Source organism: Musa acuminata, chromosome BXJ3-1 (genome assembly GCF_036884655.1).
Source record: "Musa acuminata AAA Group cultivar baxijiao chromosome BXJ3-1, Cavendish_Baxijiao_AAA, whole genome shotgun sequence".
Taxonomy (NCBI): domain Eukaryota; kingdom Viridiplantae; phylum Streptophyta; class Magnoliopsida; order Zingiberales; family Musaceae; genus Musa; species Musa acuminata.
The window spans coordinates 22980559-23052647 of record NC_088349.1 but is presented as its reverse complement, the minus strand read 5'-3'; the positions used below and the strand labels follow the sequence as shown (position 1 = coordinate 23052647).

Here is a 72089-nt window from a genome sequence, read left to right as displayed (position 1 = left end):
CGCCAAAATATAATAAGCAAAAAGATTATGTATCAAGTCACACATGCCATCACTCACGTGATTGGCTTGCTGGGCATCTAAGACTAGCAGTTAACTCCTCTCCAATGGCCATTATGGCATAATGAGCAACTTGCTTGGTGTTGGACTCCTCTTCTTCGGACGCGCTCGAGTCATCCCACGTTGCTTTGAGCGCCTTCTTCTTTGATGTTCTCTTCTTGGCTTGGGGACAATTACTTTTGTAGTGTCCCTGTTTTTTGCACTCATAGCAAATAACTTGGTCCTTTTTAGGTTCAAGTTTATTTTTTGTGTCATTTTTAAACTTGTTTCTCTTAATGAATTTTTTGAATTTCCTTATTAGAAGTGCCAAGTCATCGTCATAGTCCTCATCACTTGAGTTTTCTCTCAAGTGGTCATCTAAAGTTCTAAGTGTCATATCCTTCTTGTTCTTTGGAAGGATGTCTTCTTGCTCTTCATGAGCCTTGCATGTCATTTCATAGGTCATTAATGACCCGATTAGTTCTTCAAGAGGAAAGTTGTTTAAATCTTTAGCCTCTTGAATAACAGTGACTTTAGGGTCCCAACTCTTAGGAAGGGATCTTAGAATCTTATTTACGAGCTCAAAATCCGAAAAACTTTTGCCGAGTCCTTTTAGACCATTGACGACATCCGTGAAACGGGTGTACATGTCGCCAATAGTCTCGCTCGGTTTCATTCGGAAAAGTTCAAAAGAGTGTATCAAAAGATTGATTTTTGACTCTTTCACTCTACTTGTGCCTTCGTGAGTCACTTTGAGTGTATGCCAAATATCGAACGCGGTTTCACAAACCGAAACACGATTAAACTCATTTTTATCAAGCGCATAAAATAAGGCATTCATAGCCTTTGCATTAAGAGCGAAAGTCTTCTTCTCCAATTCATTCCAATCGATCATTGGAATAGAAGACTTCGAAAATCCATTTTCGACAAGATTCCAAAGTTTAAAATCCATTGAAATAAAGAAGATCCTCATTCGGGTCTTCCAATAGGTGTAGTCTGTCCCATTGAACATAGGTGGATGTGTAATAGAATGGCCCTCTTGGTTTCTGGCGTATGCCATCTCTCTTAGGTTTTAATCCATTTGAGAGTTAACCCCGCTCTGATACCAATTGTTAGGATCAAGAGCACTAAGAGGGGGGGGGTGAAATAGTGCAACGGTAAACTTTCGATGATTAAAACTGCGTTCGTACGATAAGAGCGATTTCGGTAGAAAAGCCGATTCGTAAATCACTTTAACTTGTGATCAAGCAAGATGCAGTTAAAGCAAGTCTATGAAGGCAGTTTGCAGTTATGATGGAAATTAGAATGTAAGCGTAAACTGAAATATGATGTTCGTACGATAAAACAGATTTACGTCTAAACGCCGATTCGGAAAATACTGAACTTTGAAACACGATCGTAAATGCGCAGAAGGCAGTAAGCTATTGAGGAGGTTTATAGTAAAGATAACATGCTCAAAGTAAATGCAAACTGAGATTTAGAGTGGTTCGGTCAATCTTGACCTACATCCACTTTTGGCTTCCTCCACCGACGAGGTCAGCGACGTCCACTAGAGGCCTTCCATCAATAGGCGAAGGCCAACCACCTTTCTACAGTTTCACTCCTTTTGACGGGCTTAGGAGATAACCCTTACAGAATTTTCTTTCCTCTCTTGACAGATCAAAACTTGGAAGAAAAGAGGAAGGAGAACTTTTAACTCATACAACACTTTTGAGCTCTAAAAATCACAGAGTAAGATCAGGATTTTGGTGGTTTTTGGTTGCTCTTTCATTGCTGAAAGAGTGGGGTATTTATAGGCCCCAAACCAGTTTGAATTCCGAGCTCAAAACTGTCATCTCCCGGAATTCCGGGGTCTAGCGGTTGCACCGCCTGACTGGGGCGGTTGCACCGCCTGGCAGAGCTCGGAGACTGAGCCTCTAGGCGGTGCCACCGCTTGTCAGGGGCGGTTGCACCTCCTACCAGAGCTCGGAGACCGAGCTCAGGTGGTGCCACCGCCTGACTAGGGCAGTTGTACCGCCCAGCCAGAGCTCGGAGACCGAGCTCAAGCGGTTGCACCTCTGTCAGAGGCGGTTGCACCGCCCAGCCAGAGCTCGGAGACTGAGCCCTGGGCGGTGCCACCGCTGACCCAGGCGATGCCACCTCTGGCCAAGTAATTTGGGTTCGAATAGGCTGATCCATTCGGCCCAATTTGGGTCTATCAAGGGCCCAATTGCCCCAAGATTAAGTTAATGGGATCACCTCCCATTTCTAACTTAATCATCGTGCTAACTATGAATTTCTTAAGACATTTACTGCAACTTGCTCCGGTGCATCAATCGCTTCTTCCAGCGAGCTTCCGGCGAGCTTCCATCGATCATCCGATGAACCCTCGGTGATGCTCCTGCAGACTTCCGGCAAACTCCTGGACTTGCGACGATCGACTTGGCAAGTTTCGATGAGCTTCTTTGGCAAGCTCCTGGACTTCTCGGATTTGTTCCCGCAGAACCTCCGACGACCGTTCGGACTTCCGTCGAGCTCTCGAACTCCCAACGTGATCATAGTCTTAACTCCGGCGTAACTCTTGCTACATGTCTTACTTTCATCATAGTTAATCCTGCACACTTATCTCAACATATGGATTAGATAACAAATGACAATTGACATCATCATCAAAATCCGAGATTCAACAGATGCGTCGAAGAATCGGACAAAGCATCGATGGACCAATGACATGCCAGATAACATGATTCATGCTTAGTAATAATTGTCTAGATCGAAGTGTGTTTTTACATGTGTAGGATATACTACGACAGCAAGGTATAAAGCAAAATGAAGTCCTGGAGTCAAGAACGTGATTTCATTGGGAGTTTGAGAGTTCGTCGGAAGTTCGAACATTCTATCACAGACTTAGTTGGCTTTGCCTATGTCATGCGGCACCCTTACGTGTCCGTCCGCAAAGGTCAGCCTCCCCGAAACCTCCCATGGTCCCTTAGGACCTACAAAAGAGAAAATGGGTTAGAGAAAATGCCTCACTCGGGATCCACAAGCAAACATTTCCGAAAACACTTCATAGATAATGCAAATTACAAACATATTTTACAAGCTCTGAACAGTTGCACAACAAAGGGCCAAAATGGTCTACTACAGACTGAATATCTCTCACTAGTAGCTCCTAAAGTCCATCGACTTCGCTGAAAGTGGTGCACCATTGTTTGGATCCTGGGCCTCTGCCCCTACTAGCACAATCTCTGCTACGCACCGCTTCCTTCATGGTAACTTGAATGGCAACACTGTGACATATTCATCAAGAGTACCCGCCTCTACGTCCTCTTGCCCCGTACCAAGGCCGTTTGAACCCAACTTCGCTTTCGCAAGTTGAGTTACCTTAGTTCCTCCGTCAAATGCTTCTCCGAGATAAGGTACATGTGCCCAAAAGCTCCCTTCATCTTTGGCACCATGCAAAATGAGTCTGCTCCATCAAAATGAAGGACCCATGGAACAATATGATCCTGCTCTTGTCTCTGCAAGAGTTTATATCCTTGACCTTTGTCCAAGGAAAGCTCTATGCCTCCGCTCCATGTGCCATCTTCTATGCTGGATCCCTTTATGCGGTTTGGGTACTTCACCAAATTACACCCTATTGGGTTGGGATCAAAAGCACTAGGGGGGGGGGGGGGGGATTAGTGCAGCAAAAAATTTTCATTGATTAAAATGGCGTTCATACGATGAAATCATTTTCGATGAAAATCATTTCGGAAAGTTCTTTAACTTAAGAGTAAACGGAAGTATAGTTGACGTAAAGCAATGGAGGCAGTTTGCAAAGGCCACCGGCATCCACTAATGATCTTCCTTTAATAAGCGAAGATCAACCTTATTCTTACAACTCTATTCTCCTTTTGCAGGCTCAGGAAAGAACCTTTATACCCCCTTTTTATAAAGCTTCCCTTACACTCTCCCTTAGAATGATCTCTAAATTTTAGGAGGATGGACTCTATACTTTACAAGGGTTTTCAACCTAGAAACATAGAGTTTTTGTTCTTTTTTTTTGCTACTCCATGCAAGAATAGCTAGGGTATTTATAGACCCTAAATGGCTTCAAAAATGGAGCCAAAATTTAAATCCCCTGAAATTTTAGGGTATGGGCGGTACCACCGCCTGCACTAGGCGGTACCACTGTCTGCAGCAAGATACTGGCCAGTACCACTGCCCAGATTGGCGGTACCACTACCCAGACTAGCGGTACCACTGCCTGATAGTCTTGGAGACTGAGTCTTGGTGGTACCACCACCTAGACCGGCGGTACCACCGCTTGACATATTCTCGAAGACTGTGCCATGATGGTTTCACCTATTTGGTCACTCTTTGGGCCTTTCTCTTGGCCCGACACAGCCCAAACTTGGGCCCAACTATCCCCTAATTGGGTTGGCCCAATTTTAATTCCAATTATATGCTAACTACTAATTTTAAGGCATTTACTAAGCTAAACAAAATCCGTAAGTCTATGTTTCTTCCGACGAGCTTTCGACGATCTTCTGGCGAACTTCCGACGATCTTCTGGCGAACTTCCGACGATCTCTCGGTAATGTTCCAACGGACTCTCAATAAGCTCCTGGATGTCACGATGATCTTCTTAGAGAGTTTTTATGAGCTTCTTTGGCAAGCTCCTGGACTTCTCGGTCAATTCTAATAGAACTTCCGATGAACGTCCGGACTTCCGAGAACTCTCGAACTCCCAACGAAATCGTGTTCTTGACTCTAGGACTTCATTTTGCTTTATGCCTTGCTATCATAATTAATCCTACACATATAAAACACACTTTGATATAGACAATTATTACTAAGCATGAATCATGTTGTCCGACATGTCATTGGTCCATCGACGCTTCATTTGATTCTTCGACGCATCGTCCTCTCTTGCGGCCTATTGCCCAATCGGCCAGTTGACCTCCGCAACTCTGATATCCTTAGCGTAATATCCTCTCTTCTTGGCCTGATGCCCGAAACCATGGCCCGAAGCCTTCTGTCGATACGTCGACCGATCCTCCGGAGCGACGTCCAATCTTCTTACGTGTTTTTCTCCAGCCCAACATGATTCTTTCTGCTTTAATTTTCTTTTCCTGATCGAAGCTTCCTGCTTCACTCAAAATATAGATTAAATCATAAATATTATCAATTGGTTTCATCATCAAAATCTGAGATTCAATAGGTACCACCACCCAGACTAGTGGTACCATCGCCTGACACATTCTCGAAGATTGTGCCACGACGATTTCACCTGTTTGATCATTGTTTGAGCTTTTCTCTTAGCCCAACACAGCCCAAACTTGGGCCCAACTATCCCCTAATTGGGTTGGCCCAATTATAATCCTAATTATGTGCTAACTATGAATTTTAATACATTTACTAAGCTAAACAAAGTTCGTAAGTCTAGGTTTCTTCTAGCGATCTTCCGGTGAACTTTCGACGATCTCTCGGCAATATTCCAGCAGACTCCTAGCAAGCTCCTAGACTTCATGACGATCTTCTTAGAGAGTTCCAATGAGCTTCTTTGGCAAGCTCTTGGACTTCTCGGTCAATTCCGGCAGAACTTCTAACGAACATCCGGACTTCTAACGAACTCTCGAACTCCCAACAAAATTGCATTCTTGACTCTAGGATTTTATTTTGCTTTATGCCTTGCTATCGTAATTAATTCTGCACACATAAAATACACTTCAATCTAGACAATTATTACTAAGCATGAATCATATTGTTCGGTATATCATTGGTTCATCGACGCTTCGTCCGATTCTTCGACGCATCGTCCTCTCTTACGGCCTATTGCCCAATCGACCAGTTGATCTCTGTAACTCTGATATCCTTGGTGCAATATCTGCTCTTCTTGGCTCGATACCCGAAACCACAGCCCGAAGCCTTTTGTCGATACGTCGACCGATCCTCCAACGTGACGTCCAATCTTCTGACATGTTTTTCTCCGGCCAAACATGATTCTTTCTGCTTTAATTATCTCTCCCTGATTGAAGCTTCCTGCGTCACTCAAAACGTAGATTAAATCATAAATACTATCAATTAGTTTCATCATTTAAATCTGAGATTCAACGGTCAATAGTTTAAAAGTACCTGGTAAATCTTTTTCTAATCTTGAACTTGTAAACAAGATTCTAAAATCTCTTTCTAAAAATTGGGATATGAAAGTAACCGCAATATAATAAGAAGTGAAGGATTTGAACTATTTTCACTTGATGAACTTATTGGGTCTTTAATGACCTATGAAATGACTTATGTGGCACATGACGAACTTGAGAACAACCTTTCAAAGAACATGAAGGATTTGACACTTAGAACTTAAGAAGACCACTCGAGCGAAAGCTCAAGTGATGATAACTTTGAATTCTTAACAATAAAGCTTAAAAAATACATGAAACAAGAATCAAAGAATAAAAATAAACTTAAAAATAACACAACTACTTGCTATGAACGCAAGAAGCCGGGGCACTCCAAAGATGAGTATATAAAACTGAAAATGAAGTTGTCAAAGATGTTGTCAAAGAAGGAAGCATCAAGGATGAATCGAGTACATCCGAAGATGAGGTAACCAAAACCCTTTTAGTTTATTTTGAAATAACTTGATGCTTTTCATGAGTTGTTTTTAAATTAGTTAGTAAAAATATATATACAAAAAGATCATGCTTTTCTTTCAAGTGCTTTTGAAAAATAAAAAAATGATCATGACAATTGCATCTCTTTATGATAAAGGAACAAAATATTAGATTTAAATCTAATGCTTATGCACCTAATAAGATTAATCCTATGTATATTTTTAAAAAGCAATAATGTGTATCTTAATGATTTCCATATTGCTTTTAGATTGAAGATGTTTTATGTTCAATGAAACCATGCTTGATGATTTAATGATGTAATAACGTAATGATGCATAATGATGATGATTTGAAATCATGCTTAATGAGCTTATATTTCGAAATTATGCATCATGATTTTTGTGATTTATGGCTTATTGATCTTTGTCATAATAAATCTTGCACTTTCGTTTTAAAAGATGATATATATATTTTGATTTGGTAAAAAAAGGATAAGGACATGCTTGTATGAAATTAATCACATGAATTGAAACAACTAAAAAAGGAATGCATTTTGAAAGTATCTCTATCTTATCGATTTTTCAAATAAGAAATTGATAAATCTATTTATTTCATTTTGAATATCTTAAAAGTGATTTTGATGATTTGTTAATTTGAATTTGGATGAGTTTCATCTAACCATGATTTTCATCTTGATTTCTTGATGTTTATAACTTGAGATTTATTCTATATGAATCGAGATCTTTTATCTTCAATGTTTCTTTTTGCTATCTACTATTCAAATGAATCATGATTGGTATCATTGCTATGTTTCTTCTTATCGTTTACTAAAGAGAAAAATTTTTCTAAATGAATCATGATTTTTTGAAATTATAATTTTTTTATGATTCATAATGAATTGAGAGATATTATACATGAATCCAGATCCTTTATGTATTCTCTACTCCTTTTGCTATAGGAATGTCTTTATCTATATCATGATCTAGAATTCTCATAATTATAACTTGAGATTTTCTTTATATGAATCAAGATCCTCCACTCTTTACTCAAATGAATTCTTGCATTTTATTAAAAAGATTATTTATCAAAATTAATCATGTCTTTTGGTATTCACATGATCTTATCTTTCATGATATGATTTTTTTTGTATAATTTCTTGTATTCATAAAGTATATCTCATCATCAAATTTTTCTTAATATCTTCCATGTAATGACTTGAATATTTATACATTTGTGCTAATCCCCTCCTTTTGCCTATGACAAAAGGGGAGAAAGAATTGCTAGTGTGCACCTCTCAAGAAAAGCATATTGCTAGCTTGCAAAGAAAGGCAAAACTTGCAAGCTTGCATATCTAAGGGAGATAGTCTTGCTAGCTTGTGCATCACAAAAATTGGCAAAAATATGCTAGCTTGAATAGCAAAATTGCTAGAAAGGCAAAACTTGGTAGCTTTCACTTCTCAAAAGAGAAGAAAGAACTTGCAATCTCAAGAGAAGCAAAGTACTATCTTGCCTATCTTAAGAAGGAAATATGTAAACTTATAAAATTTGTCATCTTGCACATCTTTAAAATTAATGATGATTTGATGATCATCATGTTGTAAAGTGATAAAAAATTTGTTAGCTTGTATGTTGTAAAACTTGTATATATCAAAAAACTGACTAGATATACTTCTCCTTTTAGTTGATGACAAAGGAAGAGAAGTATGATGACAATATTAAAATTTTATGCATAATTTTATAATGACATGTTGCTTGGATTTTTGAATTCAAGAGTTCTATCAATATGATATATTGATAGGGGGAGTTTATTTTAAACTCTGTTATCAATTAGTTGTCACCATCAAAAAGGGAGAGATTGTTGAATCTCGGATTTTGATGATGAATCAATTGATGTGTTTGTGATCTGATCTATGTTTTGAGTGGCGCAGGAAGCTTCGATCAGGGAGATACAATTAAAGCAAGAAGAATCATGTTGGGTCGAAGTGGAATATGTTAGAAAATTGGACGTCAAGCCGGACGATCAATCGATGTATCTGTAGAAGGCTTCGGGCCATAGGTTTAGGCATCAGGCCAAAAAGAGAGAAAATTACACTAAGGAAATCAGAGTTACGGAGGTCAACTAGCCGATTGGGCAATAGGCCGCAAGAGAGGACGATGCGCCGAAGAATTAGATGAGACGTCGATGAACCAATGACATGCTAAACAATATTTGATTTAGCTTTGTAATAATTATCTAGATCGAAGTAGGTTTTAGGTGTAATTGGGTTGGAATTGGGGCAACTAAATTATGGGCCAATTTGGCCCAAGTTTGGGCTATGCTGGGCCAAGTGAAAGGCCCAAATAGTGACCCAACAGGTAGAACCGTCGATGGCATAGTCTCCGGGATTATGTCAGGTGGTGGTACTGCTAGTCTGGGCGGTGGTACCACCCAGACACAGCCTCTGAGATTGTGTCAAGTGGTGGTACCACCTAGTGTCAGTGCTACAGGCGATGGTATCGCCAGTACCCCGAAAACTAGGGATGAGATATTTTTAGGCTCCAAGTTTGAATCCATTTAGGGCCTATAAATACCTCTCTCATCCTTGCTCAGAAGACACAAGAACTGAGAGCAAAAAGAAATAAAAAAAGTTGTTGTAATCTTGAGAGAACTCTTCTCAAAGCTCTAAGTGTTGGTGAAGTTTAAGAGAGGAGGTAGTGGGGGTGTAAAGGTTCTCTCCCGAACTTGTCAAAAGGAGAATCGAGTGTAAAAGGGTAGTTGATCTTCGCCCATTAAAGGAAGATTAGTAGGAAAAGCCGATGGCCTTGAGTGAAGAGGAATCGGGAGTAGATGTAGGTCACAATAACCGAACCACTATAAAAATCTGGTTTATATTTCTATTTTGCTCTTTACTTTCATTGCAAACTACTTTACTTTCACTATGCTTCCGTACACTTTTTAGTTAAATATTTTTCCAATACGATTTTATCGATCGAGTTTTCAAAATCGACGTTTTTATTGCTGCACTAATTCACCCACCCATCCCCCCCCCTTCTTAGTGTTGACTCGATCATAAAAATTAGATATCCAATAAGATAGGGGCCCAATATCTCATATTCGAACTTAAGGGAATCCAATCCTTTGGACATATCTATCCTCAGTTATCATGTACCTATAGTCCCTCATCTATCTAATATTCTAGAGACCGTATACCAGGCATAGTGCTGTCAAGCCCATACAATTTCTACATGAGTCTCACTCTAATCGGATTCTCCTATAGAACTCTTTATCTCTCAATCCAAATGACCATGGCTAGGGATTTGTCTGAGCAAAATACATGGGATATTCCTCTCATGACACTAAGAGCAGATGATCCTCTATCGATACTCAATAGCTCTCATAAGGTTGGCTACCACTCCCAATGACCGGTTATGCTAGATCTAGAACCTCTAGACCTATAAGTCTGGTATCAAAGAGTAGAGTATTCATACAGGACATCCTTGGTATCTCAAGTCTAAAGACTAGATACACCACTGGGACGATAGAATCGCTGTCTAATAATAAGGAACCATCAATCATCCAACATTCTGAGCAGATCAATCAGTGAACTTATTCTCCAATGAGCACCGACACTGTATCCCTAGTGTCCCCACATGAGCAGCTATGAGATCGGCTGCATCCATCATATGGACAGGTATATAACACATCAGTCTGTCCAGTTATCTCAATGTCCCTATCAAGTAACCTATGACTAGGATTATTTAGGATATGTGTTTAAAGGCTAATTGGTCTCATTTTCGTGATTTCATCATGATCCGATTCCTATTGCATAGATCCATAAACATCGTAATATATTCATGCAATAGGCAATATAAAGTGATAAAATATCAAATAATAATAATAAGTAAAAAAGATTTCATGTCAAGTCACACGTGTCATCACTCATATGATTGGCTTGTATGACACCTGTGACTAGCAACTACATATAGTTATATGGTGAATGTGCGACATTGAGATATTATAGTTCCTCTCTCATCCTTTCTATTCCTAATCTATCAATGTAAGTGGTTATGTGAAAGAATAGGAAGAGAGGAGAAGAGTCTAGTTCTCCTTGCAGATCGACGATAGTTCTTCGGACATGAAAACGATGCCCCCATAGATGTTATAAAGTTCTTTCCAAATAAACACATCGTAAATCCGATCTATCATTATTTAATTTTAATCTTGATATAAAAATAATTTCATATTACATACGACATAGTACATATTTTATGTTTAAAAAAAGTTTTTTCTTTATACTTGCAATGGCAATTTATAGGTGTATCTCCAAATCGACATCAAGTGAACTATTCTAAGTTAAAACAACTGATCTGACAGGCCATCAGTTCTCTATCCATTCTCTTGTGCAGCGACCACAAAATGCAACCTAAGTCTCTGATGCCACCTATAGTTAGATGAAGCATTGAAGCTTACCGTGGTCTTGTCTGGCACTGACAACTCAACGTCCTCGGTCATCAACGTCGCAAGACAAAGCCATTGCTCCTTAGAATCCTTGTCTGCTATCTTGGTTTGCTTTCCCTCTTGAAACAAGCCACCAAACACTGATGGATCATTCCAGCTGCCAACAATCTAATTTAGTAAAAACACTCGACTACCCTTCCGGGAGTCACAGCTTTTTGTTTCATGATCCCGCTTGTTGAACACATGATTCCACTCAAGGGAGCATTGTGTGTCCTTTCATCATCTTAAGGCCTGTTCTCTTCTTTGTTAGAAATTAATAATGCCATCAAATCATATAATTTCACCATCAACTTGATAAGAATAAAATATTAACCCAAAATAGTAGTAATAAATTCATCTTATTCTAAGAGTCAATCGAAGATAAAACATTTTGTCGATAGATGCTTGTGTAATCTTAAGTTGTGTAATCTTAAAGGTGCTACATAGTTTAGGCAAAGTAGCTGACCTATTCACGTGATATACAAAAATTATATATCCAAAATTTTCAATTCAAGTTATGAATTAATACTAGAACAATAATTTATCCCTATAAACCAATTCAATATTACATATTATATATTAAAATAAAAGTGTCATAAAAATACCCTCCACAAGTCAATGACTGATAGAGAGGATGCACATTATTTTATTCGCTCTTGTGAATGGACATTTCAGTCTTCATTCACTGAATGTACTATAACATTTTTATGATGGAAAATATTAAAAGTTCAGAATACATGACTACAACCTTAAAAGTCAACACTAGCTGTTATTTGTATCCCTTGTCATGGATAAGTTCATGTTGAGATTATTTTCACATCATAACATGATGGCAAACCTCTCTCAATATTGAAATGGAGGTCATGACAAACTATGGCATCAATCCATCTTTATCTTTATTCTCCACTTTGGTAATGCTCTCCATGATTCTCCAAGTTGGGGTGCATGGGATCCACTCAACCACTGCATTCCTACAAACTGATCAATGAATGGTACCGATCGCAGATGGAGAGAAGAAAATGTGATGCATCTCTTGCTTTTTAGATGTAATATTTTACTCTTTTAGTATCAGACAATTGACTACGAAGTAATTCTATATTGCTAAAGATATAATATTGGGTTCGACCTATAATTTGATAAACTTAATTAATTGGACTCATTAGGCCACTTAAAATCCAATTTTTCTCATTTAAATGGTCATTTAAAATCGATTTATTCTGTCCATTATTTTCAAGCCAAAGCAAACCTAACAATTTGGAACATTTAATCCTTGCATTATATTTTTGAATAAGAATATGAGTAAGAGTATGCTCGACTCTTGCAGTGACGCACTCGACCCACTTCATGTGTGTTGGCCACATGGTGGGTCCCCGCCAGAAATGATAGAACGGGTGTCTCCGTTGGTCCCACTTTTGACTTGGTCCAGACGCACCCTCACCAACCGAGGCTTGCGCGACACGACCACCGGGCAATCGAGTCCCGACTTAACCCACGAACAAATTAAAGCATCAATATCTCATTCTTTCTCCACAGATGACAACTTTTGTCGCGATATGAACGACGTGGCGTATATCTCGTGACTCAAGTCGGAGTATCACGTATCTGTCGTCGTCTCTTCCCTTTCCATTTTCTCTTTCTTTTTTGAGCTATAAATTTCCAGTACTCTCGCTCTCCCTCTCCCTCTCCTTCCCCTTCACAGTTCACCGTTCTCGCTCTCTCTCTCTTCTCTCTCTCTCTCTCTCTCTGAGCCTCCGATCCTATCCCCCGAAGTCCGAGAGGTATGAATCCCTAACCCCCATGGTTGCTCCGCGATCGCTTAGATCTCCCTCGCCCTGTGCCTTTCTATTGCATTCGAATGATTCTTTGAATACCCTATGGATCGATCGACGCTTTTGTGGCTTCGGGTTGTTTTGTTATTAATCGTCTCTCTCTTCGTGATCTGGTTTTAATCGGCCTTTCTTCGGTGGTATATCTCGGGTTTCGTCTGTCGTGATGTGATCTGATATCATATTTGGCCGGATAATTCCTCTTTCTCTTCAAAATCATTTTTTTACCGCATTGATGTGATGAAAGAACTTAGTGGGTGATGGATCTGAGGTAGAAGCCAAACAGGGTGCAGTAATTGGATGGAACTTCGTTCCAGGTTTCATTTGTGACTTATGGTGCCGGAGGCATCACTGCTAGTTTATATCTGGTTGTATAATGCTTAGTCTCGTTAATTTAGTCCATCTTTAGCATTCTGAACTTGATATACTGAGGGCGAGATGGCATTTTACACAAAAGCCCTCAAGATCACATAATATTTTACACTATGATGCCAATGGAGTAGTCATATTCTGAATCATGGAGAGTTTTGTGATCTCTTACATGAATTCTTAGTGGTTTTCTGAGGAGGAGAGCTGTTGGCATTGGAGAATACTCGAGAGGAGTTGGTGTCAATGATCATATGGTTCTTTGTTTGTGAATACTTTTAGAAGTTGTAGGTTCTCTAACAATCATGTGTTGCTTCAACTCGATTAACCTTTTACTGTTGTTACCAGTCATGGGTTCCACAGGTCCATAATAGTTTTCATTTCCAGTTAGACGCAAACCCTTGTTTATGTGCACAGGTTCCCTTGTGCACAAAATTAGGGCCCATGCCAGCTTAGGAGGAAAAACTGATCTGCACCATCATTGTAGACGTGTCACCAACAACAAAACACAAACAGTAGGCAGAATGTCTTTTGTGATTACTGGAATGGATGAATAGCAGAAGACGAAAACCTGGTGAAAGTCGATCTTGATAAGAAAGATATGCCTTTGAACGGGTTCTAGGTAATATCCTAAATTTAGAATTCAACAGTAGTACAGTGATGAAATGTAGGCTGATTAATTTTATAGAAGAACATTCTCTGAAGAATATTATTAATTTATATTGACATTTGTACTTCTCTTGTATGACTACATGATAATCTAGTATTGTGCGCTTAAACATTTAGTGTCAGTATCTCTTCAGTTCTGCATCTAAAAGCTTATGTTACGCATGCTATATTGTGAGCTATGTGAATATTTGACTAAGGAATATGCTTTTATTATTTGGCAAATCCAAACAAGACTCTTAGGAAAGATACTCATCATTTTGCCATTGGTGTAAAATGGAGACGTTGCAATGAATAAGGCTCAGCCCTTAACATGACAGAGAAATTTTGATTGTCCAGAAGATAAACCCCTTTCTTTGATTGAAAGACAGCTTTAATTGACATGCATAAATGTTGAGAACCGATGTGAAGGTGGAAAACAGTATGGATGTAGATTGAATTGTATTATTAGTGTCTTATCTGCGATTTCAATTTGCTTATTTGTGTCGCAATGACATGTAGATGCCTCTGATATTCAAGAGTTTGGTATACTATCTAAATTAAAAAGTCAAAAGTTTGGAGCATAGTTAAGGTTATCGCAGTTTGAATATGTTCACTATGTCAGCCCTTGCAATGTTATCCAGAAAAGATATGCCATTTACTGCTTTGATCATTAAATGAGTTTAAAAGTTGGGTCATCGGCTAGGAATCTGAACAAGTACTTCACCTCCAAAGATCTGGTTTCCAGGAAGTTTCTGTTATGAATATCCCAGTTAATATAGGCACTTGTGGCTTTTATTTTGCAGATTGTTGAATCTTATATACTGTAAAAGCAAAAGATGGGACGTGGAGTGAGCAGTGGAGGGGGTCAGAGTTCTTTGGGCTACTTATTTGGTGGCGGTGAGGCTCCCAAATCTGCTTCTGATGATGCTGCACCAGTTCAAAAGCCAGCTCCTCCTCCACCTCCTATTAACAAAGAGATTCCAGCAGGTATCCAAAGCAGTCAAGCTAAAAACTGCTACCGAGCGGATGGACAGAACTGTGGCAATTTCATCACAGTATGATATCACTGGCTCAACTCCTTATAAAAAGCATATATATTAATGGTTCATTGTTTTACCAAAATATTTTTTGCATCTGCATCTGAAATTGTTGTGCACATCCTTATCTGTTAGCTGTTTAGATATAAGTATGACTATCAAATTATTTAAAATAAAAAGGACCCACTTCTTTCTCTCAATTCAGCATTGCTTCCTTCACAGAATTGAACTCTTCATTTCTGCTTCAGAAGAATGTACTTATTATTGACTCTAAGTGGACTTGCATGATCATTAAAATAACTCTTGCAATTTTCTCATCCTGAATTCTTCTCCATCTATGTAGGCATTTGTTGACCTTAGGTAGAATTAATAAAAAAATGTTTGATTGTTAAGTTGAATATGTAAATCATTAGGCTGTGCTGATTCTCATGCCTTCAGGACTTGTTGCACTAGATTTACTTCTATCTGATACATTCTTATGATAGAATTGCTTCGAAGGTAGCGATGACACTCTTTATGATTGTCTTTTGGAATAAAAGACTAGTTTTGTTCTGTTACAGCAGGAGAACATGCAGTGCCAGCATGAATGGCATGTAGTTGATCATGTCTGGTGAAGCATATGCACTGACTGGTATGCAGATGTTATATGCTTCTGGATGTAATATATTGTTAGCAAGAGAGAGGTCTTGTTATGCATTCACAAGATTGAAGTCTTTAATAATTGTTAGCATATGAGATTCTTAATAAGTGTATCCTGCATTCGAGTTTAGGCATGTAAATAGTGTTTATCTTAATCCATCAATTTTTTCCTACTCTGCTTCTATAGTTTGTGCTTTTGTTATGATGTCTTGTTGAAGTATCAAAGGCCAGCAAGTCACGAACAAGGTGATGGCAATAGGAACATGTCCAATCCGTGATTACCACTGGGCAAAAAGCTGGTGAAAAGCTTTCCTTGTCCATATAAGTTCCTTGTAACAAGTGACTACTCGTCCTAAAGCTGTAAGACAGCTCATACCATAATATATATATATATATATATATATATATATATATATATATATATATATATATATATATATATGGTTTAGAAAAGCACATGATTATATAGTCATTTGTTGTTTTATAAGCATTTTCTATTTATATTATCTGAATTTATATGAAAATATCTAATGATTGTTGTGGATTTTAAATGATATATGATTTCATCATATTCCAAAAGGTATACAAAAAATTTATTGAGACTCTTAGTTTTGTAAAATGTAATACATAAATTATTTTTGGTGATATGATAGTTGGTATGATCTGAACCCACTAATGGGATTATATATATATATATATACCAACTTGTTTCTCTCTTGTGACCAGTTAAAAGTGGTATTGTTTTGTGCTACTTGTTCTTTGTCCTTGCAGAACTAATCGTGAAATTTTAATTATACAGGATCGACCTTCGACCAAGGTGCATGCTGCTCCCGGTGGTGGTTCTTCCCTGGGTTACCTGTTTGGCAATGGGGGTAATTGATGCTCTTCCTGGATCCTGTAACTCCTATGCATGTGGCTGTTCTAGTGGAACCTTGTTTGCAAATATGTATGTGGTAAAGACTCTTTAAGCATGTACAACTTTGCATCCAAATGTATAAGAAAGTGTCAGGGTGATGAGACAAGAAACATCTAGTTGTGATTGCTTTTTCTTTTCCCTTTAAAAGTGAATTTTTACTTGAGATTCAATTCTCATGTTATTATGGCTGGTGTTTTTCTTTTTGAACTTTATTGCTGCCTGGCTTCTTTGATTGCTTGCTTTTTGAATGGTAGCCGAGGGGGTGGTTTAGAGGCACAGAAAGCTACACGAACAAAAGGTAAATCTAACTAGTTAGCAAATTCCGGAACCAATGTATCAATTTATGGGCCAGTAATGCCATTGTGATGTGACACTGGCTTTGTTCTCAAACCTCTACTTCTTTTCGTGGTATGGAAATGAATTGAGTTCTCAGCAACTGTGTCCCTGTCCTGGCAGGATTAAACATGAATCATCCCATCATTTTGGGTTCACTGCCATAGCATGCTTGGCGGCTGAATCCTTCTCGGCAGTAGCCTGCAGTTCCAGCAGCCGCTGCTGCTCCTCGTCATCGGTGACCGCGGCCTTGCCCTCGGTTTCTGCTTTCTTCGGCTTGGTGGTGGACTGCTGGTAGAGGACGCCTCCGAGCATGCAGATGAGGAGGCCAACGGTTCCGACGAAGGTGGAATGCTTGTCCCAGATCATCAGGTTGATCACCACCGTCAGCAGCTTGTTCACTATGCCAAGCACCGTGAATCCCGTTGCGGAGATCGCCCTCCGGCAGGAGAACCCGAAGAAGGATATGGACAGGCCGAACAAGCACGACAACGCCACCGGCAGCACCACGCCGATGGAGAACCGGTTCGTCCCGTCGGAGACGGCGCTCTTCATCTGGTTCAGCTCGCCCATCACCAGCAGCTCCAGCGGGAACAGCAGCAGCGCCTCCAGGTTGTTGTACAGCACCAGCCCCCAGGTGTTGAGGCCGATGGTCATGACGACGTGCTTGATGTAGACGAAGTCGATGGACATGCTGACGAGGTAGGCGGCGGCCCAGGCGTAGGCGGTCACGGTGAACTGGTAGTCCGTGAGCACGTAGAGGACGCTGCCCCCGAAGATGGTGGCCAGGGAAGCCCACGTCTTGAGCGACGGCCATGGCTGCTCGAGGAAGAGGGTCTCCCCGACGGCCACGAATATGGGGACGACGGAGCGGAAGACGATGAAGGTGTCGACGTTGGCATGGAGGAGGAGCTCGCTGTTGGTGAATATGGAGACGTAGAACATGAAGGCAGCGGGGAGGAACTTCCACATGGTCTTGAGGTTGAGGGAGTCGTGCTCCACAAGCTTCAGCCAGCCGCAGAGCAGGACGCCGAGGACGCTGGTGAGGTACTGCAGGGCTGTTAAGGCGCCCGGGTATGGGAACTCCATGACCGCCCACTTGTTGATGATGGAGAGCAGGGATGCAGAGATGCAGTAACCAGCAGCTACTCCGTACACTGATGCTTGATGTGCTAAGATTTTGACGGTGTCATTCCAGGTAAAAACAGATCTCGAAGTTGAATCCAAATTGTTGTCACTGCCGGAGGCATTGTTCTTCGGAGCCTCACTATCATTACTCATCTGCAGAAAACGATCGAGAGATCATGATAGTAAATTTCCTGTCATAATATATATATTATGCACTGGCAATCACATTCATGGCCTCAGCATCATAGAATCTGGACTGTCCATTTGAAACACGTCAATGCTAATCTTATTATTATCTGATATGTTCTTTATTCAGTGACAAATATGAATCTGCATCCATACGAAGGTGCAGGTTAGAATGGCTTGGAAGGCAACTACATACCGTGGAACTATTGGCGAAGATTTTGTACTATCTACAAAAAAAATGCATGAGTTTATAAGATTTTTTTTTTCATTATCTCTTCCTATAGGAAAAATAGAACGCCATAATGTATATAATAATAAACCTCGAAGCAACTTGTGTAGTAGGCTAACTCAACAAAGTGAATTTCCAGTACACACAGGACTTTCACATCCATCATTATTATGTATGTTACGGACGAAATAAATTTTCAGTATGAGTTTTGAGTTGATCAAATATCAAGTTAAATAGAGACATATTCATATAGTTTATTAGTTATATCTCCTCGTGTAAAAGAAATAAGGAAATAAAGTCATGCATCTCTGGACACCTATTGAAAATTACCCAGATAATCTGCGTTCCGATGCTTTTCTTCTCTCGTACTCTGTGCCTTCACGCTATTGTGCAAGAAAGGATAAATGATATGTGGATTTTAGAATCGCTTGATCTATATGGGTTTTTATGGGTTCTTTTTGTCACGATTGAAACATTATAAGCTAACTAACCCATCAATTTTATTTGACTCAAATCACTAAATAAAATATTTAAGTTAAAATCAATCTTAGTTTTACATACTTCCGATATGAGACTAATTTGATATTAAACCTTCTCCCCATCACACTTCTTTTTCGTCTTCAACCATCATAAAAGGACCATAACCATCATGTTAACAACACCACTATCAAAAGCAGCTACACTATAAACTATCGATCGTTAACGTAGTCCTCATCGATAACCACTACCATATCTGTCACCTCTTCTACCACATCATCCACTCAACCATCGCTTCACCATCTAGGACTAAGGGCATTAGATCATTTTCAATTATGTTAAGGATTGTTTGCAAGATGAATGTTCCTTACCCTCAAGGCTTACGTGATATATTAATACGAGAATAAGATTAACCCAACCCCTTGATTGTATCTTGTCTAGGACTAACTCTTAGGCATACTTCATTTTCGGTCCTTCCATCTAAAGTGAACTTTCTAACCTCTCTTACTTTCTTTACTTAGTTATTTTATACTTACTTGTCTAATTCATTAAATCATTGGTCAAGTTAATCAAAAAATTAATCAAGTCATAGTTGAAAAGATGAGTTAGCATCCTTACGCTACCACTTATCTTTTTCAATCTATTTGACATCATCATCTCTCACTACACCTTTTAGTTTTGCTCATAGCACACCACACCACTCACCCCTATATCATATCATATTGGTATCAAAACAAATTGGCCCAATTATTTTTTTGCTTCTTATACTATTTATTTTACTTCCTTGCATCATCATTTACTTTCAATATTTTTTAATCTTTATTTAATATTATTTTATTTATTTTTCATACCTAGACATTTCCAAATATGCCAAAATTCAACTCAGTAAGTTAAGAACCATCCTCAAATATTTTAGCCAAAAATACCACCTACATCCTACCTAAACACCTTAAAATCTCAACATTATCCTTACATCCCATATTGCACACATTCTACCTATACGACTACATATAATAGAATCTCTTACCTGCCAAATAAGTTTAGAAAGGAGTATGTGACATTCATGTAACAATGAACATCTATCTCCATTATATGGATCCCGACACACTTCTCTTCCAGAAGACAGACATATGATACTCATTCAAGAAATATCTATCCTTATAAAAGCATTGTAAACCCTATATTTTGGAGTTAATGAATGAAGAATTGAAGAATTGAAGAATTGAAGAACTGAGAGCTTGTAGCCACCAAAAACCTTAGGTGAGATGTGTAAGTGAGGAGAGATTCCATATGGATAAGAGGCCCTACTCTATCTTCTTCCTCTTTCCCTCGTTCTCTCTATCACCCTTCTCCTTTGTCTTTAACCATCATAACAACACCATCACTATCATAGATGCAACACCACTACCAAAAGGAGTCACAACATCAGCCATCAATCACCGTCAACATCAGCCATCAATCACCGTCAATGTAGCCTCCATCAATAACCATCACCCTACGCACAACATCTTCTACTACATCATCCACTCAACCATCATTTTATCATCTAGGACTAAGAATATTAGATCCTTTTCAGCTATGTTATGGGTTATTTATAGAAGAAATATTCATTGCCTTAAAGCTTAAGTAATGTATTAACTTGGAGAATAGGATTAATCTAGTTCTTTGATTGTATCTTGTTTAGGACTAGCTCTTGGTATACTTCATTTCCAACTCTTCCACCTGAAGTGAGCCTTCTAACCCTCTTATGTCATTTACTTAGTTATTTTACACTTGCTTGTCTAGATTTATTAAATCATTACTCAAGCTATTCAAATAGTTAATCAAGTTATGGTTGGGAAGATGAGTTAACATCCTGATTGCTATCACTTATCTTTCCCAATCTCTTTCACATCATCATCTCTCACTACACCCTTTATTTTTGCTTACCACATGCCACACTACTCACCCCTATATCACTATACCTCGATCTTTCTTCATTGGGGTATTTCTTTAGTATCTCTAGTTCTATAATTCGATAATCATAATGAAATTTGGGAGATAATCAATTTTTTTGGGTTTGAGGAAAAATCCTAAACTTGATAGTTTTACTATGGAGTTTTATAGATTCGGATATTATCTTTGATTCCATGATGTAGGCCTTCTAGGATTTCTTTGACCATGTTGTGCTTTCCTTTGATTGGACTAAAAACTTTATTATTTTTATTTCGAATATCAACAATCATAAGGAGATGACTTTCAACCTATATCTCTTTACAATATGAACTATTGCATTCTTTCTAAAGTCGTTGCTAACAAACTCAAAATCTTGTGCGGACTCTTTTACTTCTAAAGAATGATACACTTTTATTTTAGATAGATCTATCTATAATAATATCTTGGTGGTCAAGGAGGTGACCCACTCTATGTATAACTCTAAGGATAGGTCATGACTTGTTATGACTAAATTAGATCTTGAGAAGGCATCTTTCATGGGATGTTATCATTATGATGTTGAATATAGCTAATTTTTAAATCAGTTTATGAATCGGATATCCACATATATCCCTTCTCTTTCTTTTGCATATATTATTAATAACCAGTTATTAACCTTCTTTAGGGGTAAGCATGAGATTAGACATAATTCGATGTCATCTTATCATTGTATTTTGGTTGTCGAGATCCTTACTTTCATGTTTAATGATACTTATGATAATAAACTTATCATCACTCTCTTTAATTTTAAAAGAAAATTTAAAATTTATCACCTCATGTATGTGGATGATAACCTTCTTTGCTTTAGGGCTAACAAACATTGTGTGGTACTATAAAAATTATTTTTCACCTTTATGAGAAACTTACTAATTAAAGGAATGATATTTTTAAATATGATGTTTTCTTCCTGAATAGTACCCATGGAGGTGTTAGGAGGGATGTTTGTAAGCAAGGTCTTTTCCTTCTAAGTATTTGGTACTCCTTCTATTTCTCTTAGAAGAATTAATAAATTTGAACTTTCTAGTTTGGTGCAACCTATTATTGATAGGATTGAGAGTTAGCAATGGACTTTATTTATCGTAAGCTAGTTGCATGGTTCTAATTAATTATGTGTTGAACTCAGTTCCTCTTTATTTCTTACGTGTCTATTGGATGTCGAATGTTATGCTTAATAGGGTTATAAAATTTGTTAGAAAATTTTTTAAGGGAAATGGTGAGAACTCTCGTGGCTTACATCTCCTTCTTCGGGAGATCGTCACTTTTCCTAAGAATGAGGGGGTCTTAGGCATTGAGGACCTTCACCTTATGAAATTTGCTTAACAAGGGATGAGTATTTTATAATATTTGAACAATTTTGAGAGCTTGTTAAGGTTGAGGTTGTTAAGGTTGTTAAGGCTTAATAAGGGGTGAGGATTCATGGGTTGAGGTTGTTAAGGTTGAGTATAGTTGTGTTGATCATTGGAACTTGCATTTCTCTTGTAGATAGTTAGAGTTGGAGATTATTTTCACTGCTTTTGAAATATTATATGATGATTTTTCTATGTTTGTGTATAATGTTTCATAATTGGAGCTTTTTCGGATCCTTGGGTTTTAGATTGGTTGATTTCTTTGAAGCCCACATTTTGTAATGTTATTAAGTTAGAACACCTATGTATAGTTTCATATTTGTTTCAGAATGACTCGTTGAATTTGTATAAGTTGGAGTTCCTATTTAGGTATACCCTATCCAAGGAAATATGTCAATTGTATCATGCTCTTGTGCCACATGATGTTTTTTTGCTCTAGAAACTTGACAAAAAAAAGTTTTATTTCATATAAGTTTGCTTATTGATATATGCATTGCTAGAGGGGTGATTTTGTGCTGCATGAGGACCGATGGTGTAGATTATGGAAGTTACCACTCTACTTAGGGTATGGATATTTTATTGAAAAATTCTATATCGCCTTCTTCTTATGACCGACAGACTAGGTAGGCTAGCTGGGTGCATGCTATACTGAGTTGTCTTTGTTATCATTTGGAGCTTGAGTCGATTTCTCATTATTATTTTTATTACTTCTTTGCACTAATGTGTTTTTCGATTCTTTTCTTGCATGACATGAGGGTGAGTGGATTAATAAGGTGTGCATATGCGGGGAGGTCTTGGGTTGCTTTTTGGAGCTCTCATTGATATTGGGTTGTGGAGGAGGGTTAGGAATGAGTTTGTTTTTAAGTATAAGTTTACATTGTGCATGATATGATCTATAAGGTCATTGCAATGGTGCTAACTCATGATATGACAAAACACTATGATGGGAATAAGTAAGGGCAAGTTCAAAGGCAAATATCTTGAAGTATGTCTCAAACAAGATGGGTGAAACTTAATTACGATCATTCTATTATGGATACGGATAATGGAGGAGTAGGGTTTATTTAAAAAAATAATATGAGCAAATCTCTTTTTGCTCAATGCAGGTATGTTAAAAAGGGGAGTATCCTCTAATTATGAGGTGACTGCTATCAAGGATAATTTGCAAATCATTACTTGGGATCAAGTCAACATGATTCATGTGGAGTCGAACACAGATATTTATGCAAGACTGTTCTCACCCCTTGGGTGATAAAAAATTTGGTTAAAGATATCTGACATATCCTTAGGTGTTTTGATTCTTTTTTTATGTCTCCCTAGAAAAGACTAAGACTACTAATTGGCTAGAAACATATGATAAATGAGAGTGGACCTCTCAGTTGGTCATTTTTTTATGATTTGATCTACAGAGCTCTCCTTGTAATTCTATGGTTTAGCTAATATAATTTTACTTCAAAAAAAAACTGGAACATAAGGTCCCATGTTACCCTGCGGTTGTCCTTATATAGTTAACTTACTTTCTGCACCAAACACCGAACCTTGAAGCTATTTTTCTTCCTAGTGTATGAATGTCAAAGAAATGGTTCTGACAAGCGAAAAAAAAAAAAATCTTCCAGCCGGCCACTTAAAGGTTTTCACTAATCTGTCCAAAACTAGAGACTAGAAGCCAATAAAGAGCAATGAAATGGAAAGCAAATCAAAAGCAAGTTAAGAGATGGTTGCTTCACGGCCACCACAATTAGAAATGCATTCCAATTGTGCAGGTTATTTATCAGCTAATAAATAGTTGCCAAGATGCCCTTATATATATATATATATATATATATATATATATATATATATATATATATATATATAATATCACAGGCTATCTATCACTAGTAAACATCCATAATAATAGTAGTAAAACAACTGCAAAAAATGGTAGCAGGAGATGAAAGGTAAAACTTCAAGATGAAGCTAAGGTTTCAGAAAACAAAACTAATTCAGAGCGATCCAGTCATACCTTGAAAGTTCCTTTCTTCACGATTCTAGTTTCCTGAGAAGCTTAGCAGAAGCACATCCTACACAGGGCAGAGGAACATTAAGTCAACCAGCATGGCCTTCCTCAAAAATGGTATCAGCAGATCTGATCAAATATGAACACCTGTATATTCTTCCTTCCTCTCGGGGCATCCACTTTCCACTTCGCACAGGTAAATCGTCCGAAGAACAGATCTTTTAAGTGCCGGCTTCAAAATTACAAGACCCAGCGAAGTACTCATAAATTGGGAATCATCCACATGACGACCTGCAAAATGTGCACCGAGTGTATGTCAATGTTTTCTTGCAGTCAGTAGTACATCATTTTGCTTCTGGAAAAGACAGCTCAGAGAAAGCGAGCTGAATGTTTTCGAAATGGTATGGTGTTATTGGCTAAGAAAGTGGCCTTGTTCTGTCGTCCCCATCCTCTGATCTCCCTTGGAAACCAAGAAACCGCAGGAGAAAGTTCAAATCTTTCCTGGCATATTACATCAAAAATATATTGGGCATAACAAGTAAAACCAAAACCACTACACTGCATTCAAATCGACAGATCTAATTTGCCCACAACGGCAAGGGAAGCGAAAAACAACAAAATAAAAATCGAAACTTGCACTGATTCTTGAAGATATTAACAGACGAAAAAGCGAAGAAAGGAGTGGAATTTGACCGTGATGAATCAAAGGAAAACCAGGGTCTTTGAATCAGAAGCTGCGGGAGGAATCTGCGTCTGGCAGCAGGGGATCCACCGGCTTCGCGGACCGGGAGCTTGGGAGACTCGGCTGCGCTGCAGAGTTTAGAGGAATGGGCTCTTAAAAGTCAACCGTCCGCAGACGCAGTGGAAGGTTAACTCTAAGCAGCCCGCCAATTAACGCCGAGGGCCGGCGTGCTCGACTCTCTCACCTCCAAGACATGCGTCTTTTCCTCGTGTTTGTTCTTTTCCTTCTCCAACTCAGCCTACGACTTTTCGACTCCCATGCAAATGATTCATCGAGTCTTTCTCTACTGTGAACACCCCCAAAAAGTAGCTAATTAGATACTATTCTATTTATTTATTTATTTTATTAATTAAAATAACACTTATATTAGCTAACTTAGCCGACATTCTTATTATTGGTAGAAATATATTGAGACTAAATCCCTTTTTGGTCACTTACTTTGAAAGAAAAAGCGAAAAAAAAAAAAACAGAGGGGGGATTCTTCTTGTAATTTTGATGGGAACATTATATATATATAATGTTCTTCAACTTGATGCATCTTATTAATGCATCTTATTAATTGTCCAAAAAGACCTTGCAACTGACTTGACCAAATCTGCATAGAGAAACGAAACACGACTCATTCTGAGCGCACTCTTGAAATTGATGTCCTCAAGTGATCAAATATAAATATATTTACTTTCCAGTTAATCTAACCTAAGCGCGTATGCTTTGCCAATGATATCATATCGAATCCCTCGATATATGTACGATACACGTGCATGCACGTGGGTTGTTTGGCCTTATTAGATTTCAATACTAAAAATAATAATAATAATAATAATAATAATTTGCATCAAGATTGAGAAGATAGAATAATCATGATTTGTTGTCCTTTCTTTTCTCCAACTATAATGGTTACTGCTATCAACAGCACAGACTTATTACGAGACATGTATTTTCTTTGTTATTTTTCTGTACATATTCCACCTAGAAAAATTGCATGTCATTTTTTTTAATTTTAATGGCTTATCACAATACAAAAAGGAATCAATATTTTTTTTCTTTCTTTAATATTTTTTTAATGGCTTTGTGCCAATTAGAAATCCTGTGCATCAACAAATTTCATTTTCATGCTCTAGACTAATCCAAACTTTGGATGGGATGAATGGAGAAAGGAAATCTATTAAGAAATAGAATTTTAATGGCTAACCCATTAGATCTTAATAATATTGATTCCCGAAATAAAATTATTCATAAATCATTAAATAATGAGGAAGAGAACCTAAGGTTGTGCAGGTCGACGGCCTCTCCATCTCAGACAGCGAACTGAGCTGAATGGTCCCCTGACAATGTCTAAAAAATAAGTTTTAACCACTGAACTTAATAATCGTATATTATATATGTATATGTTTAACAATTGATTCGATCAATTGACTCACTGCTTTGACCAAAAGTTTATTCGAACAAGTTCTGTTAAATGTTGATAATTATAAATTTAATGGACATTAAATACGTAGTTTAGTTTATTGCCCAAAACTTTGGAAGTGCTGCTTGGATAAAGAAACAATTTAAATTTAGATAAAGAAAGCAGAAAAAACGTGGAGAGAGATCAAGAATCGCTGATCTCCAAGGTCCGAGGCCTTTTGACCAGCAAAGCCAAAAATAAAGCCTGCTCTCATCCCGTTGTGCCCTTCTCTCTCTCTCTCTCTCTCTCTCCGAATTTATAAACTTAATCTCATACTTATAAATGATCTTAATTAAGGCACATGGGTCGGTCGATTTGATTCGGATTTAGGAGAAGTTTCAGCTTAAATCGTAAGAAATTTCAGACTAAATTGGACCACGCCGTTCGATTCGTTTTTCTTGTTAAACTTTATGTTGATCTAAATGGTATTATATTCATATCAGAATAGTTTACATAGATTATAATAAAATATTTTGATTAATTTCATACTAAAAAAAATTTAAAATTAATTTATAAATATATGTTGAGTGTATTACTATCAACTTCAACTTAAGTATCTTGATTAATAGTTTGGATCATGGCATTAAACTCAATCTAATATTTACTTATTATGAAGAGGTTTAGTAGGAAATTGCTACTCATAGTTGGAGTGAAAGGACTCCTCAAAACATAGAATCAACATTGGACTATACCTAATATATACTATGCTAAGATTTTATCTCGGTTATATCAAGTTTTGACGAGGACATCGAGTCTTTGAAGAGTTTGATTAGTATATTATTATATGTTAGGATCAGAGCGGCACTAAGAGGGGAGGGGTGAATTAGTACAGCGGATTAAAACTCATAAGTTTGAAATCGATTTCGTAAATGTATAGAGATTTCAATTCGACGAACGATGACTTAGTTAAAATAGCTCAAGTAAAGATAGTCAAGAGTAAGGAGATAAAAACCGAATTATTTACAACTAAGTAGAGAAATGGTTTAGAACATTAAACACTCACACATTCAAGGAACACTACCATATATAATGGTTCGGTTAAGTGACCTACATTCACTTTCGAAGCCTTCTTCGATGAGGCTCCCAACTTCCACTAGTAAATCACTTTGAAGGGGAAGGACCAAATATCCCTCTTACAACCTTCTTATAAGTGGTTCACACTCTTACAGATTTTTCAAAGAGAAGGAGGGAGGTGAACACTTAAGCTATTGAAAACAAGATTTTGCTAGAGCTTTTTCTCACTTTCTAACTTGTCAAAAATGTGTTTTCTCTGCTGAGAATTGAGGGGTATTTATAGGCCCCAAGAGGATTTAAATTTGGGCTCCAAATTTGAATTGCTTTTGGGTTTCCCGGTGTTGGTGGTGCCACCGTCTGTTAGTGTCTGACACTGACAGTGTACTGGCGGTGCCACCGCCAGACCTCTCGGGTTCTGGGCGGTGCCACTATCCAGTCTGGCAGTGTACTAGCGGTGCCATCGTCGGATCTCTCGGGTTCTGGGCGGTGCCACCGTCAGACCTCTCGGGTTCTGGGCGGTGCCATTATCCAGTCTGGCAGTGTACTAGCAGTGCCATCGTCGGATCTCTCAGGTTCTGGGCAGTGCCACCGCTCAGTCCGGCGATAGTGCCATCGTCGGATCTCTCGAGTTTTGGGCGGTGCCACCGCCCAATCCGGTGGTGCCATTGCTTGGACTATTCTAGCTCACTGGTTGGGCTCCAAACTTGGCCCAAACTAGTCCAAACTCGGGTCTAATTGGCCCCTAACCAGCTTATAGGATTAACCCTTAATCCTAACCCAAATTACATGCAAACTATGAAATTAAGACATAGTCCTAAGTAAATTTTTAAGTGGCAACGTCGAGTTTCCTTCTGGCGAGCTTTCCAGTGAACTTCCGGTGGACTTCCAATACACCCTCGGATTTCTTCCAGCAGACTCCCAACAGGCTCCCGGTCTTGTGGCGAGTTTAACGAGTATTTGGCAAGTATCCAAACCTTCTCGGTGATCTCCGTGAACCTCCGACAATCTTTCCGGCGGACTTCCAAAAACTTTGATAAGTCTCCGATTCTTTCTCGGTTGGTTCCGGTAGCACTTCCGACGATTCTTCGGACTTTCGGCGGACTCTCGAACACCCATTGAACTTGACTCCGGTAAACTTGCTTTATGTCTTCAAGCTATCGTAGTTAATCATGCACATGTAAAACACACTTCAATCTAGACAATTAATCCTAAGCATCTAATCAAGTTGTCCGGTATGTCATTGGTCCCTCGATGCTTCGTCCAATTCTTCGGCACATCGTCCTCTCTTGCGGCCTATTGCCTAATCGGCCAGTTGACTCTACAACTCTGATATCCTTGGCACAATCTTTGCTCTTCTTGGCTCGATGCTCGAATCCATGTCCCGAAGCCTTCTGTCGATATGTCGACCGATCCATTGGCCCGACGTCCAATCTTCTAACATGTTCTTTTGGCACAACATGATTTTCCTGCTTTAATTGTCTCATCCTAATCGAAGCATCATGCGTCACTCAAAACGCAGATTAAAATAAAACCACATATTGATTAGTTTCATCATCAAAATATGAGATTCAACAATCTCCCTCTTTTTTATTATGACAACTAATCGACGATGGAGTTAACCTTAACTCTTGGAGTTTAAACAAACTCCTCCTATCAATATACCATATTGATAGAAACTCTTGGATTCAAAAATAGAAGCAACATGTCATAATAAAATCATGATATATAATCAACATACTTCTCCCCCTTTGTCATCAATAAAAAGGAGAAGTACCACAATCAAGTGTTTGTGATATACAAGTTCAACTCATTGCATGAAAAATATAATATCTATTTTTATCATCATGCAAGTTTGCTATCATCATAGATATATATGGTACTATGATAGCAAGTTTGCAATATACAAGCTAGCAAAAATTTTTCAACATTTTAAGACACGCAAGCTAGCAATTTTGAGATGTTCAAAAAAGCAACTCTTGCTTTTTGAAATATAAATTTTGCTAGATGTGCAAGTTAACTTTTTGCTTCTTGAGATAGGCAAGATAGCACTCCTTGGTGATGTTCAAGATAGTAATTTCTTCTCTTTTGAGAAATATAATTTTTGCTTTTTTTCTTGAATTGTGCGAGCTAACAAATTAGCTTTCTAGCATATTTTGCTCCCCCCTTGTCATTGTCAAAAAGAAGGGAAGACCCTTTACGTTAATTTCTAAATTATGATAAAGGTAAATAGCATAGATGAAAATTCAAGTCTTGAATGTCAAAATAATTATTTTATCATGAATATTTCATCATTACGTGTATCATTTTCATACGTTAAAGTATTGCATGCATAATACCAAATCATCGTATATATTTTCAAAACATATAAACTCATCATTATATGTATGATTCTAAATCATCATTCATATTATTTCAATCATTATTTTAATCATCACTATAACTCATCATGCACAAAATGTAAAATTATCTAACATGATGCAAACATTTATTTTCAAAATATTTATCACTATTTTCATGTATGATAATAAAGTATTCATGATACCAAACATTAAATCAATATTTTTAAGTATTTATCACTTCATGATTGTTGGTACCAAACATATATCATTTAAAGCATTCATGATACACATCATATGCAATACATCACATGCATCATCATAATAAAAAGCATATGCATCATTCCAAATCATAAATATTTCAAATCATCATGGTATTAATATGTCAAATTGCATCCTACCATGCATGATCATAACTTTTCTTCATTTTATCACAGTAAATAAGAAATAATAAGAGAAGAACAAAATAGTATAAAATATTTTAATTATTTCAAGGCATACAAGCCATAAATCCAATGGCATCATGTCATGAAAGATAAGACCTCTTGAATTACAAAAAGCATGATTCATTTTATCAAATCTCTTCTTTTTATAAATAACAAAAATTATAGGCTACAAAGAAGAGATCATGATTATAAAAAAAAATCTCAAGTGGTAAATACAAGAAATCAAGATCATCATTTGAATACAAACTCATTCAAATTCAAATCGTCAAATTCATCAAAATCTCTACATTATTTTCAAGAGATTCAAAATGGTATACATAGATTTATCATAATAATCATCAAGATCAATAAGATAGAAAAAAATAATTTTAAAAAAATATTTTCCTCTTTTTAGTTGTTTCAATTCATATGATTTTATTTCATTTATCCCAAATAAAAATTTAAAACCGAAAGTGTAAGTCTTATTATGACAAAGATCAATAAGGCACTTTCATTATGGTAAAAATCAATAATCCATAAATCACAAAATTCATCAAGCATAATTTCGAATTATAAAATCATTAAACATAATTTCAAATCACTATGCTCAAGTTTTTTGTATGAAAACATACATCATACTTAAAACCGAAAATGTAACATTTCATCTTGATAAAAATCAATAATCCATAAATTACTTAAAAATCACTATGCATAATTTCAAATTTTATTAAGCATGATCATTATGCATGACATTAAAACATGGTTTCAAAATGTTTAATATTTTCATTACATAATTTCATCATTATGCATCATCATATTTTTAAATTCGAACATGCACAATTTCAAAACCATACATTTCATTTTTTATGCATGATACAAATAAATCAATCATCATTATAAGCATATCATACATGATATTCAAATATTCATGATACATCATTTTGGCAACATGATCATAGCTTTTCAATTGATGGTATTTAAATGTCAAAGTTCATTACATTCTATCATGCATAATCATTAACTTCTCATTTGTATTTCATGTATAATTTCATTTCATCACATTATGAACATCAAGAAGAATTAATTGGATGATGAGATAAATATTTTATGAATACACGGAATTATATAAAAATCATATCATGAGTGTTTCATGCGTTTATATCATCACATGAAGAATATAAAAAAGAATTTTGGTGATGAGATGCATAAATAATGAACATAAATTTTGAATATCAAGAAACATATTATGATTCTTTTTTAATAACTCAAATAGTGAAAAGAAAGAATCATAATAGACAATCTTGATTTATAAAATAAATTTTCAAGTTATAATTTTCAGAAATCAAGATAAAAATCGTGATTAGATGAAACTTATTCAAATCATCAAAATCACTTTTAAGATGATCAAATAGATTCATTAAACTCAATAAGATAGAGAAAAAGAATTTTTAAGAAAAATACTTTTATTATTAGCATACTCAAATATTTGTTCTTATGTTAAAACCATGCATATCGAAAAATAAATTTCATCATGAAAACTACTAAGATCAATAAACCACAAAAATTATCATGTATAATTTTTAAAATCTCATTCATAAAATTATCAAATCATGGTATCAAAATTTCAATATTTTCATTACAACTTTATGCGTCATTAAGTATACAATCATCAAGTATGACACTTACACTATTTCATATAAGCATGCCTATTTTATTTATGTCAAATCAAAACATGCATCATTTTTTAAACCGAAAAAGTCACTTTTATTATCGTGAAAATCGATAATCCATAAATCACAAAAATCATTATGTATTATTTCAAATCAAACATGATTTCATTTATTTTCAAAATATTCATCATGATAGGACATTGAAAGCAAAGAAATCATTAAACATAAAGCATATTCATCAATCATGGTTTCATTGAGCATAAGGTATTTTCGATCAAAATCATTTTGTTATTTGTTGTAGTCATACATTTTTCTTTTTAGGTGAATCTATCTTTTTTGCTTAGTTTTCCATACAAAATTCCATACAAAAGCCATTCATCATCATTAAGCATGATATTAAACTTCTTAATATTTTCATTAAGATATCAAGCATGGTTTCAATCAAAATCGGAAATCATCAAGATACACATTTTTTCTTCTTAAGAAAAACATACATATGATTATTAGATTTAAATCTAACATTTTATTCCATTAACATAAAACATATAATTTTTATTATTATTTTCAAAATTACGATCATGATCACATTTTTATATTTTTTAAATTTTCAAACATGCAATTTTCAAGAAAAATAATTATTCTAAAAAAAAATGCATCATGGAAAACATCAAGTAATTTTAAAATAAATTAAGGGGGTTTCGATTACGTCATCATTGAAAGTGGTTAAGGCGTAGTTTGCCACCTCGCCTTTTTTTATTTTCTCCTCATCTTCGAAGGAGCTCAATTTATCCCAATTTTTGTTCTTTTTCTTAGGTTCAAAGCAAGTAGTTCTATTCTTTTTGCTTTTTAATTTTTGTTTCATTTGTAGTTTAAGTTCACCATCACTTAAGCTCATGCTCAAGTGATCTTCAAATGTTCTATGTCCCAAATCCTTCCTATTCTTTGGAAGGTTGTTCTCGAGTTCCCTTTTTGCCACATTGTTCATTTCGTAGGTCAATTAGAGATCCAATAAGTTCTTCGAGAGCAAATGTTTTAAGGTACTTGGCCTCTTGAATGGCCGTAACATTTAGATCCTAACTTTTTGGAAGGGATCTTAAAATTTTAGTCACTAGTTCAAAGTTAGAAAAATCTTTACCAAGAGCTTTGAGTCCATTGATGACATCCGAGAGACGGGTGTACATGCCTCCGATGGACTCACTTAGTTTCATCCGGCTAGTGCCTTCATGAGTGACTTCAAGAGTTCTCTAAATATCAAAAGTCGAATTACAAATCAAAACGTGAATAAATTCATTTTTGTCAAGTGCACAAAACAAGACATTCATAACCTTTGCGTTTAAAGCAAAAACCTTCTTCTCCGATTCATCCCATTTGCTCATCGGAAGAGAAGATTTTTGAAATCCATTTTCGACAATATTCCAAAGCTTAAAATCCATGGAAATAAGGAAGATCCTCATACGAGTCTTCCAATACGTGTAATCCGACCCATTAAACATAGGCGGACGTGTAATAGAGTGACCCTCTTGCATGCTGGAGTAAGCCATCTCTCTTGGGTATTAAACCAAATATGAGAGTGAGCCTCGCTCTGATACCAATTGTTAGGATCGGAGCGGCACTAAGAGGGGGGGGTGAATTAGTGCAGCGGATTAAAACTCGTAAGTTTGAAATCGATTTTGTAAATGTGTAGAGATTTCGATTCAACAAATGATGACTTAGCTAAAATAGTTCGAGTAAAGATAGTCAAGATTAGGGAGATGAAAACCGAATGATTTGCAGCTAAGTAGAGAAATGGTTCAGAACATTAAACACTTACACATTCAAGGAACACCACGATGTATAGTGGTTCGGTCAAGTGACCTACATCCACTTTCGAAGCCTTCTTCGATGAGGCTCCCAACTTCCACTAGTAAATCACTTTGAAGGGGAAGGACCAAATACCCCTCTTACAACCTTCTTACAAGTGGTTCACACTCTTATAGTTTTTCAAAGAGAAAGAGGGAGGTGACCAATTAAGCTATTGAAAACAAGACTTTGCTAGAGTTTTTTCTCACTTTCTAACTTGTCAAAAAGTATTATCTCTGTTGAGAATTGAGAGATATTTATAGGCCCCAAGAAGATTCAAATTTGGGCTCCAAATTTGAATTGCTTTTGGGTTTTCCAATGCTGGCGGTGCCATCGCCAGACCTCTCAGGTTCTGGGCGATGCCACCGCCCAGTCCGATAGTGTACTGGTGGTGCCACCGCCGGATCTCTCGGGTTCTAGGCAGTGCCATCGCCCAGTCCTGCAGTGTACTAGCGGTACCACCGTATGATCTCTCGGGTTCTGGGTGGTGCCACCGCCCAATCCGACGGTGCCACCGCCTGGACTATTTCAACTCACTAGTTGAGCTCCAAACTTAGCCCAAACCAGTCCAAACTCGGGTCCAATTAGCCCCTAACCGGGTTATAGGATTAACCCTTAATCCTAACTCAAATTATATATAAATTATGAAATTAAGACATAGTCCTAAGCAAATTTTTAAGCGGCAATGTCGAGTTTCCTTCTAGCGAACTTTCTAGCGAATTTCCAACGGACTTCCGATACACCCTCGGATTTCTTCCGGTAGACTCCCAGCAGGCTCCTGGTCTTGTGGTGAGTTCAACGAGTCTTTGGCAAGTATCCAAACATTCTCGGTGATCTTCGCAAACCTCTGACGATCTTTTCGGTTGACTTCCGAAAACTTCGGCAAGTCCTCGATTCTTTCTCGGTTGGTTCCAACAGCACTTCCGACGATTCTTCGGACTTTCGGCAGACTCTCAAACACTCATTGAACTTGGCTCCGGTAAACTTGCTTTATGTCTTCAAGCTATCGTAGTTAATCTTACACATGTAAAACATACTTTGATCTAGACAATTAATCCTAAGCATCTAATCAAGTTGTCTGGCATGTCATTGGTCCCTCAACGCTTTGTCCGATTCTTCGGTACATCGTCCTCTCCTGCGGCCTATTGCCCAATTGGCCAGTTGACTCTGCAACTCCGATATCTTTGGCATAATCTCCGCTCTTCTTGGCCCGATGCCCGAATCCATGGCCCGAAGCCTTCTGTCGATACGTCGATTGATCCATCGGCCCGACGTCCAATCTTCTGACATGTTCCTCTAGCACAAGATGATTTTCCTCCTTTAATTGTCTTATCCTGATCGAAGCATCCTACGTCACTCAAAACGTAGATTAAAACATAACCATATATTGATTGGTTTCATCATCAAAATCTGAGATTCAACATTATGAACAACAACTTAAGTATTATCCCAAATCCTTGATTTATAAGGATGAGTATATAACTATTAGGATCTGATGAGTATATAATTATCAACTTCTGTTTAGGTATTATCCTTGATCCATCATTCATAGTGGTCTGAAATATAAAAATACGTACTCACATCTACCTGATTATGGAATTCTTCAGTAGGCATTATGAAAACGAAATACGAAACACTATGAAAATGTGAACTCACATCTCCTTGATTATGACATTCTTCAATAGGCATTAACTTACTCTCAAAATCATATTTCTAAGTCACAACCTAGAGGACCACTTTTCTCTGTGATCTAAGATTCATCACAGGTCAATTCGATTTTGAACTCCCAAAAAATGCATTTGAAAAAATCAGAAAACATATGTTTTACTAGCTGAAAAGAGGTATGTAGACTAGAAAGATTAGCTGAATAGAGGTGTGTAGATCAAAAAAAGAAATCCCCATTAGTGTAATAGAATAAGTAGACATCTTTCACATGATTCTTGTAGACTTTCCTCGCACTTGAATACTCATTGACAATGCGTTTCAGTAGTTGATCATTCAAATGAAATTCTTAAATTCTGTCAAACAATCCATTCCATTGAGCCCTACTTCTCCGTGATAAGTAGATGAGATTTTCCTAACTGTTTGAGGAAATCTCTCTACTCTATTGAGGAAACCTCTAACCTTTTGAGGAAAATTCTCCTTCTAACCTGTATAAAAGGAAGGGGGATATGTTAATAACAATCAACTTCTTCTACAACTTGTCTATCTATTTATTTTTCTAACATGGTATCAGAGCAGTTCCTCCTTGGCGACAGCAGTATCGCCGTGTGTTAACCAAGCGACCATAGTAACACGCTGCCTCAAGCGGAGTCATTGAAGAAGCACAAGACACGGATTCAGAGCCAGTGCTAACGAGCATCGTCGCACCGTCTTGGCTCTACTCATCCACTCCTCTTCCTTCATCGCCGGTCTTGCTTTTCTTCGCTGGCCTTGCTCCCTCTCCTATTTGCTGCCTACAGCAGACACTCTCTGTCGCCGTCATGCAAGGAGGAAAACATTCTCTCACTGCCTCCTCAATAGCGGCGAACGGCAAACAGCGGTGTCTTCCTCGCTTCCCGACCGCAGCCGCAATTGCTTCATCTTCCTCTACCGCAGCAGCTTTCGCTGCCGCTTCCCTCTACACAACGACGCCTCCTTAACGGCAGTGTCCTCCTCCTCAATAGCGACGAACGGCGAACAACGGTGTCTTCCTCGCTCAGTCTTCCTTGCTTAATGACGGCTGCCGCGTCTTCCTCCTTCGTTGTCGCAGCCGCTTCCCGGCCAGCAGCAACCGCAACCACTGCATCTTCCTTCCTCTACCGTAGCAGCTTTCGTTGCCGCTTTCCTCTATACATCTAATTGCTACAGATTTCTCTCACTGCAGTTTCCTTGAGTACCGCTACAGATTTTCATGGCCATTTCCCGGCGATCCGCAGTCTTGAGTACCGCTGTAGTTTTCGCGGCCATCTTCCGGCGAACTGCAGCCTCTACAATCTGCTGCAGCAAGCAGCAATCCATAGCAGCGAACTGCAGTCTTGAGTACCGCTGTAGTTTTCGCTGCCATCTTCTGGCAAACAGCAGCTGCCGGCGGCTTTGGGTACTATTGTAGATTGCCCAATCTGCTGCAGCAATCTACAGTAGTAGCCCCCTCCCTCATTCTCTACCTTGTGTGACCTGAGTATCACACAAGGTTCACTGCATCTCCTTAAAAAAAAAAAAAAAAACACACACACACACGAAAAAAAAAAAATGTCTTCATTCACTTCTTTTGATGTTTCAGTTCTTGTAGGGACTCCCACTTCTTGTTCTTCTATAGGGCTTATCTCCATCAATGCTGCCATGCTGATCCCCTTTAAGTTATCAAAGGGTGGCAACTATGCATCATGGCGAGCTCAATTTTCTAATCTTTTATTTGGATACGACTTGTTAGGTCACATTGATGGCTCTTTCAGTTGTCCTCCAGCCATGCTCAACATCCCCGGCGATCCCAGTCCAGTACCCAATCCAGCTCACAAACTGTGGCTACGTCAAGATCGTCTCATCCTCCAAGCTATTCAAGCTTCAGTTGTTGGATCCGTTGCTCCCTTGATATCTTCATGTGTGACAGCTGCCGATGCATGGTCTACACTGCAAACCACCCTGGCAAATCATTCGCGTACTCGCAAGCTCAGTCTTCTATCCAAGCTTATGGTGACGAAACAAGAGAGAAGTACTATCTCTGATTATCTACAACATATCAAGGTTATCATTGATGACTTAGCCTTGATAGGTCATTCCCTATGTGACGAAGAGGTTGTCATTCATACCCTCAATGGTCTCGACACCAACTACAAGGAATTGGCTGTTGCAATTCGGGCACGCGACTCGCCAGTCTCTTTTGAAGATCTCTATGATAAACTAACTGACTACGAGATGTACTTGAAGCGTGCGGACAAACTGCCTGGATCAACTGTCACAGCTCAAGTCAATCACAAGTCTAAACAGAAGAGCACTTGGTACTCGCCGAACATCACCCAAGGTTTGGCTAATAGGCCTCTTGATTCTGTGAGTTCCATGCAACACCCCTCCTATCCTCCTAGTCATCACTTCTCGCAAAGTGGTAACTCCAGCCATCATCCGTCTTGGCGTCCTGCACTACCGAGCCATCAAAGACGGGTCGTTTGCCAACTGTGTGACAAAGTCGGCCACTCCGCTAAAGTTTGCCGGTCTCATCCCCGCCTCCCTGCTCCGTCATACTGGCCTCAGGCAAATCTCCTAACTTCTCCGACACCTAGCCAGTCCAACTGGATTATCGACTCTGGTGCCTCTCATCACATCACCGTTGATCTTCAGAATTTGTCTCTTCACAGTCCTTATGGCAGCGATGAAGATACATCATCGGTGATGGTAAAGGACTTCCTATAACTCATACTGGTTCCACAACGCTTAATTCTGACTCTAATACATTTACCCTCGATGATGTTTTATGCGCCTCTCATATTAAACGCAATCTCATTTCTGTTTCTCAATTTTGCAAATATAACAATACTTCCATTGAATTCTTTCTTGATTCATTTCTTGTTAAGGACTTGAGCACGGGGGCATCATTAGTCCAAGGCCCGAATAAAGACAACATTTACGAATGGTCGTCAGTCTCTCGAATAACCCAGCCCATTGTTCATTCTTCTGTTGCAGCTCCAGTTGATGTGTGGCATCATCGGCTTGGTCATCCCTCGTCCTTTATTCAGCATAAATTATTATCTCGTCACTCTCTTCCTCTTTTTAAGTCCACTAATTCTATAATGCATTGTGATGCTTGTCTTAGTAATAAGAGTCATCGGCAGCCTTTTGGCTCATCTTCCATTTCCTCCTCTAAACCTTTTGAAATTATATATACTGATGTTTAGGGTCCTGCTCCAATCTTATCTTTTGATAAGTTTCGATTTTATGTTATTTTTGTAGATCACTTCTCTAAGTACACATGGATATATCCTCTTTCTCATAAATCTGACGTTTCTCATATTTTTTCCACTTTTCAGAAGTTGGTCAAAAACTATTTTCAGTCTACCATTAAAACAGTCTATTCTGATGGTGGCAGTGAATATCAAGCCCTGGCATCCCATCTCTCAGCTTGTGGCATTCAACACCTCAAGTCTCCCCCACATACTCCTCAACTAGTTGGTTCTGCCGAACGCAAACATCGGCATATAGTAGAAACTGGACTCACACTTCTACATCAGGCTTCCATGCCTTCAACTTTTTGGACAGCAGCCTTTCAAACTGCTGTCTACCTAATTAATCGAATGCCTACACCAGTTCTACAATACCAGTCCCCCTTTGACATACTATTTCACAAACCCCCTAACCTTCATAAACTCCGAGTGTTCAGTTGTTTATGTTATCCTTGGTTACGTCCCTATGCCTCTCATAAGTTAACATCTCGATCTACTCCTTGCGTCTTTATTGGTTACTCACTTGAACATAATGCTTTCCGCTGCTATAATCTTCACACTCACAAAATCTTCATATCACGTCACGTTGTCTTTGTTGAGTCTAACTTTCCTTTCCAAACCCTTCCATATCCTGTCATACGGACCACTTCACTATCTCACTGGAGTATACCTTCGGACCAATCGGACGAGCCTCCCATGACTTCGTCTACTTCCTCCCCTCCTGATCTGCACTATATCACTCCAGTTCAACACTTGCCCGTTTCCTCTGTTCCTACTCCACTCCACTCCACTCTTCCCCAATTGATGGGGCAATATGTTCCGAAATACAACCATCCTCTTTACCTCCTTCTCGCCCAAGTGCCCCTGACGTGTCTCCACTTGACCCGGCTTATGCCACAGATCCTCACTCAACATCACCTCCCAATCCTGTCGTCTCCAATCATCCTATGATCACTCGCTCTAAGCATGGTATTTTTAAACCTCGTCAGGTACTTAACCTACAAGCTATCATGAATTCCTCATCCCCCAACGTTGAACCCACCACCTTCACTCAAGCCCAAAAATCTCCGCATTGGCGCACTGCCATGAGTGAGGAATATAATGCCCTCCTCCATAATTCAACGTGGGATCTCATTCCTTTCCATCCTTCACAAAACATCATCGAGTGTAAGTGGGTCTTTAGAATTAAGCGGAACCCAGATGGCTCTATTGCCCGATATAAGGCACGCCTGGTCGCCAAAGGGTTTCATCAACGACCTAGAGTTGATTTCACTTAGACGTTTAGTCTTGTTGTTAAACCCACTACAATCCGGCTTATCTTGAGTTTGGCTACCACTAAAGGCTGGCAATTATGATAATTGGATGTTAATAATGCCTTTCTATAGGGATCTCTATCCGAAGATGTTTTTATGCAACAACCCCCCGGTTTTACTCATCCTCAGTATCCACAGCATGTTTGCAAACTTTGGAAAGCCATTTATGGACTTTGTCAGGCTCCGAGAGCTTGGTACATTGAACTTAGCTCATTTTTTACTTCTGTCGGCTTCCTTAACTCCAAATCTGACACTTCGTTGTTTCTGCGACATCATCATGGAAACACAATGTATATTCTGGTATATGTGGATGATATTATTGTCACAGGCAACAATCCCATCAGCATCCAAGCGTTCATCAAACAACTGGCAGCTCGATTCTCGCTTAAGGATCTCGGACCCTTGAGTTACTTTCTGGGCATCGAAGCTACCTTCACATCTTCCGGTCTCCTTTTATCACAACGCAAATACATTCAAGATTTGTTATTAAAGATAAACATGCATGATGCAAATGCAGTTACAACCCCCATCTCTACTAGTGGTTCTCTCAAATTATCGGATGGAAGTCCTGTTACGGAACCCACTCAATACCGCCAAGTTGTTGGCTCTTTACAATACTTAGCTCTCACGCGTCCAGACATCTCATTTGCTGTCAACAAATTATCACAGTTTATGCAACAACCATCTACTCTACACTGGTCTGTGGTCAAGAGACTTTTACGATATCTTAAAGGGAACCTAAATCATGGTCTCTTTTTTCGTAAACACTCTCCACTTCGTCTTCATGCCTTTACCGATGCTGATTGGGCAGGTAACCTTGATGATAGAACATCTACATCGGGGTATATTATCTTCCTTGGTGCTCATCCAATCAGTTGGAGTTCTAAGAAGCAAAAGACAGTCGCCCGGTCTACAACTAAAGCTGAATACCGTGCCATTGCCGCTATCACTGCAGAACTCAATTGGATCACGAATCTACTCCAGGAACTCAACATCGATTCCACCCCTATAATATATTGTGATAATATTAGAGCTACCTATCTGTGCGCTAATCCGGTATTCCACTCCCGCATGAAACATATTGCTATCGACTTCCACTTTGTACGCGATCAAGTTGTCCATCGTCAACTTCGTGTTTCTCATGTTCATACGGCTGATCAATTGGCCGACTCATTTACGAAGCCTCTAGCTCGTAAACTTTTTGCATTACATCTGTCCAAGACTGGCCTCCTTGATCAAAGTACCATCTTGCGGGGGCATGATAAGTAGATGAGATTTCCCTAACTGTTTGAGGAAATCTCTCTACTTTGTTAAGGGAAATCTTCTAACCTTTTGAGGAAAATTCTCCTTCTAACCTGTATAAAAGGAAGGGGGATATGTTAATAACAATCAACTTCTTCTATAACTTGTCTATCTATTTATTTTTCTAACACTCTGTTATTATAAGAGATTCTATATAATCAATATTTGCAACTGCACCTTAACTTGGAACCAACACCAACTCTCCGAAGGCACTAAGTCTTACACAAAGAAAAATATGACTGAACTTATATCAACAAACATGGATGAAAGTCGAACTACCTCTCGTCCTGATCCTAATCCCGCCAATGATCCATATTCTGTTTTAGCCTCCCCTTTTAATATACTCTGAAACTCATCCACTTTCAAAAATCGATCCTATTAAAGATCTTACTTCTCAAATGAGAAATAAGTTTCCTTTTGAAAAAAAAATATTTTTACCCCTCAAAATAAAAAAAATTCCAATCTGTACCCCCCAAAAGTTATTTTTTCTTTTATGCCCTTCAACAATCAAAAATCCCTTTCATATATCCTATGTAAAAATTATAGTCTTACCCTTCCCAAAATTAAAATTTTAAATTTTATTCTTAATTATAAAATTAATTAATTTAGTTTATTTTAATGTTTTTTTATTAAGACTATATTTTAATTGCTTGATTGGATTTAGATTTGATCAGTCAAGTTTTGATTGAATTTTAAATTTTGATTTTTTTTTATTTTGATCAATTTTAATTTTGACAAGTTTAATTGGGCAAATGGTTGGCCCAAACCTATGAGCCTAGTTAGGGTAGCCTAATTCTAGGTTTGCCTAATTAAATAGGGTTAACTAATATAAGAGTTTCATGTGATATATATATATATATATATATATATATATATATATATATATATATATATATATATATATATATATATATATATATATATATATATATATATATATATATATAATACTAATAATAATAATAATAATAATAATAATAATAATAATAATAATAACTGTTGTTGATAGTTTTTTCATATGATATATTGATAAAATTTTTCATATGATAAATAAAAATCTAATTATTATTCTTGAATATTTGTTTGGTTATTCATATTCATATGTTTGAATTTATAAAATAATATTTATTTTTTTATATAAAGGCATATTTTATGTCTCACTATGATTAAATTTATCATATGAGTTTTTCTTAGTAATGTTCAATAATTATTACGATTATCATTATTATTAAACTATTTTGACATAAATTAGATTAAAAATTTTTGATGAATATTATTTATAACTTATATTCTTAAGTTTATCAGACTAGTAGTTGCACCTAGGATAATAAGTTTATGAGAAGTGAATTACAATAAAAATTTTATTATTTATAAAATATCTTAAATTATATTTTATATTATTATATTGGTTGAGCTAAAATGGTCTAAACGAATAATTTATAAAATTATATTAAATAATTAAAAAAATATTCATAATGACACACATAATTAGGAGATTTAAATAATTTTAAAGGAGAATATACTTTGAATAATTATGTGATAGGGTAGGATGATATTGTTTTGGATGTCCTTATAATTTATGATTGTATATCCTAAGATAGCAATACTATTCCACTATTGGTCCTAAATAAATAATTTTGTGTAAATACTAGATATGTCAATATTTTATCTAAAAGTGAAATAGAGATGATATCAATAGTTTAAAATTTATTGAAAAACTTAAAATATTAATATTATTTTATTTTATTTTATTACAATGATACTTTCTTCATTATATTTTGATAAATATCTTTATTTTTGGATTAAATTATTATAAATAGATTGAGCATATGTAATTTTATATTAGATGTGAGATGTTAATCAAACTAGTTGAAAGGATCACAAACGTAACTATAAAAAATTCTATAGGACAAATAATTAAGATAAATGATCAGAAAATATTTAAGAGACTTAGTTTTATGATAATTATTAATTATATTTTGACTTCACTATAGTATATAATTAATCCATTAGAATATTTAAATATTAATTTTAATTTGTTTATAAGTCATTGGTTGACATATTAATAAAAGAACTGACTGAAATTTAGTGTGATGGTCTTTTAGGAATTCAAAATTATATCCTCAATATAATTGATAAAACTGTAATTTAAAAGAACATAAAGCATGAATGTAGTTGAGTTCTTTCTTATATAATTTATTCTTAGTTTTGTTTCTTTAGTTTGGTTCATTTAAAATTTACTATGAAAATAAAAATAAGTAAAACTTAAATGAGCCGACTAATATATATATTTAAAAATAATTAAGATTAAAGCAAGAAAAACTCATAATATCTTGAGTACTACTCAAGGAGCTAGTAACAATAAAAGAAAGTTGAAGTATAAATTATCTAAGTTTATAAATACTATATAAATTTATAAAAAAAATCTTCACAATATAGTACTACTTCTATGGCAAAAAAGATCATTTAAAGAAGAATTATAATATTTGATTTGAAAAGGAAAGATATAAATTTGACCTTTATATGTTTCAAATCAAAAATTACATAAATCCTTTTCTAATATTTGATAGATTGATTTTGATTTTTCAACATATGTTACTAATAATAGTGATTCAATTTATCACAAAAATTAAAGAATAAATATTCATTGTTACAAAGAATTATCTTAAAACAAAAGTGATAGTAGTTGGTACTTATTACCTACACTTAGAGATGATTTATTTGATGGATATTGAGGATACATGTCATGTTCCTACAATTTTAGAAATTTAGGTTCATTGTATGAAAATATCAATATATTGTTTCCCTTTTGATGATTATAAACTTAGTATATTTATAATTCAATAAAAGTTTACTTTTGAACTCTATATAATGGTATTTACAGAATTAATATGAATTTGAGTTTGCAATGATCTTATAATCAAATATTAGAATAAAATATAGTTTGATGATCTCCTTAAAATTATATTTATTTACATCTGTGGGTCATTCATATTCCCGTTTTAGTCGAGAAATATGTTTTATCATCTTTATAGATTACCCGTTAAGATATGACTTTCTAAATATTAAAGTTGTTAACACCTTTAGGTGTACATAAATGAAATCTAAACATAATTAGATAGAAAAGTTCAAAATTATTAGATCTGATAAGAGTGATAAATTTTATGATAGTTATAATGAACCTGATTATAATTTTGGTTCTTTTGCTATATTCCTAGAAAAGCAAAGTATTTGTACTTAGTATATTTTACCTAATGTGTCATAATAGAATAATATTACTGAAAGACAAAATTATACTATTATGGGAGCTTGATAAGTTATTCTTCTATACCTAAATCAATATGAGGAGAAGCTCTAAGATTCATTATATATATCTTAAATAGTATTCCTAGTAAGTCAGTTACTTCAATTTTTTTGAGTTATAAATTGATAAGAAACCCAACTTAAGATATTTACATATTTAAGATTGTTCAGCAGAGATAGTGATCTTCAATTCATATGAAAAAAATTAGATTCAATGACTATTTCTAGATATTTTATTAGTTATCTAGGAATAGTTAAATCAAGTAACACATGATTCTTTGAGGAAATATAAGTTTATGTTCCTTTATCATTTTATATTCGAGAGATTATTGTTCTCAAATCACTAAATGATTTAATAAAGATAAACAACAAAATAACATTAGTAAACTCCCACATAATATTGATATCATGAACTTGTAGAATATTCACAATTGAAAATTTTGATAATAATTGAAAAGGAAAGGAGACCTGTTATTTCTGATTATTATATAGTATATATATATTATTTTATTTGTAAATGGTGATCTTGGTTTATTGTACTGAATAAAGAAATTTCTCACCAAGAATTTAAGATGGCTGATACGAATAAGGCATATTATATTATTAGTATTGGAATAATTAGATATAGATATCAAGAATTGTTAGGACTGTATCAAAAAATATATATTGATCAAATCTTGGAGAGATTTAGTATACAACTTTGTACAGTAATGATAAAAATAAAAAATTTAATCAAAACATGTATTATTAAAATAACTTTAAAAAATTAGATAAACAAAAATATCTTTTTGTATGCGCAGTTGAAAGTTTACTATATGTTCAAGCCTATGTCAGATCAAATATCAATTTTATAGTTAAAATACTATATAGATATTATAATTACCCAAGAATGAAAATTTTAAAAGACTATACAAAAAGTAATATGATATTTAGAAGTGATGAAGGATTATATACTCACATATATAAAATTAGACCAACCTAAAATGATGTTATTTTTTATGTCTGATTTTATAAATTATCTCGATAATAGGAAGTTCACTTTATAATTTATATCTATATCAATTAGAGGGGCAATTTATAGAAAAATATAAAGTAATATATTATTACATTAGTAATAATAAAAGCTGATTTTATGGTATACTTTGAAGCCACTAATCAAGTTTTATAGTTATGAAATTTTATCTCAGGACTTAGTATGGTCATACTTAATTATTAAGTCGCTAAAGATACTTTGTGATATTTCACAATAGTTTTCTTTTCTAAAAATGAGATATACTATTGTTTGTAGCTCTATGCATTATGGTATAAAGTACTTGATAGATAGAGAAAAAAACTCTAGAAATAATTAATATCAATTAAGAACTTAGGTTCTATTATATTGATTATTGATCCATTCATTTAGAACTTACAACCTAAAGTGTTTGAAAGAATATATTTTTATGATTAAGTTTGTGAGCAACCCATAAAAAATATAGTAATACATATTTGAATTGATATTCCTATTTATGTAATTAAAATTATTTGTTTCTACTATCTCATTCACATTTATGCATATACATATTATGTTTGAAAATGCTAATAGAATTGTCTTGATAAGATAAGTTATAGGGGTTATTTTAGATTAAATTGATGACATATAGTTGCTATGACTCGTATTAATATATTTAATATGATATTATGTTTATTAGATTTATTAGCTTATTTTATAAAATTTATGTGCATGTGTAAAATATTTTTACAAAGTTTTAGAATCTAATTAAATAAAATTATTTTTTAATAAAATTTTATTTTATTTATTTATTTTTAATTTTTTTTATATATGATCAATTAATGAACCAAGTTGAAGAATGTTTAGTTATATAACTCTATCTAATTATATAAGATATATTATAAATATGATTATATTCTGATCATAATTATCAACCAATAAAAAGGATATCTAATTATAGTAAGATTTCTTAAGAGATAACATTGATGATAGAGAATATCTAATTACTTATCTTGAACCCTTTGCTCTCGTCTATAAATAGACAAGAGCTTATAAGGACTCAATATACAATACAAATATGTTGATACATGATGTTATTGAGATATTACAGATATTCACTCATCTCTCCTTAGTCAAGTGAATCAGTTATTGAGAGATCATAGATTTTCTCTCATTTTCTTTTTGTTTCTAATTCATCACTCATAGCAGTCCTGTGAAAGATAGGAATAAAGAATAAGACAAGTCTAGTTCTTCTTACATATTAGCATTGTTGTAGCTTTCGGATCCGATGATTATACACTTGCAATCAGATAAAAGTCTTCTGAATAATATTGAAAGATACGTATTGTAAATTTCATATATTAATATTTGATTTTAGATTTCAAAACTAAAATTTTTCAATATTATACTTACATATAATAGTTGCAAATGATCTACATGCATAATGTATTAACATATATGATTCTATTAAGTACATAAAATAGTGTACATCGTGCAAGAATTATACTACCAAAACTTGTATATGTCAGCATAACTATTGCATTAAAAAAAAATAAAAACAGCAACAAATCAAGTGGTTGTGTTCTCCTCACAAATTGCATATAGAACAAGCGGTCATGGAAATCTTGGAGAAATAATCTGAATGGGTGATTAGAATTTTATTCCCTAACATAAGTCACATTATTTTCTTTTACTTGATGTAGAAGGATGTATAAAGCTGTGAGTGAGTTATAAAGCCTAATTGCAAAGAATTGGATACGCTCTCAAGCACACCATGCAGTGTGGGACTCACAGTTCTCTTAGCTAGTCTCGAAGTTGCTTTTACCAAACTCAAGAAGTTACATATATACTAATTTTCCTTCAACATTTAATGGTAGATGCCAGAGAGCTGTGGAGTAAGTCCAATTCTAGTCCTCTAATTCTCTCCGTAAAGGAAAAAAAAAAAGGAAGAAAAATTAAGAGAAAATTATAGAGGATTTAGATCAAGTAAAAAAAAATTTATGAGGCATGGATTTGAATTCTCTTCTATTTTTATTAATTAGATTTAAGTTTTGAATTATAGATTGATGAATCTTGATGTTGTTAATTAATTGGATATTTATATTATGAAAGAAATAAAAAAAATATTGGGAAAAATTAGGAAAGGAAAGATGAAAATATGTTATATCTAGGATATATGATCAAAATAAGTATTCGATGATTCTTTTCAGTCTATCTTTGAAAGTATTACTTTATGTGTTCAGATTTGATAAATATATATGATTTACGTCAATTGCGAGTCATTTTATTATCTAAAAATATTATAAAATAATTTATATATTGATGATTTGAAAAAGTATATGATTTGAATAGCTATTTATTATGTATAAGTAGTATATTGATTTACGTTACTTAATTTATATAAAAATGTCCATTCAGCATCATATTTGAAATGGATTAAAAAATATGTGACTTTGAAGCGATGCAAAAAGATTTGTCTAAACTCTTAGTTCAGCAAATAGTAAATGGTATGTTATTTTTTATGACATGACAATTTTCTAGTAAGTATGATTATGATTTGGACCTTATCAATGGGGGGAGGGTGGGTTGGACATTGATATTTATTCAAAAACTAATTTATTCTTGGCTTTAGAGATATGTGTTAGCTAAACGATGGGGTTAAAGATGATTCTAGATCTTGTCATGGGATATAACATGATCGTAGTCATTGATATTGCTACGATTTTTGTACTAACATACAAATTAGCTATATTTATATGAATGGTAGTCTTTGCACTATAATATTTATGCTTTGATATGTGACATTAGAAATATTTATGCTTTTATTTTGAAAATATATTGAAATATATCTTATTTTGAAAAATATTATTATCAAGTCATAATTTTAAAATGCATGTAAGATTTAAATTTTCGTAAATTGTATGGGCATAAAAAAAGTATTTGATATTTATGCATATTTCGAAAGAAGGTATCGAATGTGTAAAGCATTCATATGTTTTTAAAAAATATTTATTTATGATAAATTTTAACTAGCATATGAGTCACAGTGTTTACGATTATCTCTAAATTTTTTAGAGTTGTGTAGCAGAAACATGATGGATTAGCTATAGATTGAATTATGTAATCAATCAATTGAATAGTTATGAATAAGATGGATTAGCTCTAGATTGAATTATGTAATCAATCGATTGAATAGTTATGAATATCTTATGCATGAATTGATTATGAAATGAGTTGTATTATTAATATCATATGTGTTGATTAATTACAAACTGAATTTATGTGTTCTGATTGTGGCCTTCCATTGTCGTAAGGAAACTTAATAGGATTGTCACATTGTACCTCCCACTTTCTGCTGGATTGAGAACGTTACGTGTATGCTGACTGGTAGATAAAATCTTGTATCGGCAGCCACAGGCAGAAGATTTGTATGGTTGATGTCTGTCTGATAATAGAGAAGGATAAGGAGACAGTAGTGTTGTTGGGTTGGGAATGCTACTCGTATACTGACTGGTAGATAAAGTCTTGTCTTGGCAGCCACAGGCAGAAGATTTGTATGGTTGATGTCTGTCTGATAACAGAGAAGGATTAGGAGACAGTAGTGTCGTTGGGTTGGGAATGTTATACGTATGCTGACTGGTAGATACAGGTCTTGTATCGGCAGCCATAGGCAGAAAATTTGTTTGGTTGATGTCTGATAATAGAGAAGGATTAGGAGACAGTAGTGTTGTTGGTCACGGCAAGAGTGAGGACAGCTGAAGAGGAAATGATTTGCAAAGAAGAGAAGAGAATGCTTGCACAAAAATGAGACAATAATCATACTGAATCTTTGTATATTGTTCGAGGATTCATCAATGATTCGTTCTACAACTATGATGGTGAACCAAGCCTTTGCATACATGACTCTCTCAGTGGTCCTGTTTAACCTGGACCCCCATTGTCCATGTGCACCACATCAAGTGCATGAGTCTGGTTCTTCGTATGCATGAGGAGGAGGTCAAATCCACCTGCAGTGCATCAGAGAGAGAGAGAGAGAGAGAGAAAGACACAGTCCATATGATTGGGCACTGATGAGTTGAACAGTACTGGATCCACTGCAGTAGGTTGAGTTTGGGGGATGAAGCTGGGCTAGGGTTTGCCAGGTAATGACAAACGCCAGTCTCTGGCCCCTGGACTGATTGATGCCCAGAAAGAGAGAAGATGACTTTTACATCGGTCATGTCCCTTCACCTCCCAAGTTTCAACTGGCCTCCACGAACCTCCGGCCATGTGCTTCCAGATGCTGCTATTTGAAGAGTAAGAGTACATCAGAATCCATGCACAGGTGATATGTTTCTCCTACCAGAGAAATTGGTATCTGTGGATGGTTATAGTGACCGTCCTCTGGAGGATGCTTATCATGTGATGCTCATCCGTGGGTGGTCATAGGGGACCGTCCTATGGACGATGCTTATCATCCGATGCTCATCCGTGGATGATTACAGGGACCATCCTATGGACAGGTAGTAGGGCTGCTGCTGCATGCATGAAGACGCAGACTTGTTCTTATCAACTACATCTGGCTGCATAGCTTCTGAACTCTACTTCCTATTCACCTCTTCTTCTACCGATCTATCTATCTCCACTGTAACGCATTGATCCTCGAGGTAGGTAACCACCAATTCTATCTATGCGCAGACGACAGCATCACAGGTTCCATGATTGAATATATAATAGCACCCATTACAATGCTTCTAATTACCTGCAAATGTGGCCGGTGAAAGAGATGTATATATGCTCAGACCCTGAGAAAACTTTTTATTTCAGATCAGAGTAAGCTGGCTATTGAACGTGTAATAACATCAAATGGTAGTGTTTTCCCATGATTTAACTATTTTAACTAAATCTAATGAACTCTGAATGATAAAACCATTTTCTGAATCTTTTCATTTAGTCCATTGGTAAAAGAGTGATGCATTACGTGTTATCCGAGATGTTATTACCATTAAATGTGAGTGTTAAATCTTATTAACCAGGTTCCAATCTGTCCAATGACTTGTTCATGTGGCTATGAGCAACGGATGATTTATTGGCGAAAGACAATCAGAATTGTGGAGTAATAGGTGATCAAACTAGTTAAGCTCATCATAAACATGCATGTTAGTGTAGACCAAATTAGTATTTACATTTATAAGTGGCATTTGTTGATCCAAGTAGTAAAATATGGTTATAAACATAATATCGATAAAATTGTGAGTTGGAAGACCACTTCTACCTATGGATTATGCTGGTGAAAAGGACCAAAAAGTATGACTGATTTATACTCTGCACAACTTGTAAGTAGCAAAATAGGGTTGTGAGCATGAAAAAGGGTAATAGTCATGTTCTGGCACCTTATCATTTGGGAAGTCATGTCAAGACAGTGGATTCAATGTCTCTACGTGAGACATCATGCTGTGAGAACTATCGACATTGGGGCCCTTCCAATATTGTCCCAAGTTGAACAAGAAAATGAAATGGTGAGATTGGAGGCTCTCCATTTTCCTACTTGATGAACTACTTTCTACACCAAATAGTGGAACTTCGCCGAGTCGGCGTTTCTCCTCTTCTTCAGCAAAATCTTCTTCTTTGTTACACACACACACACATATACCGGTCTTATAAATCTAAATTGTGTAGGACCTCGATAACCCGCTTACTTAATATGATTTTTCAAGAATGGATCTTTATTACGGTAGTCGTATTGGATCATATACGGATCCCTAATTGTTGCTTAGATGATTGTTAAATTCAATTTTGAATTATTTTCACACTGAAGCCTAATAAGAATTTGATTTTCGATATGTTCAATATGTAGATTACACACACAAAGTGCATCATGTTGATCTTATGTTTGGGCAATTTTTTGAAGATTTAAAACAAATATTCATATTGATGATGTAATAATTATATTTTCTTTAAGGGCCTAGTTGAAAATAAAAGTTTTGAGAAGGACTAAATTGCAAAAGAATAATTTCTTTAATCATTTTCTCCTCGTCTCTTTGAAGAAAAAAAAAAAGGAATAGATCATCGTCATTTGTACATAATTATGGCTTTGTTTCCTCGCCTATGTATGGTATTTAAATTATTAACTAAATAATGATTTGATTATTTCTATGTTTGATTCTGAATTTAAAAATGATTACAAAAATACTTATACTTATTCATATGCATCGTAATAAGTTTTGACGTTTATTGGACTATTACTTGCTCATATGTCTATTTTTTAAAATTTTCAGATCTTGAGGAGTAGAGACATACTTGAGGGGAATGTTATTATTTAGAAACCTCCGTATTTTGGACTTGTATAATACTAATATAAAATATTATTATGGATCTACTATAGTGATCTTGTAATTATGTAAATATATTGGTGTTGACTGCGATATAATACATAGTTTTTGGTGGTTATATGATAGTAAAGAACTCTCTGGATTGTACAAGGAATATGTTGCCTATTCAGATTTTGATCATGATATTTTGTTGGATTCCATGAGCTGTTGAAACATAATTGAACATGTTATGAATGATTAGAATAGAATTGTTTAGGAGTTGGAATATAATGAATATTTTATGGAAATACTGTCTAGGTTTTAGCAAGAGGCCTTGCATTTCTAAGTTGTCATAATATTTTGAAATTCATTTCTCAACTCATAAACTCATTGGAAAATACTCCAATGATTTTTTTTTCCAAAGCGAAAAATAACACACACAATTATTTATTTTATTTTGTCCAATGCATGTAGGAGTATGCATTGATGTCCTACATACACTTGTATTTGATTACATATATATATATATATATATATATATATATATATATATATATATATATATATATATATATATATATATATATATATATATATAGTTGTGCTTTGCCCTAGTTATTGTTGTTTTTCATGAACAAGGTTGTAAAATTCTGAGGTATATCTATGAATTATCTTTTAATCTTTTTTTGTCATACAAGAATTGGAGTACATGATTCGAATCTAGTGCTTGATAGTGTTCATATGGAGCTTGGAAATGGATCTGGCGTTCATATTTGATTCCTCCAAGTCCTTGTAGACTCCAGAACATATATGTGGATCCCAGCACTTATCATCTCGGAAAGAAGACAAATTGCAATTGATGTTGGGAGAGTGAGGAATGGCACAACAAACATCCCATGCCAACAATACGACTTGTAGCTGTCTTTGGTGGTGAACTCCTCCTCACCACACCAAATTTTGAGATCTATCCTTGGATAAGATCTTTACATTTATTAGTGTTCTTAATAAACTTGTGTTGGTGAAGCTGGATTGCTAACATTTTCTCAAACCAAAGAGAGGAATTAACAAATACATGATCTTGGCTATAACTTCGTCACATTTGAGGCCACTTTAGATGGTGACAAGATGAACGCTTTGTTTGTGGCCATCACTTACGCTCACACATACTTCTTGGATGTCGGAGTCAATCATTTTTTGTTCACGTTTCAATCGATTTGGCCCAAGATTTTATGAAACCATTACTTGAAGAAAGCTAAATTTAGTAAGCCATGGTAATTGTTGTTTTCTCATGTTTAAGCTGATGGCATTATCATCCAAATACTACCACCAACTTTGAGCTCAGAGAACAAAATCTGGCCACCTCTACTCCTTTGTCATGTCTTGTTTGGCATAGTACACAATTTATTCTTTCACGTTTTCCATTATATTTCTTTTGATTCTTTTAATAATTAAGATAATAAGAGAGGGAGAAAGAATCGAATTAACAGATAAGTGTATGAATGCTACGGGGATCTTGACAAGTTAACACACACATATTTGTTCGAGTGACACTTTCCTTTTTGTAAGTCAAATGGGAGCAAATACATAAATGTAAATGACCACAATATCGTAGAGAGAGAGAGAGAGAGAGAGAGAGAGAGCAACTCTTCACTCTTTTTTGAGGGAATATAGTTATACCTTCACTAGCAATTTCTTACCTAACTTTCATGATTTATCAATTTGACTAGTGAGATTGTAGCATCAATGTTTATGCATTGATGCTAGAACATGCATTGTAGTGGAGATAGTGTTACCATATTGAGTGCGTATGCCTTGCATCAAGAAGGAGATCGGCTTCTTTGATTTGCATGGTGAAATAATGATCCCACTATTCAATCAAATAGAGCCAAGAAATTATTGGTCTTTCATGTGACAAAAGTCCTCAATAGCTTCAAAGGGTCACTTTCTTCAGAATTCCCTGAAATAACATCCGATGGTGAAGACAAAGATTCTCATTCTGATCGCTGACAGATATCCCTTCGAGCATGAAAGTTCTCTAGTGATAGTGCATGATTGAGATTGATGTAGATTTTAAGTGGATAAATGAAGGAACAAAGACATACAGTTTTGGATTTTTAATTGATTATTGAAAGCGAGCCAACCATTAATTTCAATTTAATTAATTATTGAAGGAACAAAGCCATATGGTTTGGACATCATTACGATTTGAAGGCTTTTAATCTTCGGTTTGTGTTGTGAAGCTAACACTTCAATTTCTTATCATTTAGAAGATAGTGTTCGGCCATCTTTTTTCGCACAACATTTTCCAATGCATACATACGTAGCTGTGCCGATAGCATATTTCTATCGACTGGGATCTAATGAGCCTCATCAAATGCATTGCTCAGTGTCCACTCACTGAGAGAGAGAGAGAGAGAGAGAGAGAGAGAGAGAGAGAGAGAGAGAGAGAGAGCGATCACTTGATGCAGTGATAGGCTAAAAAGCCTCCTCCTAACCCTACTGCTAATGAAGACGCAGGTGGCATCGTTCATGCAGAGTACGCACGGAGCGCAGAAAGCGAGCACCGTCGGCCTGCTTCGCAATTACTCCGCACCAGCGCGGGGCGCAGAAGCATTCCAGCATCGCTCTGCACGAGCACATGTGCAACACCCATCATCATCCACCTCACGAGATAATCACAGCATCAAAGAAAAGAAAAGAAAAGAAAGCTTCAGCTCAGATCTATGCACGGTTTTCTGTACTCAGCATGGTAAAAAGCCTTGATTCTGCTCATGAGAGTGTGGACCGACACCCAAAACCAAGCAGAAGAGAAGAACTTCCCAGGGTAAAGAAAAGTGGAGAACAGATGCACCATGAACATACACTCCCTCCGTTGGGGGTGAGCAAGTGTGCTGCAGGCATCTGTTCTTGGCTGTCTCATCAACTCACCCTTTCCCAAGATGGGAGAAAGTGAAGCCTGGATCCATATCCATTAAAGCTGCTTGACCAAGCACACCACCGCCCCTCCCGCAGAGCCTACGGGGTGGGGTTTGAGAGATCAGAAGGCTATGATGGAGACAAAAGGCGTGATTACACGAAGAGGGAGAGGGTGAGGGGGTTTGTCCTTTCTTTTACCCCTATGGGAAACCGAGGAACCGTCACATCACTTCCCGCACTCGGTGGCCCCTCAAAGACAATGACAACTGATCCCCTCCACATTTCTGCTCATCTTCTCGCGATATGTTGCGCTTCTGCATGCCTCATGGCATGTCCACGAGCCAAACAAAGTTGGGGGGGGGGTTTGGAAGTCCTTGAAGCTTTGCTCTGCAACGGGGACTGATGCAGGCTGGTATAGGCATCCGATCATTTCCGCAAGTCTCCTCGATACATTTGCGTTGCTTGATGCAAGACGACGCAGCTTCTGAAACTAGATCGTACTCTTCCTCGTTGGATGTATCTTTTCTGGATACGGGCGAATCTTGGAGGGCCATCATCCCTTAATCGAACCTTGTTCTGTTGATCCACCTCCGCCTATGTAATCATGTAGATGTAGAGGGAGATAAAAAGCACAAGGAAGGCGAGGTCAAAGTCTAAGCTCTGTTATAGAGATCTGGAGCTAAAGGCACGCTAAACACCATCCCAAGATAACACGAGAAAAACATAATAGGATGACAAATAGCTTGTTGTTCCCAAGTTGGGGTGGCGGGGCCGTACGTCCCATGGGTGGGGTTCCCCCGGGCATTATTGAGAGAATAGGAACCCTAAGACATGGCGCATGCCCACTACTCCTGTGAGCAGCTCTTGGGCACGGGAGAGGAGGAGGCCGATCTCCTCCCCGCCTCCTCCATCTTAGCTTGTCTCTTCTTCTTGCTCATGGATCTGGCACCTCCCACCGATCGCCTGTGCTACGTGCGCTGCACCTACTGCAACACTGTTCTTGCGGTAATTCCTTAAGAGTCTAAGATTAAAGAGTGTGTGGCCAACCGTGGTGCTTTAGAGTCACAGGAAAGATGCACCCATGAGAAGGAACATCCTCCTCAGCCAATATGATCTTGCTCTCTGAGCAAGGTTCTCGGTGGAGGCTGCTCCAGATCATGTTCTCTTCTTCAGCTTATTTTGCCTTACCTTTCTGTTCACTTTTGATCCCTTAACCATAGATGATGTTTGAGAAGATCCAATCGAAAGTGCTATTTTGCTTTGCACTTCTTCCGCTGTTATAATGTTCATGATGATGTTACCAGAGAAAGTTCCAGATGTCTTCTAGGGTTTTCTTCTATAGCCTCTGTTCAGGGGAGATCCAGTTGTTTACATTCATGAGGAAGCTAGAAACGATAGCTTCCTCCAAAATTGGAGGTCAGGGGTTGCATGAATCCCTGACAGCATATATTTCAGGCAGATAATAGGAAGCCCCCTCCTGAGTTTGAGCATTCTTCTTTCCCTTGTGAGGGCTGCCTTTGATGTCTACTCCATCAGTCCATCACCTTTCCCTTTACCAAAACTAAGAGATCTTCTTTGGCCAAAGAGTGCTCCTATTTCTATTTACGGTCTCTCGGAAAAGGAAACCTATAGAAGAGTTCTTCCCATAGACAGATCTGTGAAAAGAATGTTGGATCACACGCCGATCTTGAATGGTAACAAACCTCTCCCTTGGCTGCAGGTTGGCGTCCCTTGCAAGCGGGTGATGGACACGGTAACCGTGAAATGTGGTCACTGCAGCCATCTCTCCTTTCTGAGCCCCAGAGCCACGGTGCAGTCCCTTACTCCCACCGATCACCGGATGGGCCTTCAGGTTTCAATTTCTTGTCTACTGAATCCATCAGATGTCTAGCACTTATATCACAAGATTCGTACATAGACTAGGATAATTCTAATACTCAATCAGATTCTTGTTCCTATGGCTTTCTTCGATTTGTTGTTGGAAGAAAAAGACAACCTGGATCATCTTTTCCTTTTTCTCTCGTCTCTCTCTTTCAAGGCTACACGTTCGGTGCTAGCTTTTAGGCTCACAAGTAGATCTTGAAAGAAGAGAAGAGTGGGAGAGTACATTGCATACATGAAACTGATCTTTGTTTTGAATTAGGGTCCTTGCAGTGATTGCTTGAGAGGCCAACCTTCACCTCCATCATCGTCATCGAATTCAAGTGAACAAATGATCCAGAAACCGCGATTTGTCATGAAACGTAAGTCTTTTTGACCTCCGCATTTTCGTGTTTCTTTTTCTGCTATTGGGAGTTCTCCATTTAAGAAATCTTGGTTGAATTATTGATGACAGCTCCGGAGAAGAAACACAGGATGCCTTCGGCTTACAATCGATTCATGAAGTAAGAACTAACTGAAAATGATATCTTCTGATTTGGTTTCTTTGTTGCATATCATGAATGAGCAGCATATCATCTGATTCGATCTGACCGTAGACATCACCATCACCAGCAAAATCCTCATACGTTTTAGTAGATGAGATGTGAATGAAACCGCAGACTGCTGTGATATCGTCAACTAACATCAAATCCTTCATCAAAATATATGATGTCCGTAAAGCATGAAATAAAATAGCAGAACACCTTTTCTTTCGGAAACAATACAGCACGACACCTACCAATAGGTATAAAAGAAGTTCATGCACGCATACATCATAGCCTTTCTGTCCTGTTTGATGCACATCTGAGCCATGTAGCAGATCCATCCTTTATCGATGCAACCTACTTTGATGCACACAAACTCCTAAGCCGGAGTAAATCTGAAACAGAAAATGTGTACTGCCAATTTGGAAGATCTACTTCTGCTGCCAAAGCATGACTTCAACCATTATTGCCATGCTAATCATTTCTTTCAAGAATCTTAAATCTTACTGTGGATTCTCTTAGTCTGAGCAATGCGAAATGTTGCATCATAGTAGATGACCTCAGGAGTTGGTGTTGCTCTCCTTACAAGTCAAACGTTGAAGGAATGAAACCACAGTCATAAAGACAATTGGAAGAAGACATTAATCATTTGGGAAAGGATATGCATGCAATCTCACCCTACAACCGGAGACAAAAAAACATTGGCTGTTAGTAAATCAAATACGTCGATGAGTTACAGACACAGCAAATAAAAACCATTAGGAGACCTAAACAATAGAAAGAAAATCTAATACTGCCTTCCTTGGTTCATATTCAGATTCTATGTAGGTTTGACATAAGCTTCCTAAAAGCATAAGATTCATATCTAGACATGATATAAATCTGATAGATTAAACTGATCTTAAAAAGTTACTCGACACAAGGCAATGGGCAATTTCCTGACTCTATGATTGGAACTGCAGTCAAAAACTAGCTAAGAACTTGAATATATTGTTGCTTCAGTATAAATCCAGAAAATACATTACTCAGAAACCAAACCATGGCAGGGAGGAAATACAACGAATCAAGGCAGCTAAACCTGATATCCCGCACCGAGAAGCTTTTAGCATGGCTTCGAAGAATGTAAGTGATGTCACCAACAACCTCCTTCTGAAGAGATTAATAATGGCAATGTCTTTATGTGCTTCTTGTAACATGAATCGAAGTGGGCCAAGTGTGATCCTCGTTGCTCAACTACTATTTCGACCTCCTCCGATAACAGTAGTGGTAAATCCTATCACTCCTGTGATCATTTACCAGTCGAAAGTGGTTTGTTGCTTGATTAATTCTGTGTCATCTTCTTTCCAGGAAAGAGTCAATTGCCCTAGAACGGAGAACTCCAAATTCTGCAAGCAAATGGAGCAGAAGAATTAGGTTTCCAACTGTGACTCGGAGCTCCTACTATTTCCTAGTGATGCGCTTGTGGTGTTAACTTGTGTTAGATCTTGTCCTCTCTCTACAATGACATCTCTAATGCTGCGGTTGTCCTGGTTAAGATCCATGCATTGCAGGCGAAGAGGGAGTCATAAATGTGGCTCATATATGAGCTGTCAAGATCTAGAACTAATTAGTGAGGGCACAGTGAGAGAGATCTCAAGTAAGAGGACTGCCCTCGTACTTCTGAAGTTAATAAGATTCGCAACAGATCAATTGATGTAGATAAGCTTTTGACTGAAGGCGGACTAGAATCCATGTCAAATATATTGATGCAACTGTATGGTTTACATGAATTCAAAAGTACTTGCTCTTCATCACCAGGATTTGACAATGCTTGGAAAGACAACTGATGAAACTCCTCCAAGGTTTGTCAGCAGGTATGTGCGCATGTCTTTTATGCCTTTTGAACAGAACTTTTTATTTCAAGCATATCAAAATGAACTCGTAAAAATAGGTTGAGTATCAGATTTTGTTGAGATGGTGGCATTTCATATCAAGTTTATTGTTTCAGTCATGCCATTGGGAAAAGCATTTTAAAGGTTTATCATGTCATACTAGATTCTTAAAGCAAGCAATACATCTGCAGATAGTCCACATCTCTCATGTTTGATTGGGTGCAGCTTCCGAGTTTCTATTTGGATATGATATATATATATATATATATATATATATATATAAGTGGAAGTTGTTATTTTATCAAAAAGAATTTACGTATATCCTGTCCGACCATTTTGAAGTCCAAAATACCCTTAGCATCTATGATAGATCCTTCGTTAGCAGATAAGATACCATTCCAAGTTGGGAAGGTAGTGCGCAAATTCATTCCTATTTATGGTAGCTACATAAAAGAAGATTCTTGATCTACAGCCAGGTGCACCAGTCATCAATCTGGATGGAATGAAAAATGACTTTCTCAAGAACATTAATAAAAGAAATGTGTTGCGTATGATTTGCTTTAGCCACCAATCTGAAGTACAAGATTAAGGATGTGAGTACTACTGCTCTTTCAGAAATATAAAACCACTGAAACCTCCAACTAAACAACTTCTAATGATCTTTTGTGATGAGAACATACTCATATTATGTATGGTATTTGAGTACCAACCAACCGATCAGAAGATTATGTGCTATTGTTTACACTTGATTGATCTGATCGTGACAAAAGCGCAAGCAATTGGGTATCCAAGTGTAAGGTAATCGTTCATTCCATCAGTGCATATATTTCCATTACAACTCCGAGTGTAAGATATAATGTGCATTCCGTCGGTGCATATATTTCCATTACAACCACTGAAATGGAGCGGATGAACACAAGTGAACGCATTCTCTAGTAATCACCCTTACGGAGACTAGGAAAGTAAGCTTTTGGATGGCTCTCGAAGACATCCCCGAGAATGTATTCTCCCTTTCGGCCGGGGGGCTCTCGTGGTTCTTTTCTTGCTGTCTTTTACTCGGCTATGCATAACTAGGGGTATTGGAAGGAATTCATGGAATCAGAGGCACATTCATTCTGGCGGTTCTTCTTCCCATGCGCAGCCTTACAGCTCGATAAGAACAGCAATCTAAGACACGAATGTGTCTCGATGGATACCCCGTGTCTCGATGGATACCCCGGATTGGAGTAGCGAAGACACTCGGGAATGAAGTACGGGATCAAAGTACTGAGCGGCTGTTCTTCTTCCCATTCCTGTTTCCATCTCGCATAGTTTTGTTGAGATTTTTCATAGTTATCTAATTAGTTATCATGATCTAATAGTTATAAAGTAGTTTCAATAACTACCTCAATTAGGTAGTTATAGGGTAATTTCAATAATTATCTCAATTATGGTGACAGGGGAGTGAGGTGGTTACTACTAAGTCCTATAAATATGACCATAGTTCATAAAGTAAGGTATATAGAGAGTCTGTGTACTTGAAAATATTTTATAAGTGTTCTTATCAATCATTCTGTTTTAAATATTGCATCATCGAAAGGATTCTTTTTAATTGCATTGTAGTATATCAGAGCCTAGTTACAATCTTAGTTACAATCTAAACTGGGCATTATGACTTTCAATGGCAATTCTATGTCGTAACCCTTTATTCTCATCTTCTCAAGCAAATGCTGTGAATTTTGGAGTATCAAAATGAAGACTTTAGTCAAGTCTCAAGATCTTTGGAATTTAATAAAGAATAGATATGTGGATTCGGATGACGAAATCAGGTTGAGAGAGAATAGAAAGAAGGACTCAAAGGCATTGTTCTTCATTCAACAAGCTGTACATGAGACAATCTTCTCGAGAATTACAGCAACGACAACCTCAAAGCAAGCTTAGTTAATACTTCAAAATGAATTTCAAGACTTATCAAGGGTGATTACGGTAAAACTTTAAACCCTTCGTCGTGAGTTTGAAATTTTGTTCATGAAAAGCAGTGAATCGGTACAAGATTTTCTTTCTCGAGTGATTAAAACTGTTAATCAAATGAAATCTTATGGTGAATATCTTCCTAATCATATAATTGTTGCAAAAGTTTTGAGAAGTTTAACTCCGAAATTTGATCATATTATTGCCGCAATTAAGGAGTCTGGCATAAAATCAATATTTAGAGATATTGATGAAACTCACGAGTTGAAAGTTAGACTTGGAGATAATAAGCAAATCCAAGTGGAAGGAAAAATGAATAATTAAGATGAAGACAAATCAAGGGAAAGTAGGAATACAAAATCATTTGACCTATGAATACAAAATCATTTGGTGGAAGTCAATATTTTTTATTATTTACTAATATTATAGCCGCATGAGTTGGGTATATTTTCTGAAACTAAAATTTGAAACATTTGATAATTTTTGAAAATTCAAGGTACTTATAGCAAGGCAAAATGGTAGACACATAAAGACACTTTGTGCAGATAGAGGTGGTGAATTTTTATCTAATGAGTTTAATTATTTTTGTGAAGAAAATGGTATTCACATAGAATTGACGGTACCATATACACCGGAGCAAAATGATGTAGCTGAACGTAAGAATCAGATTGTCGTTGAAATGACAAGAAGTTTGTTTAAAGGAAAACATTTTCCAAATCAGTTTTGGATAGAAGCAGTTGAAACAACAGTTTATTTATTGAATATTTCACCAACAAAGATTCTTATGAATCAAACTTTTGAGGCTTGGTATGGTATGAAACCAAGTGTTAATCATATAAGAATTTTTGGTTGTATTGCTTACGTTTTGGTGACTTCACAAAATCATCACAAGCTTGATAAAAAATCTGAAAAATGTATCTTAATTGGTTATTCCTTACGATCGAAAACATATCAATTATATAACCCTGTTAGTGGCAAAATTATTATTAACAGAAATATTATGTTTGATGAAAGGACAAATTGAAATTGAGAGACCAATAAAGGTGGAACACAAATATAGATTCCAGCAGAACTAGACACTCCGTATAATCAAACAGATTCTGCTCCAACAAGTTCATTATCAACCTCACCAAGTAGTAATTTAAATTCTGATTCCTGGTATGAAACCCCTTCAAGAAATTTCAGATCACTAATAGAAATTTATGACTCGATAGATTAAATATCTCTCGACAGCTAACACATAGATTGACTCGCTTTCTTGACTCAAATTCATATTGGAAAAGCTTCTGTTTACGATGAATAAGACCTAAGACATTGGTAAATTATAAGGATAATTATGCAATGATGATGACATGCGGCAATAATATGGATTGACAACTTCTATTGATTTGTTAATTTCTTTTGGCCGATAATAATGATAAATGTTTTCAGTTATAGTTGGCATAATTCGATATTTTGTTATAATTTTATCTTTATAATTTTCTTAAATATAAAAAATAAGACTACATACATTTATCCTATAAATCTACTTTGAATACTGCATTCGCTAATACCTTTTGAAATGCTAATGAAAGACAATTTCTAATCTAAATTATATATATATATTTATTTATTTAAATTAAATTAACAAAATAATGTCACACATGCGACAAACATAATAATAATTTTATTTATATTTAACCACAGATTAGATTAGTTTAGTTTAACTGATAAAAACTTTGATAGCTTGAATATCATCTTTATTATTTATTCTTTATGGAAAAAACTTTATTTATATTTAAAAATAGATTTATGGTTCATATATCTATATTGTATAAAGAAAATATGTATCCTATATATCCCATTTAATTAGAAGGTAAAACAATAAGATTGAAGTCATGATAAGTTACTTTAGATTTTTAATTTTCTTACCCATTGTTAATACCTAGGATAAATAATGTCCACCATCATTAGAAATACTTCACCACTACATTTGTAAGGGTTGTAGATTAGCAATTGAGAATATGTATTAGTATCTTCCAGACCCACAATATCAATATACTAATAAGATTTTGATAGATTATCTTTTTTCATCATTTATCTTTAAAAAAATAAAATAAAATAGCACGAAGACTAATACTTTTAACTTTTTCTGATCTATAATAAATAACATATGACTAATTTTATATTTATTTGCCCGCAATTCATTACCTTTGAAAAAAAGAAATCTTAAAGTACTATCAACAATAGCCTTTTAACTTTTGTATTTTTGGTCCTATAATATCAACAATATATGACTAATATTATACTTAGATGGCAATATCAAATATATAATTTAAACTCGGGAGAAGTCATGAGAGAAAAGTTTTTTTCTTTTTTCTCTTTGCGGTACTATCCCTTTTCGTATTTTTCAAAAGGTGACACTTATTTGTCATAAGCCTTGAAATACATACCCTAAGACAAGTAATGTATAAAATTTATTATCAGATATAGTAATTTTGAGTAACTTTACAGTATTTTTGGTACCTCCAATAAAGCATCATAAATCTATTTTTAAATAACACATATATTAATTAGAATATTTTTAAATAAGTTTATAGTGTTCTCCATATATTTTTAAATAAATCTATTCAAAAATATTATAAGTAAGACAATAAACTTAAAACAAAGTCTTGCAGAAATATATGCTGTGAAACATATATCTTTATTAGTTTAGGAATAGGAACAACTAAGCTGTGAGACTTTTCTATTTAGTTAGGATATGTTTTTGATACCTCTATCAAAATATTATAACCAAAGAATTGAAATGATTCATCTATACACTGGTCCATAGGATTACCCACAGGTAGACTCCTATGAAAAATGGCCACTTTTTTTTTTTTGAAAATTCACCAAATAAACTTTATAACACATATATCTCTAATGTACATGTTTCATCATCATGCATTGACGATCATTACTGTATGGTGCTTTCATATGGTCATCAGCCAGTGTGTTTGCCTTCAAAGGTCAGTCATGTACATGCCGTTGACCATCAGGTCAACCAAATCTACTAATAAACAAGACACAGAGTTCTTCCTCTTGCATGGTAGGTAATTTTTTTCTTCGAAGATGTCGTTCTGAAAGTACTTCTTAGGATTTGTTGCCAGCATACGACATGAGTTTTAAGCTAGTTTTTTGTATCTTAAGTGGGTCGTCGTGCTAACAAAGACTCTAAGAGGATGGAACATGGAAACTTGCAGGAATTGACAACCCACCATTGTGAGATAGATGGTTGAGAGTAGACTAGAAAACTAGGGGACATGGATAAACTACTTGTTGTTTATGGGGGAGTTTGGCAACCAACCATTTGCTCTTTGCTACCATCTTTATGCCTCCCATATCCTTCCTTCCTTGGGAGGTTGGACTACCTTAACGTAAAGCACCATTGAGCTCTTATGCCTTGTTCTTGATTCGTTTGACTTGCTGTAGAACTTTCCCATGCAATTACTTGACTACCCTTGTCTTCGATCTTAATTTTTCTTTCACTTCTAAGCAACAAATGTAATCGGCAAAGGATCACTTTCCTTCGAAGGTATGCATGTAACGTTTTAGTGTTTGCCTACGTTTGAATTTGCAAGAAGAGAGTGATATAATTGAAAGAAATCATTTGACATAATTAAATTCCAACAAAAGATTAGAAGATTTGTTGGGGGGCACAACTCCTTTTTAAGATATCACAAAATACGAAGAAGAAGAAGAAGGAGTTATGTTGGAAGAGGTTGAATCCATGGTGATTGTGCCTAAGGAAAGCTCAGCTCTGCATTGAGAGGATACTCATATGGAGACGGGATTCCAATTACAGCTATGTGCATATTACAACTCCATTCAAAGTTATCAAGGTGGCCATATCGAGCCAAGTGTAGGAGAATGTTATGAAGGTGACCATTATATATTAAGACTCTTACATGTTCCCACGGGATCTTTGAATTGTTGGCATACCAATTTGCATAGTAATTCATCCTCTTGTGATTAATTTTTTAAAATGAAGTTAATGGTGTGAAATAAATTATGAATAGAATACAATATCCTGAATAATATAGGAAAAAAATTGAAGCTGCTTCTGGAATATATATATATATATATATATATATATATATATATATATATATATATATATATATATATATATATATATATATATATATATATATATATATACATGTAAATTTTAAAAAAAAACTCTTATCTTTGACAAATTTTTACAAAGCACTCATTTTTTTCATAAATGATAATTTTACTCTTGGCCCTCGTTAAACCTGCCTTTGCCTTACACTGCCCCTACATTACCTCCGCTATTATCATCACCTCTCGTTTCCTCTATCCTCTAGGACATGTTGTCGTTTTTGCTCTTGGCCTTTATTGGACCAACTACCTTGCTCTCATCTTCACCCATTGTATAGGCGATCAGCATCATTGTCCGTAGTCCTCACACGAGGAAGGAGGGGCCATAAAGGTGATAATAAGTCTTAGGGGGGCTAGTGGGGCTGACGAAAGTGGCAACAACCCTCACGCCCCCTCTTTCCTCACGTGAGAGCTATTGTCATCTCTGTACCAATTCCTTCCTATCATGAGGATGAGACAAATAAGGATGGGTTCGATAGGAGTTGATAAGTTTGATAGGACAAAGTTAAGGGAAAACAATAATGAAGGCTAGTTTGATGGGGGGTTGGAGCTAAAACTATCAGTTTAGAGAACAAATGGTATTTTGCAAGAATTTTTAAAAGTTGAACGCTCTATATAAATTTATCAAATATATGAGTTTTTTTTTAATTTATCATATATATATAATATAATATAAAATCTTCTAGATACTAATAGGTACTAAGAAGAAATATCTTATTGCAAAAACCTTTAAGTAAATCCAGGTGATGGAAGTCAAGTGACTGGTCCTTTAATATGGATATTACCGCCATAGGAATACAACATGAGACATTCAAAGAGAAGCATGTTCAAGTCTTTACACATACGTACGGCTGTAGAACATCCATCCCCATCGCCAGCAAACCGTTGCCATTCTCGTAAATTACAATCAAAGGAAAGCCATTTCTGTAGTCGACAGCCATCTAAGATCAACCCTTCAGCGTGGGGACTGATCTCCTCCTCAAAATCCAAAGCAAGGGAGAAAGCATTGCCAACTAGTAGTAGTGATCCCTTCTTTCTTTTTGGAAGGAGTAGAGGAAGAAACTACGAGGGGAGAGCACGAGGATGGTGTGGAAGCACGAATTCCAAAGCGTCTCCGTGTTGATGGCTGTTCTTCTCTTCGTCTTCCCCACCCCATGCGCCGCGGTGATGAGCGAGGGCACGGCCATGCAGCTCGCGCACGCCGAGCTCGTCCGGGTTGCAGGATATGGAGACGAGAGGCTGTCCACCGTGCTCGTCACCGGAACCCTTCTCTGCAGTGCACGCATGCACCGAAGTCCCGGCCTCTTCACATCCAACGTCCCAGGTTAGCCTTACTTGATTCCCATGCGTTCTGACACCGCCATTAGATTCCATCTATATATATCGATCAATACATGATCATCATGTGTTTGTTCTAATGCGACTCCTTCAAATCTTTCTGCCATCTTTCCAATCTATTTCTTCTCCTCAACTCTTCTCGTGTAGTTTCGGAGGATGATCTTTTTGCTCTCAGGAGGTTTTATCTCAATCATTAATGAAATTGTCAGCAATCACAAATAGGTAGAATGGTCAGTATCAAATGTTTGGTGAGTAGATCTGAAGCAAGGGTTTCTATCAGTTCAGGAAGAAGCTGTGACAAGCCATCCTATAATCTTGTTCGGTAAATCTGGCTAATTAGTACTTTGTGTATCAATGTAAAGACGATGCACAAGGTTGCTTCCTCCCACAAGCTCACGTAACCTTAGTGTTCTTTGCATGAGTACAGATGCGAGGTTGCTGATGAAACTTGAACACTGAAACTTAGGTGAGGAAGATGCAACTAATAGCTCTCTCTCTCTCTCTCTCTCTCTCTCTCTCTCTCTCGCTCGCTCGCTCGCTCATGTGCTTGTTGCGTTTCTTTACTACCATCACATCTATCACTAAAATATTTCAGGTCTTTGACAAGATTGTCCCAAGACTCCCAAGGCATAACATCTTCAATTACTTACAGTTTATGTGAAACAAGCATAAAGTTTGATCAATCTCTTCTATAGAAACAGTGAAGTTTTAGGTAACAGTCCATATTGTTCACATCCCCTATACCAAACTTCATGCTTGCACAGGTAGATCAAATGTTGTGTCATCTGAGAGCTATATCATAGCAAGCTTTCACAGGGAGGAAACAAAAGCAGCATAGCATAGTGGATGATGATGACTAGACAACACAAACATAACATCTGTAACTTTCGTGTTCGTTCAAATGACAGATTCACTGACATCAACTTGGCTGTGTTCTGAAGGTGCCAAGGTTGCAGTTGCATGCAAAACCGAAGGGAGAAGGGAGCTTAGCTGGGCCTATGGATTAACCGATGACTACGGAGAGTTCATTGTAGACCTCCCTTCCCATCTGCACGCAAACCCAAAGCTGGAAGAAGATTGCATTGTTAGGGTTCTTCGCGTGCCGAAGAAGGGTTCGTTCTGTGATCTTGTCGCAGGTGTACGCTCCAAACATATAATGTTGTCCTCGGTCGGAGAAAGCATCCGTGTGTATACAGCAGGAACCCTAATCTTGAGTCACAGGACCAGATCTTAATCGATTTCACCATGCATGTACGTACTGTTGCAGGAAATCATCATCACATTCGGAGATGCAGATTGACCAAAATAATTTCCATTGAGTAGTTGATGGAATCGTCAATCCTTGTGCAGTTCACATGTTTACATGTGTTTCCCAAATGTAATCATGAAATGGAAGATATCATATGCTGAGATATTCGTGCTTAATTACTGTACCCATGTTGGTTAATTTCACGGCAAGAATAAAAATTGGAGATAAATAAGTAAAAAGAAAAAAAAACCAATTTTAGGATTTTAATTAGCGAAGAAAAGAAATTGAAGCGGAATTCTTCAAGAAATTAATATGATAGCAGCTTAATGAAATTTCTCGTTTTCTATATAATAAAAACATATGAATCTTAATTAAATTATTACTCTTAGATTTAGGATACCCAATTAAAAACAAAATCGGTGATAAAATTGGTCGCATTGTTGGTGAGCAAACTCGGGTCTAGATGACGGGTTCGGGTTTGGTAGCACCGGTGTCGGGGTTCGGATCTAGAAGTTCAGTAGCGGGTCCGGATCTAGTAGGCCATGTGGCGGATTCGGGTTTAGATTGATCCCATTGGTTAAAACCTAAACCAGGTATGATTGGAGAAGCAAATCCGTTCAATCTAGCAAGAGAGACGGAGAGAGGGAGACGGAGCGACATGGCGGCGTCAATGGCGAGATCCGGCCTTCGATCGGCGTCGTTTCTCCTCCGCCGGGGAGCGAAGAGCAACGCCGTCGCCCCAGCCAAGAGGAGCTTCTCCGCCTCCGCCCACGATGACGCCCGTAAAGCTTCCCTTCGTTCGTTTTTCCTTCTAATTCCGATTCGTCCTTGGAATCGATGTTTACTTGTTGCGATCGTTGCAGATGAGACCGCGAAATGGGAGAAGATAACGTATGCCGGGATCGTGACCTGCACGACCCTCGCCATCTATAACCTCTCCAAGGGCCATCCCCACCACGAAGAACCGCCGGTATACTTACTGATTCTCTGGTAACGATCATGATGACGAAGTCGGAATTGATTTTCATGTTTAATCTTGTATTCGTTGCAGGCTTATCCTTACTTGCACATTCGCAACAAGGAATTCCCCTGGGGTTTGTTTTCCATAACCCGAATTTTTTTGTGTTTTTTGTCGATGTGAATGAATTGGATTGATTTTGTTGAATTATGCAGTAGTTGAATTCTTCTCGTGTCTTAAGGTTGTGTTTTAATTTATTTATTCGATGGAATTATATTGCCGATGATGAGATTGTGACAACAGAATCTGTGTAACGGTTGTTGTTAAAGCCCTAATTTGTGTATCAAAGAGATCTATTGATTCTTGATTTTATATGTTGACCAGCTGTTGAGTATCGGTAACCAAATACTCCTTCGGAGTTAGAAATGCATTGGCATCATCTGTTAGTTAAAATGATAAAACCATCTACCTTACCATCTGACAGCTAAAGACTTCGTTACTTTAGGTGAATTATGGTGTCCTTCAAGCTGGGTGCTTTTGTAATTTGTTTGGAAAAAAAAGAATTAAGTTCTTCTTAGACATTTCTTGGGGATGAAGAACTATGAGAAATCAAGATTCTTTTTTGTGTGTGCCACTGCATTGGTTGTATAACAAGTGGGAGAGATCATGCGTTTGTTACATGAGCCTAAGATATAGATTGATTATTAAGAATATTGGTGGTTGTAATTGTTCAAGGCTATAAATTTCCTCTTGTAAATTAGCACATGTTTATCAGGTAGTGCTTGTGTTTAAATTGCCATGTCGTTTAAGAGACAAGCTATGATATTTTTCTGTACAACAAGAATGCCATAAAATCCCAACTAATTGAGTCAACTATATGGATCTTTTGCCCTACGATATTTTTCTGTCACTTCTTAATTATGCTTGCTTTATAGCATCTAGTCATTGAGCAGTGTTAATTCTGAGAAAAAGGCCCGGTAACTAAGATAATCTTCTGATGCCTGTCTTATAGAATCCTTTCTACCTTCTTTTCTTGAACACATACTTGATTCCTAACACTTTCTCTCAATTTTGTGTATGTTTTAGTAGGCTTTTTGTGGTCGACTGAAATTTTATTTGAAACAAATAACACTTGTCCCTGAGACAACTCAATTTACGCATCCACCGGCCCCGCTGATGGGAGATCTGACACTCCTTTTTAATTTGTAGCAACTTGAGATAATGTCGGGTATGCAATTTGGACTTGGTAGCAACTTAGAATTTTTTTGCAATAGCAGGTCCAGACTCGATAGGCAGGCATCCTTTTGCTTATTCCCTAATCTATCTAGTTGTATATGATGTACATCAGGTACCAGTCTCATTTCTCATAGATTTGATATTATTATGTAATTTTTCACATATCAGCACTATGCTATGCTGCATGCTAAGCATATTGGTTAGAAGTTAGGACCCAGCTCTTTAAACCATTCTAATGTTTTTCTGTGTTTATCTGTTCCTCTAATTTTTATTTACAAGTGGTGCATTTGTTTCTTGTATGTTTTGTATACATGTTACAAGAACTACAAATGTACACAGTACATCTACTCTGCACTTTGCAATTTTGTTCTTATAAACGTTCCTCTTTGGTTTCTTTTCATTCTTATTGACGTCCGTTATATTTTCCAGGTCCTGATAGTCTCTTTGAGAAGAAGCACGCTGATCACTAGACAACCACTTAAATGTCAATCTTCTTGTCTAGTGTTCCATTGTGGAGAATGTCAAGACTCAGATTCACTTTGGAAACTTCTTCTGTTTTTATGTTATCTTCCAATAATGTCTAAACCTCATGAATTTGTGAGATTTTAATTGTCATACTTTTTAAGCTTTCAAGAGAATGATAGTATTTCCCCTCAATTTTCATGAGTTCATTTGGTGGTGGGTGATGGCACATGTTGCGTCTGGCATAGAGCATGTTTTATGATACAAAGAAATACTAGATCAATCAGAGTGGACATGATTCAAGCAAAGGAAGTGAAGGCATCAAGAGCTGATACTGCTTCTCACAGACCTGAAATGGCAAAGGTTCATTTTTCTATATAAATATGATCGCAACGTTTAGTATCCAAATATTGTCGATGTTGGTAAGACATCTAGTTGAAATTATTTGGAATGTTGTGTTGGGCCACTGTGCATAGATGAACATCATTTCATAATTTTTGTATCAGGAAGCAAATCCAGAGATACAACATTAAGCCACTGTCTTGGATTTGCTCTAATGGCTTCAGGAAGCAAATCCAGAGATAACATGACTGTCACTGGGCACCAGCAATGACACTGTTAAACGTTCCTCCAACTTCCTTACGTGTGTTACCTTTTATTGCAGATATTTGTCCTCTAAATGTGGACTTCATCCCTCACCTGCAGCAGACACATTTCGGCAACGGTCTTGGAGATGCCAACTTGAATACAGCTGAGGATCAACTGTAAGTGTGTTTCCGTCAAAGGAATTAACCCCAATAATTAGCATGCATGCATCTGTTGTAATAATAACAACTGTTAACATTACCATTAGAAGCATCAAGAATTCACTCGTATATATATTTGCATATTTCCTTAGGGTAATTAAATGGCAAGTGATATGCAACTTGATTTAAATGTGGACATATAATTGTTGTGGAAATGATTTGGCTAATATTTTGTCGCTTATGTTTTACTACTAATCCACCTGAAATAGATTCATTGATAACTCCTGATGGCCTTCTGTAATCAATACAAAACCTTGGATTGGTTGAAATATTTTGCAATAATATTGATTCCTCTTTGTCCACAAAATCATATACAAGCAAAAGAAAAATGATATTAATTGATGCCAAAAGGAAAGCCAAATGATGCTTTTATTAATTGATTCAAGTTGGATCTTATTGAATTACTGGATTGCAAGAATAAAATGCCCATATCTAGCTATAGTTAAAGAAGAAGATTCATCATAATATGTCCGCAAAACTTTCAACATTGGCACAAAAGTAACCTTGTTCCCTTTAATCTTGGTATAATTAGGATTGGAACCACAGAAACAATATCTGTCTACGTAATTAGAATTTAAATCTCTTTATTGATAATGATTAACACTATCTACGCTGACTCTCCTCATATTTCACATTGGCAAGTTAATTTTGCTATTTTTTTTACTTTTAGCACATTGCTAGCCGAGAGAAAGATTGTCATGAATGGAGAGATTTTTTTTTTGGGAAGCGAGCTTATGAATGTTTAGGTATTAAAGATTTTTTTCGGCTTGTTTATTAAATCATTAACGGTTGCCAAGAACATCTATTGTCCTGAACCTGGTCTGAAGCACTCACCAATTGGGGCAAAAAATTGATATTATCGAGTTAATATTCTATCTCGTCCATAATCCATTCGACATGGGAGGATTAGGCAAAAAGAAAAGCAAAAAAAAAAGGGTCAAACCATGCAGGTTAGCATGACTGATGTAATCAAAAGAT

The 72089-nt window shown here is 36.4% G+C and overlaps 5 protein-coding genes across 5 annotated transcripts; 4 read left to right on the top strand and 1 right to left on the bottom strand.

The window, feature by feature from the left end:
- Nucleotides 1-12712: 12712 nt before the first annotated feature.
- Nucleotides 12713-16693, top strand: LOC135629450 (protein SPIRAL1-like 3). The gene is made up of 3 exons (XM_065136816.1): nucleotides 12713-12869; nucleotides 14735-14986; nucleotides 16407-16693. The coding sequence occupies exons 2-3, from the start codon at nucleotides 14768-14770 to the stop codon at nucleotides 16485-16487; spliced, it is 300 nt and encodes a 99-aa protein (XP_064992888.1). The 5' UTR covers nucleotides 12713-12869; nucleotides 14735-14767; the 3' UTR covers nucleotides 16488-16693.
- Nucleotides 16694-16807: 114 nt separating this feature from the next.
- LOC135629449 (GDP-mannose transporter GONST3-like) lies at nucleotides 16808-25135 on the bottom strand. The gene is made up of 4 exons (XM_065136815.1): nucleotides 24889-25135; nucleotides 24343-24486; nucleotides 24202-24259; nucleotides 16808-18137 (listed from the first exon to the last, which is right to left on the bottom strand). Exon 4 carries the CDS (start codon nucleotides 18135-18137, stop codon nucleotides 17001-17003), a length of 1137 nt encoding a protein of 378 aa, XP_064992887.1. The 5' UTR covers nucleotides 24202-24259; nucleotides 24343-24486; nucleotides 24889-25135; the 3' UTR covers nucleotides 16808-17000.
- Nucleotides 25136-55435: 30300 nt separating this feature from the next.
- Nucleotides 55436-58874, top strand: LOC103999651 (protein DROOPING LEAF-like). The gene is made up of 7 exons (XM_009421461.3): nucleotides 55436-55698; nucleotides 56414-56545; nucleotides 56837-56936; nucleotides 57029-57077; nucleotides 58145-58220; nucleotides 58304-58364; nucleotides 58446-58874. The coding sequence occupies exons 1-7, from the start codon at nucleotides 55525-55527 to the stop codon at nucleotides 58463-58465; spliced, it is 612 nt and encodes a 203-aa protein (XP_009419736.3). The 5' UTR covers nucleotides 55436-55524; the 3' UTR covers nucleotides 58466-58874.
- Nucleotides 58875-66016: 7142 nt separating this feature from the next.
- LOC135628510 (uncharacterized) lies at nucleotides 66017-67812 on the top strand. Its single transcript, XM_065135208.1, has 2 exons — nucleotides 66017-66386; nucleotides 67342-67812. Exons 1-2 carry the CDS (start codon nucleotides 66146-66148, stop codon nucleotides 67632-67634), a joined length of 534 nt encoding a protein of 177 aa, XP_064991280.1. The 5' UTR covers nucleotides 66017-66145; the 3' UTR covers nucleotides 67635-67812.
- Nucleotides 67813-68252: 440 nt separating this feature from the next.
- On the top strand, nucleotides 68253-70500 carry LOC135628536 (cytochrome c oxidase subunit 6a, mitochondrial-like). The gene is made up of 4 exons (XM_065135260.1): nucleotides 68253-68431; nucleotides 68513-68619; nucleotides 68701-68743; nucleotides 70273-70500. The coding sequence occupies exons 1-4, from the start codon at nucleotides 68308-68310 to the stop codon at nucleotides 70311-70313; spliced, it is 315 nt and encodes a 104-aa protein (XP_064991332.1). The 5' UTR covers nucleotides 68253-68307; the 3' UTR covers nucleotides 70314-70500.
- Nucleotides 70501-72089: the final 1589 nt, after the last annotated feature.

Coding starts and splice junctions, on each gene's coding strand:
- LOC135629449 (XM_065136815.1), bottom strand. CDS start 18,137: ATGAGTAATGATAGTGAGGCTCCGAAGAACAATGCCTCCGGCAGTGAC.
- LOC103999651 (XM_009421461.3), top strand. CDS start 55,525: ATGGCGCATGCCCACTACTCCTGTGAGCAGCTCTTGGGCACGGGAGAG. Junction 58,221..58,303: donor TTAGCATGGCTTCGAAGAAT/GTAAGTGATGTC, acceptor CATGAATCGAAG/TGGGCCAAGTGTGATCCTCG. Junction 58,365..58,445: donor CTCCTCCGATAACAGTAGTG/GTAAATCCTATC, acceptor TCTTCTTTCCAG/GAAAGAGTCAATTGCCCTAG.
- LOC135629450 (XM_065136816.1), top strand. CDS start 14,768: ATGGGACGTGGAGTGAGCAGTGGAGGGGGTCAGAGTTCTTTGGGCTAC. Junction 14,987..16,406: donor ACTGTGGCAATTTCATCACA/GTATGATATCAC, acceptor TTAATTATACAG/GATCGACCTTCGACCAAGGT.
- LOC135628536 (XM_065135260.1), top strand. CDS start 68,308: ATGGCGGCGTCAATGGCGAGATCCGGCCTTCGATCGGCGTCGTTTCTC. Junction 68,432..68,512: donor CTCCGCCCACGATGACGCCC/GTAAAGCTTCCC, acceptor CGATCGTTGCAG/ATGAGACCGCGAAATGGGAG. Junction 68,620..68,700: donor CCCACCACGAAGAACCGCCG/GTATACTTACTG, acceptor TATTCGTTGCAG/GCTTATCCTTACTTGCACAT.
- LOC135628510 (XM_065135208.1), top strand. CDS start 66,146: ATGGTGTGGAAGCACGAATTCCAAAGCGTCTCCGTGTTGATGGCTGTT. Junction 66,387..67,341: donor CTTCACATCCAACGTCCCAG/GTTAGCCTTACT, acceptor TGTGTTCTGAAG/GTGCCAAGGTTGCAGTTGCA.